This window comes from Calonectris borealis, chromosome 11 (assembly GCF_964195595.1).
Source record: "Calonectris borealis chromosome 11, bCalBor7.hap1.2, whole genome shotgun sequence".
NCBI classification, from domain to species: domain Eukaryota; kingdom Metazoa; phylum Chordata; class Aves; order Procellariiformes; family Procellariidae; genus Calonectris; species Calonectris borealis.
This window is the reverse complement of record NC_134322.1, coordinates 7103640-7173829: the sequence shown is the minus strand read 5'-3', so window position 1 is coordinate 7173829 and position 70190 is coordinate 7103640. Positions and strand designations below refer to the sequence as shown.

Here is a 70190-nt window from a genome sequence, read left to right as displayed (position 1 = left end):
TGGTTTGGAGATACAGGGGTCTGGGCTGGATTTCCCACTGGGTTTCTGCCTATTGCAGCCGAACAAAACTACTGAAGCAACAGCTCCAGTGTACTTAGATGTGTTTTTAAGAAAATGATACTGGGAGGTGTTTGGATTACAGATCTAAGTGAGTTAGTGAAAGAAAACTTATATTTTGGGCCTGCCTTAGCATACAGCCTTATGTTTAAATAAGAGGTTGCGGGCAAGGTCTTGATCTCTGTGTGTCTAGACATTTTTACAGAGGCACTTCTTTCTGTAAGAGTTCTCTTAGTTGCTGTGTTTTATTGGTGAGCAGGGAAAGGACCTGGAAAAAGAAGAGGTCCTACTATCAAGATTTCTGGTGTCCAAGTCAATGTGAAATCCATCATCCAGCATGAAGAGGAGTTTGAAATGCTGCATAAATCCATTCCCACGGACCCAGAGGAAAGGAAGAAGTAAGTTTCTTTAAGTAGGCAATGCAGAAAGAGGCTCAGGGAATTTGGATTTTGTAGTGGAAAGAGAATGGCCTAGATATGTGGATTTTACTTAATCCTCCGCAGCATTAAAAGTAGCTCATGTTTGAAATGCCTTCAGGTACCGCCTGACGTGCCGTGTCAAAGCTGCCCATTTTGATGTAGACTGGGGAGTGGAGGAGGATTCTCGCTTGTTAGTGGGAATTTACGAGCATGGTTATGGAAACTGGGAGCTAATTAAAACAGATCCGGAACTGAAGTTATCTGATAAGGTAGGTCGCTTTGCTTGTTGCTTGCATTGGGTCCATTGCAGTGTTCATAGAGAACATGTTTGATTTACTCCAGAAACAGATGTTTACGTTTGTAATAACTCCAAAAATAATAATAAATAATAACGAGGAAAACAGTGACCTCCATGGAATGTTGCATGCTTGATGGAAAGCAGAGTTGTGTTGTTTGATTGGCAGTAAATTTTCTCTGAACAGTACCATATGAACCACTGAAATGATGCAGGAAGAAAATGGTAATGCTGACTTACGTGGTTACATGCACAGTATAGAGTGTGCATTGCATAATCGTGACTTGATATGTCCTTGAGCATCTCACAAGAAGCTGAGTCTGAATTTCTGTGTGGAGATAATTTTTCACAGATTTGACACTGCTTATGTCAAGACTGATCTGTGTTAGCTTTGAGGGTATAGTTACATGACTGGCTATGGCAGCAAAGCCAGCTGGAAAGCCTCCATCTAGTTCCTCTCTTCCTCAGTCATTCCCATAAGAACTGTTCATGGGGGCCATGTTGAAATGATCCAGGGTAAAAATAAGCCGCCATCCGTTGTGTCAGCATAATGGAAGGAGAGCGAACTGCAACACAAGGCTGAGGAACATCGGGACTCTCTGAACACCAGCTTTGCTGCCAATGTGCTGCGTTCCCCTGACATCCCCACTAGTGTTTTTAGCAAAGATCAGACTCTGGCTGAGAGGCCTCTTACATGAAGTTCAGAAAGGTATTTTACAATGGAAACAATTGCCTGAGACACACCACCTAATTTCCAATGAAGTAGGAAGGTAACCGTAGTTGGCAAGCTGAGATACTTCCTCCACAGAGTGGCACCTTGCAGCCTTGTTTTCCACTAAAAATTCTGCATCTCTATCATTGCTGTAGCAATGTCTCGGGTTACCAAAGCGGACCAGCCTACTGTGACAAGGCTGTCACAAACAAATCTCACGTGTCAAGGAGAGAGGATTCAGTTTTGCAATGCAAGGTGCCAAATATATTTTGCAAAGGTTTTGTTTTTTTTTTTTTCTTTTTGCATACTTACAAGAAAGATTGTAGAGAATCTAGAGAGCTGCGTGGGGGTCCTTTCACTTCTGCCAAAGGCGAAGGGGAGGGATGCTTGCTAGGAGCTCCGCTTTTGGCTAAAGTGAGAGAGTCTGTGTGGGAGTTGGAAGAAATGCTTGAACCTTCTTGTTCCCCCAGAAGGTGCAGCATCTCCAACCCTTTGTTGGGCCTGGAAGGACTGCTGCTAGTGTGTGCATCTCTTTTGTCAAGGTTTGATATATGCATGTGGGTGTGGTTTTTTTTTTTTCTTCTTTATCAAAGATCCTACCTGTTGAGACAGATAAGAAACCTCAGGGAAAACAGCTCCAGACCCGAGTTGATTATCTACTGAAACTGCTGAAGAAAGATCTGGACAAGAAAGAAAACATGAAGGATGGGGAAGAGGTGAGATATGGCTGCTTGGTTCTGGGGGTTTCAGGATGAGTGGTTGGCTGATGGTGGGAGACAGCCTGTGTTCCTAGGTCACTGAGCATTATCTACATGAAAGAATATGGACTTGTCTGTGGTCTGATTGCATTGTGATACTGAAATGATAATTAGTAAGGGACAAGTAATTAGTTATTACACTTACTGAAGGACTCAGCCTCATCAGGCTTCCTGCCACCCTGCAGGACCTGCAGCTGTTTGCAGGATGTTCAGGAGATGGGGTATGTCCCCAGGAATTAGCTGTAGCTATTTGCTTGCCCTGACTTGTTCTGTGTTTTCACCAGGGCAAGCTAAAGAAGAGGAAACCACGAGTAAAGAAAGAGAACAAGGCTCCCAAAGTCAAAGATGAGCATGGGAATGAACTCTCCTCTCCTCGGCACTCAGACAACCAGTCAGAAGAAGGTGAAGTCAAGGTGAGTCAACTTGGTGGATAGCAGCTTTTCCTTGAGCTATGTTGTTACTGCAGAAACTCACCTTGAGAAACACCCCTAGCAAACGCCCTGTGGAGTTGGGGGGCACTACAGAGTGCATTCCCACAGGAGATCAGCAAACTCCCCAAAACATATATACAGCTGTGGGGGTGAAAGAAGGACCTTTCCCACCCACTCTTTTAGGTTAGTGCTTTAAGTGTTTTGGGGGATCCTAGAATGGCCACACACATCCACATATTGACTTGGAGGAAAGGTTGTCTCAGGACAAAGTCTGTTGCCCTTATAAAGGAGAGAAAGAAGAATTGTTTCCCTCTCCTTTTCAGTACGTCAGCCAATGGTGAAGCTGGAGTTTACCAAGGTCATGCTGTTGCTTAGAAAACCTTCTGTCTTTGAGTGGTTTGGCTTGTAGTCTAAGACTTTTTGTTCATGTGCTGATCAGTATCTACCTTAGGGGCTGAGCATTCTGGAGCAGAGCTGGCATAGGAAAGCAGTGCTTATCTACAGTTTGCCAGCTAGTTACAGATTGGGACTCGTCTATTTTTTATACCCTTTTGTCAATGGTTGGGTGGATTGCAGCTGGTTAAGCAGGGCTTGCTGTCTGGTTGAAAAGGTGTGAGGGCAAAGTTGGATGGACCTCAAAAATTGCCTGTATTTCAAGGATGTAAGTTTTATGGAAGAAAGTGTACATGAGGTGAGGGACTCCAACTTTGACAGTGCTGTGACTGATTTTCTAGGAGGATGGCTTGGAAAAGAGCCCAGTGAAAAAGAAACAGAAGAAGAAAGAGAACAAAGAGAATAAGGAAAAACAGACAACCACTAAGAAAGAAAAGGAAAGCGATAAAGAGAAAAAGAAGACAAAAGACAAGAAAGAGAAGGTATGTGGTATTCTCAGGAGCAGTTTACGAGATAGGAAAGTCTCTGAGCAGAAGGGCTGGCTATGAGACCTATGAGTCATTAAAGGCCCTCTGTGAAGAGGCATCAATGAAGCACTGTGGGGTGAGGTATTATCCCTTTTTCAGCCCTCCTGCATACTTATTGTGAAGAATTGCAATAAAAAGTAGAAAAGGCAATATATCCAAAAGCTTGATGGAATGTGAGCAAAAAGGAAAAGATTTTGTCAGACTGCCTTTAAAGTACAGCTGTCCCCGTGGCAGTGATATGGCCAAATAGCTGATGTTAAGGAAGAAAGGGGGAAAGACCCTGGAGCACTCAGACCAAAGTTCTGTTCAGCTGTGATTTATCACAGGGTTGGCAGCTCCTTGTCTGTATTCCTCTCTAATTTAAACTCACTCCAAATAACCCAACTGTCCATACCATCAAGACTGTAAGTTGTCCTTGTCGCTATTCAGGAGTCACCAGAATGAGTGTTTCAACATCAGTGGTATGTTGTGGACTAAAATGTCCCTTGAATTTTGGGTACAACAGCCCTGAGGCTGGATTCAAATTGGAAGGGGAGGTAAAAGCTTCTATAATAATGACCTGAAGTACCTGTCCAAGGAACAGGTAGGTACTGCATGCCCAGTGTGTTTTGACACTGAGGTCATAAGTGCAGACCAAGACGCTTTGTTGCATATGTAGGGGAAAGTTTGCTTTCCAGTGATTTTTGGTATGACTTTGACTCTAAAGGGCTTTGACTGCAGAAAATCGTATAAGTCAAAATTTACACTAACAGGCCATGGGGTTGCTTTCCAGAGGGTCTAAGGACTAGTGACATCACATGAAGTTGCAGATCCTCATAGACATGAGACTACTCTGAGCTCTGCCCTTTGCAAGGGACGTATATTCTTTACCTTAACCTCTCTTCCAAGTCTTCAACATTGGTTTTGCTCTCCATGAGTATGAACATCGTATTCATGGCCAAAATGTTGGCTCTGATTTCTCTCTACTCCCTCAGGGATGACGTAAAGCTAAATAGAGGCATTGCAGCTAAACAGTTTGAGGTCTTGGGAGGAAAGTTGTAGGAGCGGTGCCCAGGGTTTAACAACTGCCAGAAACAATAGTGTGGAGGTTGTTAGTTGGATCACTTGGGATCCTGCAGTCTGGCTCATCATGTGATGTGTGTAATTTGTCCTTGTAAAGCCTAAAAGTGGTGAAGCCAAATCTGGAAGTAAAGGGAAGAGATCGCAAGGTCCCGTCCACATTACAGCAGGGAGCGAACCGATCCCCATTGGAGAAGACGAGGACGATGATCTGGACCAAGAAACATTCAGCATAGTGAGTATTTTCCTCAGGAGATGGGAGGGCAGTGGCAGAGAGCCCAGCAAGGCAGACAGGGTTTGCTTGCGCGTTATCCAAGGACGTGTTGTAGGTGTCAGGGTGCGAGCCCCCTCACAGTGCCCCACAGTGATTTCCTCTGGCCGGTCTGAGAGCATGGCAGAATAACCCTGTACCTGAGTTGTCCACCAGCCTCCTCTGTGCCTACCAGCTGGCTGCTGTAAATGGCACTTCAACTGGAAGTAACTTCAAAGCTCTTCCAGCTCCTGATTCTCACCAAGCAATTGCACTGTTAAAGGGTTCCGATAACCCTCTTCAAAATTCAGCTTTGCATGAGTGCACATCTTAATCCCCTCCCTCTGCCAGGGATGCCAGCCAGGGCAGAGGAGGACAGCATGTCGAGAGAGCATGCAGAGGGCTCTCTTCTTCAGCTGAGAAGTTCCCACCGCTCATTTGACAGCCCAGGATTACAGAAGACCCTGGAGCCTGTTTGCTGCAAGAGCTTGTTGTAAAATTAGCCTTTTAGTAAAAGTTGTCATGACAGACTCTCCTTGGCCTGACTTGCAAAGGGAAACACGGAAATATCAGTTTTTAAAAACGGCTCTCTAAATTAAAATCTGTGTACTCCCTGCAGGTCCTGTGTTATTTTTGTCCGTTTTTTTCTTTAACTTTCCCTCCGTGGTGCATGAAAGGTCCAGTCAGGCAGCAGAAACCTGTCTGATTTACTGTCTGTGCACAGTGTTGATGCACACAGCCAAAAAAGATGATGCTTTCATCTCATGTCTTCTAGTTTTGGTAAAAGCGATAGATTAAAGTGATCACAGATGGGGATGGACAGGGAGGCTATTGAATGAGCGCTCATTCAGCTGGGGCTGTTGGTTCAGCCTGTTGATGCTCGGTTACGCTTCCCTGCCTGCTGTGGGATCAGGGCGAGAGCAGATCGTGTGCGGTTACGGTTTGCAAAGCAAATTGTTCCCATCTGAAAGAGGGGGCAACGGAGATGGAGAGACTCTCATCTTTTTCTGATTATTTTCTGCAACATGTCTAACAAATTACTATTTTCATAGCTGATTTCTCCTTGCCTAATGGTCAGATAAAGTTAATATCTCATGCTAATGAACTTCTTCCAGCTCTGTCTGATTAATAAGGGAACAGTGTAGAGCCCTGTGCCAAATGAATCACTTTCTGCTCTCTGTTGCTTTTTCAAGTGCAAGGAAAGGATGAGACCAGTCAAAAAAGCACTGAAGCAACTCGATAAGCCTGATAAGGGACTGACGGTTCAAGAACAGCTGGAGCACACACGCAACTGCCTCCTAAAAATTGGGGACCGCATCTCTGAGTGCCTTAAAGCCTACACTGACCAGGATCATATCAAGCTATGGAGAAGGTGACGGATCATTTTGTTTCCTTTGGCTGGTCTATGATACTTAAAAATGGTAGTCGGAGGTTGCTGGCTTTTATGTGGATGAGTGTGCCATTTGCTGCTTATTTAACCTGTGAAATCTTGTGTTCTCTAGCCCACTCAGTCCACGACCAGTCTCAGGTGAGGGTTTTGTCTGCAAGTCATGCTGGTTTCATTTAAATTGATTTCAGAGCTAGTTTGGATAAACCAGTGCAAACCTCTTTATTTTACTTTGAAGAACTTGGTTCCAACTCTCCTGATCATCCTGTCCTGAGCTGGGTTGAGACTGTTTTCCAGAGAGGGTAGAACTGATGTTACGCTGCTTTGAAAGCAAATGCTAGTTAAACTGCTGATGTAGCAATTAACAGAAAATGTTCTTGTCCTTCTAGGAATCTATGGATATTTGTGTCAAAATTCACAGAATTTGATGCCAGAAAGCTGCACAAACTCTACAAGATGGCTCATAAGAAAAGGTCGCAGGAGGAGGAGGTGAGATCTGAAGTGCCTTCCCTCTGGTTGCTGTCTTTAAAACGTGTTGCACTTGAAGCGTCAATACTTTGTCTCTTATCGTGGGCTTTCTTTATTGTTGTTGACATTTCCTTAGCATCTAAACAGTCCTGGTTGTGTTTGCCTCCTCTTTCATGTGGAATTTCTCCTCTCACCTAACAACACTGGTCACTTCGTCCTGGCTGTTCTGTCTGTTGCTTGGTGTGGCGCATGGTGTTGAGTTGACTTTTTGAGTGAAAAGCCTGGGAGTGCTGCCCTGTAGAGATGGGATGTAGAAGCAGAGCTGCGTGGGGCAGAACTGCGCCTGTCCTCCACCACACTTGTACCGTTGCCATTCATATCACCCTTGGGCACGGTTGGTTCACAAAGCTCTCACGAAGCGGTGGGTGGCCCACAGCATGGGGAGTCTCCAGACAAATCCAGAGCCTGACAGACAAGGCCGTGGCTCACATAGTCTGAATCTTTTGGTGGAAGAGCAGTTGAGCTGTAACCCTCTCTTGCACCTTGCAGGAACAAAAGAAGAAGGAGGACATGTCCAGCATGAAGAAACCGTTCCGCCCAGAGCCTTCAGGCTCCAGCCGCGATTCTGTGATGTCCCAGTCTCACGTGCCTCACAATCCTCATTCCCAGAAGATCCACCTGCCCCCTTCCCACACCCAGCAGCAGATGCACGGGCACCCGCGTGACAACTACAGCCATCCAAACAAGAGACATTTCAGCAACACAGGTGAGTGCTGGCAAGCGCAAGGAGAAACTCTCCCTTCTAACCTAATGGCTGTTTGCTCTTGGACACAAATTTTTCTGGGACTTGAGGCTGGCCAGGTTTAAAGGTGATGGGATGGAACATATGTTATCACTGTACTTATTGCTGGACTAGAAAACATGATGATATAGTGATAAAAAGAGTATAAGAACAGGACAGAATAAGATTTGCTAGAATAATGATAAAGAAATTCAAAGAATAAAATTGGGCCCGCTTAGTTTAGAGAGGAGAAAGTTAAAGGGGCACAGCAATAGTTACAATTTTTTTGAGAATTCAGCAAAGTAATGGGCTTAAACTAAAGTACGAAAAACACTTACTGGTGCTTTCCTCATTGCAGACCGAGGAGAATGGCAGAGGGATCGAAAGTTCAGCTACGGTGGCAATAGCAACCAGATGTGGGGCGGGGAGCGGCACCACCAGTATGAGCAGCACTGGTACAAGGACCACCACTACGGGGATCGGCGATCTCGTGGAGAGCCCCACCGGAGCTCTGGGAACTACAGACCAAATAACCTCTCCCGCAAGAGGCCATACGAACAGTACAACAGTGACCGAGACCACAGAGGCCACCGAGACTATTACGACAGGTAATTCCCTTTCATGTCTGAAAGGCTGGGAGGAGTTTACAGCGATGCACCCGGCCGCGGTGGCCAGGCTTTCCTTGGGGAACTGATTTCCATCCATTCGTTTTCTCTCTGCAGGCACCACCACGATTCCAAGCGTCGACGATCCGATGAGTTCAGGCCTCAGAACTACCACCAGCAGGATTTCCGACGGATGTCTGATCACAGGCCACCCATGGGATACCATGGCCAAGGACCTTCGGACCACTACCGGTCCTTCCACACAGACAAATCGGGAGATTACAAACAGCCTCTCCCTCCACCTCACCCTGCAGTGTCGGACCCTCGCTCACCCCCCTCTCAGAAATCCCCCCACGATTCCAAGTCACCTCTCGATCACAGGTCACCTCTGGATAGGTCGTTAGAACAGAAAAACAATCCAGATTATAACTGGAACATTCGGAAAACATAAAGTGACTGAGAGGGGGAAAGCGCACGTCTGAAATACTTGGTTTGATGCAACAGTGGCTGGTTTTTCCAAGCCAGCAACCAGAAACTCTGAACATGCTGCTATCATCTTGCTGGGTCAAGGAGGATTTTGGGGGAGCAGGTGGAGGAAGATCTTTCCCTAGCTCTCGGTTCTGGTTTGGATTCCCGTTTCCTTTCCCCTCTTCTACCATTGAATGCTGGAACCAGCCTTGCTGCCTCATTCTTTTTTTTGTTTTTGTTTTCTCCAGTCCAATGGACCCAAGGGAATTTTCCCCAGCCAGTGTTTCCCCAAACCAAGAAGGCGGATCGATGCTGCTTAGGATTGTGTAGAAGGCTGTGTGCCTGCTCTGACTTGATGTTACGTGACAGATGCTGCTTTGGGATTGGGGATAAACTGGTTGGGCTGGGCTTTGTGTGTAACCAGCATAGGGCAATGGGAGGATATTCAAGGAGGGACAGGAGAGTCCCTCGGCAGCCGAGCTTGGTTGAAAAAGGGACTCGATGTCCCTGCAGAGTGACTCCAAAGGAGTTGGAGCCATGCTGGTGACAATCCATCGCTTTTCTGGCCACATTATCATTTCTCATGTCTCTATCCATTTCAAGAAACTGGCTCTGCTTTGAGTGCTGTTGTGTCCCCTTGCAACAGAAGAGGTGCGGAGCATCCTCCTCCCACCTCAGGGCTGGAACTGGCAAATCTTGACTCCGGGGGGCTTTGGGATATGTGAAAAAAAAGATAGACTTCTTAGCAAAGGCTTAGTTCACTTCTAACCAGTAGGAAAGAAATTGGGGTGAGAACAGTATTTCCCAGTGGACAGGGCTCAGAAATTCGTAACAAAACTCCTCTTCTCTTCTGACATGGACAGCTTGGATGGTCCAGGAGCTAATACAGATGCTGACTGGGAGCTGCAAGGTCAAAAGACAGCTCTGGGCATCTGGGGATCCTGAAGCTCCTAATCTCCCTGTCACTGAAGTGCTCTAGTCTTTGGGCAAGTCATTTCTCTCTGCGCTTCACGGAACAGTCATCACAAACTTTTACTGCAACCAAAGGATAAGGGATGGTAGAGCAGAGTTCCATAGGAATCCAGTGGACTGATGGCTGTTCAGCAAACGGTGACCTTCCTGCCACCGTTCCAGCTGTCAGCAGTAACTCTGAATTGCTAAAAGTACCTGCACTGAACGACCTTCTGTGTCTAAATTGGAAATGTTCCTGGGGACTTAGCACCTCCGTGAGCAGGGAGAGAATGAGGAATTCAGGCCTGGGTCCTTGAAAATCCTTGGAGCAAATGTCTTAAGAGCGTGGCAGAGGGAAGAGAGGAGTCTGCAGCCCAGCTCAGTGGACTTCAGAGCAAACACTCCTCTTAAGTATTTGAGCCGCAGTGTATGATGCAGAACAGTGTCCAGCCTGGAGACTGTGGTGTGGTGAGAGGGGCTGCGCACAGACTGCTGGCCAGAAGTAGCTGGGGTGATTTATTTTTCAGGTCCTAGGTCTTTGTTCGTAGAGTCACATCCCCGGAGACCACAAAGCTCTCCCAACAGGGCTGGCCAGAGCGTGGTGTCTGGGGATGCGTCATCTCCCAGAGCTCAGTATTAAAGACCAGGCTGTTCCAGACTCCTCCTTTTGGTGGGGAACAGAAGCTGGGCCTCCTATTAAGATGCCAGTATCTGACCCTAATAAGCTGTGATGTCCTTTCCCCGAAAGACTGAAGGGAGATGGGTGTTCAGGGCTGGCTTCCCGACTCCAGTCAGCGCCTTGGAAGGCGCAGACAAACCGACACTAATACCCCCATGTCCCCCTTCCACGCAGTGCATCCCTTGAAATCCGCTGCTGTCCCTCACTCCTTTCTGAGCCCGCTGCTTTAACGGGACACACGGGAAGTGTTTTGCTCCCCTTTTGTTTTTATTTTGCAAGATTTCCACCAAATGCAGGGCAATTTTGCTTCCTTAGGGGGGAACCGATTCGGGCAACGCCTTACTGCCCCGAGAAAGTGTTACGCTTGTGTTTACCTGTGCAGGAGGAGGTGAAGGCAAGTCTTCCACGGTCCCCCTTGGAGCTGCCGGGCGATGGGAGGTGTTGAGATAGCGTGTTTCCACTGCGTTTCTCACTAAGCTGTGATTGCAGGTGCGCTTGCTGTGATATTCAACAAAGAGGTCCTTTCTTTTCAGAGGTATTAGCTTTTAATGTGAAAATGGAAGAAACCTCAGAGAGGCAAAGAGAATTGCTCTTTTTGTTCACCAAGTGGTGCTATCGTGATGGAAAGTTTGTGCCATACACTTGTAGCAAAAGGCAATACTGGCCAGACCAGTGTTACGGTTGGCGCAGGAAAACTTTGAACCCCAGCAAGAGGCTTTTTCTGTGTCCAGACGTGGGGGTTTCTGCTCGTCTGGGGTTCTAGGTATGAGGTTGGTTGGGGTTTCCTTCTTGTGCAACAGCAAAAGCTTTACCCGTATCCACCGAAGAGCTGTCCCCGCTGTCACGTTAGCCTGATACTGAAGTCGCTTTGTTTTGTTCACTTGTGGTGGGTGGGTCTTCACTGGGTTTGGCTTTAACGAAGCTGGAGAACTAGATTTGGGAGAAAGTCCTCCCCGAGCACACACACACACACACACGCATGTGTTTTGTGTCCCCTCAACAGGGACCATAACCCGACACAGTCACTTGGATGTGAGTGGGATCAGAGGGGACAGGTCCACAGCCATAAACTTCACTGTGGTGTTTGTGTCGACATCTGATACAGCTCTTCCTTCCAAACCAGCTGCGGGATTCCCTCTAGCCTCTTTGCAGGAAAAAGTAGCAACTCGCTGGGTTTTTATTTTTAAAAAAAGAGTTTTTCAGCCTGACCCCTTTGGAAATGGTGTAAAGTTATGAATTCACACGATGGAAGTCCTGCAGACCAAAACCTGCTGTGGACAGGTGATGCGATGCCCAACCAAAGTGGATGCTTAACAGCTCTCTGAAGTCCTTAGGTGAACAGTTTAAGTGATCCACACAAAAATACTATTCTGCTTTCACCCGTTTCCTCCCGACCTCCACCTCCCCTCCGGGGAGAGAAGGACTCTTACTGTAAAAATGTGGACTTTTAAACCTGTTGACTAAAAACAGTAATTAATATTAATTTATATTTGTGAAAAAATGCCACTGTCCTAGTGATTTCTGATGTAAATATGTTGTTTATATAGTATGTATTAAATTTTCCTACATTGTAAAACTGCTGTACTTTTGATTCTTGTATATTAAAAAGTGTTACTGAGATTTTCAGAACCGCGCCAGCGTGGTGTGTCGGGGGGTCCTGCAGCCCCTCGGTACGGCGGCAGGTCTGGTGGAAGCACAGGGCGAGCGCCTAAAACCGGGGCTGTTACGGGATCACAGGGCCCTTTCCTGCCAGCCGCGGGCATGCCGGGATGGGTATTTTCACTGTGCAGGAATAAGCATGTTCTTCTCGGCTGTTTTACATAGTTTTGCAGTCTGCGGTGATAGAGACTTGGAAACCCCTTTGGATGGGAATTTCCACCCGATCAGGAGAAGCCGTGTATTTCCTCACCGTTTTCCACCAGGATTTTACTGGGATGGTACCGACGTTTATGTGTTTATCCAACCTCCGTCTTTTCCAGATCTCTGTGGGTGTGTAAACTTCTTTTTGACCCTTTCCAGGGAGAATTCCCCTTTTTCTAGAAGTGCTGCTCCCACTGCATCGGTGGCGTTCCCTGCTCCGAGGAGCTGAGCAGGACGTGCTCTGGCAGGACGTGCGTCTCCCCTCTCCCCAGGTGGGATGCGCGGGCATCCTGCGGGCTGCTATTTTTTGGTCTTTACCCTCCACCCGTTCACTCTGAGGCCCACACAGCAAGACGCGGTGCAGGGATTGAAGCCGTTCCTCCCGAGTTATAAGAGCTCATTGTAAAAAGGGCTTTTCACACCTGTAGCCGCTGTGTCCAGCCCTTCCCAGCCGCTCTGCTGCTGAGCCAAGTTTCAGCCAAGAGTGAAGTTTCACAGCTGACTTACGTGCCCCTGAAAAATGGATTTCCTAATGGAAAGAGTGACTGGCTGTTAGCCGTGGGGCTGCGGCAGGGAGAGGGGGCTCGGCTGGAGGGAGCCGCAGGGACTATGGGGAGCTGCTCCAGGTGTCCCTGCCTGGCGCACAGGGGTGTGAATCTACCTGAAGCAGGTGATCTTTTTAATTCAGCACTCACTCATCTTTTATCCAGGGATATCAAAGGAAAGCTGGAGAAGCAGGGGCCTGAGGAACCGGAGCAGTGGGGCAGGTAAGGATACGGGCACCCTGATGCCGGGGGACATCGGCACCGGCTCCCTGGCACTGCTCAGCCCGGCATCCCCCATATCCAACCCATACCCACAGCACCATGCTGCACACCGTTAAATCCTGAGGTCTCCTCAAGGCCGATGGGGAAATGACCCCTTGGCGTGCTGCAACCTCTCGCATCTCTGCAGGTCCAGTCGGTCCCACAGGAGCGTCTCCTCCATAAGGACATGGTCCATGCGGTGCTGTGGCCATTCCAGGGTGCTGGGCAGGGCTGGGGCTGGGCTGTGTCCACGTTGTGCAAGCTGGAGCCACGGTCACTGCCGCTGGCTTGTCTCGATGAGGGGACCCGTGATTGGCAAAGCCGTTGTGCAGCCGCAGGGAGCAGGACCTCCAGCCTTGCCTCACACCCACCCCAGTGAGGGGACGGGGAGGCCGAGAAGCCCCTGCTTTTTGCTTCACGCCGTGCCAGAGCGGACCCTCTAGAGGGCAGCCGGTTCCCAGCAAAAAGCCATTTTTTGGTGAACGATATTCTGCAGTTGTGGTTGTTCCCGGAGAGCCGGGTGTGAAGAGCGGCCGGGCGGCTGCCGTGTCCCCACTCCCCCCGAGTGGTGGGAGGCGAAGCTCAGAGCACCCAAGGCTCTGGCCTGAGGCCAGGGAATGGGCAGGCACAGCCAAAACGGGGCTTGAAACCATAGCTGAGACACCAGGCTGTGGCCCTTAAGCAGCCATCTACCACAGGATGATGTGCTCTAAACAGAGGGGTAGGATGGGACGGGACCTTGGCGGCCCCGGGGGCTGCCCGCAGCCAGGTCACCGGCTGTGGAGCGTGGCCTGGAGAGCAACTTGAACCTCTCAGAGATGCCATAGGGTCATTGCTGCCACCACTGCCCTGGTGTCCCTGCATGGCCTGTGCCTTCCCCATCACCTCCTAGGGAAGCTTCAGTGCCACACGTGATTAACGAGGATGGGAGCATCCCGGTCACTCAGGGGTCACCACCCCCTTACATCCAGCACTTTGCCCCACCAGGAGATGCAGGTGGGATGCTTTTGCTGCCCAAGGCTAGTGAGCAGGGGACCATCGGTGATGTCTTGGCATGGCAGCAAGCGAGGGAGACCCCCAGTCCCCCATGCTCTGGGCGTATGACTTTGTAGATTTGGCTAAAGCCGAGCTCTTGTGACCTGGTGCAAATGGTGGCAGAGGGAGCGGGTTTGGCTCTTTCCGAAAGCTGCTGGTTTGTCAGGGCTCTGAAGGAGGGGGAGGTCAGGTCTCAGATCTCTGGTGCTGGGTGTCTTTTCATGGATTTGCTCAAATAACGTGTGTTTTCAGTTGGTGCCAGTGTCCCACCCGGCCTCAGCATCTCCCTGGCCCCAGCTGCAGGGGCAAGGAGTCCTTCAGCTTTTCAAAAAAGGAGAATGAACAAAAAAAATTGCAGTTTTGGTTTCCCTCATTAGAGGGCAGTAACAGACCCGACCGGGGCCAAGAGCAATGCCCAAGAAAGGGGAGATCATCGGGGTGCACATCCCAGCAGCCGGGGTGAGCAGGGGAAGGGCGACGGTACCCGCTTGGCCTCTGTTGCTGCATGTCTCCTTTCCCAGCAAGGCTCAGCTCTAGTAGTTTATTATCTATATTTTCTCCCCCCCCCCCCCTTTTTATTTTTCTCATTTGGCTGTAGATAAATAAAACCCCAGAATGAAATTCTCAGGAGAATTTAGGACAGCTCTCAAAGGGTTACAGACGGAAAAAAAGCTGCTTTAGTGAATGCAGAAATGGGGCAGCATTCGCATCTGGAGCGGCGAACGGCACCATCCAACACACCAGGAACAAAATGAGACCCACTCATTTATTGTCAAAAAACCTCAAACTTTACTTGCGTTTCTCTCAATAAATAATTTACAGTATATACACGCGGTGACACTCCCGTGGGTCTCAACGCAGGGAGGAGGTGGGGGGGGCCTTCTCGTAACGCCCCCCCCCTTTGCCTACGTATTTTTTTTTGTTTCCAAGTATCGGGTCTTTCTTGGCCACACTTCACCTTTAACCAGAACTGGGTCAAACACAACCAAAATAAAGTGCTTCACTGTTTGCTTCTAAAATAGGGATACCCCAACCACCGTACGACAGCTGGCCACCACTGGAGTGCTCACCTGGACAGTGGGACTGAGCCACGCCATAAACAAATAGACTTTCCTTGGCTGGAAATTACCCCTAAACCACAGCGCATCGTGCCGTAGAGTGATCGCTTTGTAGGAAAGGGAGGTCTTAAGGGAAGTATTGACTTGTCGGCACGCTGTGGCTTGGCTAGCTAAGACTGCTTCCAAGAAGCACCGTGTCTTCAGAGGGATGCTTTGCCCAGCTGCTGTTATCTATGGGGTAACACAGCAAGAAACAAATGTTTCCTCTTACCCAGGGACAAATTTTGGCTTTCAAAACTTGCGTTTTGAATTTCTAGGGAAGACAAAACCTTGGTTCTTTCTAGAACAAAGGAAACAACAAGTCCAAATCAGCCTGGCTGAGCAATTAGTGCACTGGGAAACTAAACTGTCCTGTGCCGCGGTCCAGTGGTTGCTCTCCTCAGCGCCTCAAAGTGTGATATCCTTATTTCAAAATCTCCCTAAACAGAACACGTGGGGCACCAGCAAACAAAGCAAGGAGAAAAGTAGTAAACACATCTTTTTGTTTCTTTTCTTTCCTTAAACATTTAAAAACCAATTACATCTCTTCATCTGTACAGTCACACGAGATCAATGCCAGGGCTCTATATATTAAAGAGACAATATAAATTACATCCATTGACACAATTTTGCATTTCTCTGCTGCTTTACAAATGGAGCTCTAGAGCTGTTAGGACACAATGAATAGTCACGTCGAGTATTTACACCAGGCTGCCTCTTGGCACCAGTTCAGACTGCCAAACGTAGCCTGTTCCCACCTCTTTTGGTGCTAGCTTGTCTCATCACGCCCAGAGACCTCCCCTGAGAGCAGGAGGTGCCCCCCAGAGTCACATGTGTTTTGGGGCTTGTTTCTGGGAAATTCCCCCTGAGGAAAGGAGGGGAAACCCACCAGGAGGTCTCCAAGACCAAAGGTGGTCTTGCTGTTTGTTCAGTGAGCGATGAGGTGAACCACAGAGGAACGTGGAGAGGAGGAGATGGGCAGCACTATGTGGTGGGGGAAGGAGATTATCGATGGTTTCGAGGCAGGGAACAGACATTTGGAGGCAGTTGGGGGGTCCTCTGCCGCATTCCATCTCCTGGCTGGATTTCTAACATCGCCCCATTTCCGATTCAAGCCCAGAAGGACTTAAGGTGCAACTGGTCTGCAATGGGGTTGCAAGTCGTGGCCCCAGGAACGAGGAGCGGAGCAGAGACCTAGCAGCAAACAAACAGAGCGCAACGCTCCTGCTCCATCCCAGGGCCTGGCCGAGCCGCGGGCAGGCGAGTGGGTGCTGGAGGGAGGTGCGGATCGGGTCTCCCACTGAGCAGCCTCCCCGCTGCCAGTTTTAGGGGACTGGAGAGCAAATGGTGCGAGGAACTCATCCAACGCTGGGCAGAAGTTGCAGAAACTGCTTGAATACTGGCCAGGTTTCTCCCGTTGCCATCAAGAGTCCTCGGTGGGTCCGGGCAGAGACAAGGGAGCCAGGAATAAAACTACTGAGTGAATCAGCCGAATGAAGTGGCTAAAATAGGAGATGCCCTTTGAACCACAGCAAAAGCAAGCTGAGGCTTGAGGAACATGTCCTCCTTCTACCCAGATGACGACTGGCACCGGTGGCTGGGCAAGCATAGGACCATTCCCCACCATTTCGGCCCCTTGCAACACTTTCTGCAACAACGAGGCTGCAGGCAGAGCGGGACATGCCCAAAAAGCGGAGCACGGCCCCAGCGAGCAGAAAGCCCAGCCCTGTTGTGCTGGCCAGGCTTGGCCCCGTCTCGCTGCTCTACGCCCTCCTTGTGGGCTCTGCTCTCCGAAGACAAAGCCACGTTCGTGCACGCCAATGTCACAGTCACCACATGCATTTTCAGGACCTGGGGGAGCGCTTCAAGGAGGTGGGGGCTCCTCGGCACCCACACTACTGGGAGGAGGAGGAGGAGGAGAAGGGGAGGTGAGGAAGGTCCAGACAAGGAACAGTCCAGCAAAAACTCCTGACTGGCCCCATTGGTAACACGTTCCTCCCAGGCAAGAGCTGGAAAGGTGGAGGACCTCGTGCCAAAGAGAGGGGCTGAGGTTTGAGGACAACCCATGGGGCTCTGATATCCAACCTCCCGTTGTCCAGCACCACCATCTCATCCCTGGTTCCCTCCTGCTCCCCTCTCCCTGCTCTCCATGGTGTGAAGGAGCAAACCTCTATAACAAGCACAACCAACACTGACTCAAACACAGCAGTGCTACCCAGAGGGCAGGGCGGGTCCCCGAGGGAGCCGTGTTGCCCGGGGCCAGGTCCCGTGTCCTTTCATAGAGGTGCAGCTTGTCTTTGTTGGAGTGAAGCATCTTCACGTCCTCAAAGGCATAGTAAGCGGCCAGCATGAAGTTGACATCCCCCGTGGTGAGGAGGTCGAAGACGCAGGACTGAAAGTAGAGGTCCTCCACAGGCAGCTTTTCCCTGCACTTGGCCGTGGCCGTTTCATACGTGAAGGCCTCGGGGGGGGCCGGTAGGCTGGGCCCCTTCCTACGAGCACGACCCTCTGTGGCCTGAGCCGAGCGGATGGTCTGGAAGTCAATCTGTTGGTTGAGCGGACAACCACGGAGGCACAGGTAGAGGCCCTGACTGTCCCGGTCCTCCACAGCGTTGACCACCTCCTCTGGCATGCGCACGGCAAAGGTGAGGTACCGGCCCACCTGCCTCACCACGATGGTGGTGCCAATGTACTTTGCCTGGATCTCGATGTGTTGGCCCGACACCTTCTCAGTGATCTTCAGGCTGTTGGCTCCGTGCTTGTCCCCACCGTTCTTGGAGCCGTCGGCAAAGGCAGCGGGGAGCTCGTCCATCTCTGCCTGGTACACTTTCTGGTCTACACACTCCTGGAAGCTCTTGAAGATGATGGTGAGCTGTGGGGGAGGAAAGAAAGGAACAGGGTTACAACCAGCGATGACCACTCGAGAGCATACGGCCACCACCAGGAGCGGCATGGGAGGTGGAAGGGCTGTCTGCTCAGCCCAGCCGGCAGCTTGGCCTTCAGCTTGTGGGCAGGTGCTTTATCCTAGAGAAGTTGCCCCAAATTCAGGCACCCAGACGTGGCCATCCTGCTTCAGCACAGGGATGAGGACACCGTGTACGGAGTCAAGACCCGGAGGCTGGACTGAACGTACCACCTGGATCTGCGCTGTTATCTCCAGGCCCAACACAGGAGCTCCCTTCCAGCTGGAGCTGGCTGGAGTATCACTACTCGCAGGCTTGTGGCGGCATGCCCGCGCATGCAGCACTGTCTTGCCTCCAGGGCCTGGCAGATGGCAGAGGGGGACGAGCCCTGACTCACCTAGAGATGGTGGAACTTCTCCTCCAGCTCCCACAGCATTTACATCCCAAGGGCTGGACCTCTTCCTTTCCCTGGCCACTCCCAGACCAACAGAGTCTTCTCCTCTGGGCCCCAGAACACATCGTGCTCCATCTCAACCACGCAGACACACACGTGTTCAGCATGTTCAAGTGGGCAGGCACTTCTAGGGGTGATATGGGCGTAGACTGAGCCCAAGACGGCTCCCCACCCTTGGCTGGGCTCCAACACAGGTCCCTTGTGGAAGAAGGACCTCACAGCACTTGCTCTTCCCTTGCTGACCTGGCTTTGGGGGGGAAGGCTGGATGAGGAGGAGGAAGAGTAGAGTTTGCATGGGAGGAAGAGCAACTTGCTCTTCTTCCCACGCAAACTCTACGCTTCCTCTTTCACCTCTTGCAAACTTGCTCTTCCTCTTGCACCTCTTTCCCTGAGGGAGGAGCAGTAAGGGGGCCACTCCCCCCACGTAGCCTCCATGAAGGGGCAGACTGAGACCTGGCCAGAGCGGGACAGGGCTGGAGGAGAGATGATTCCAGCAGCTACATGACAGATACGCCCGAGGGCTGAGTATGAAGGGAAAAAATGACGCTCCCCAAGGTCCGGGCTGAGTACGGTGGTGGCTCCCAGCACCCCCTGCTCCCAGTGGTGCTGGCGAGGAGCCCAGAGCTGTCCAGAGCCCTGGCAATATCCCTCTCTCCCACCCACTCCTCTGCTGAGTGCCCAGATACTCCCAGCCCCATGGCAGCCCTGCTATCTCCTCCTCAACCATGCCATGAGGCACCACCGTGCCCTGGGTTTCAGGCTGCACTACCCCTCACATGGACCTCCTGCTACCTACTCTGGGTCCAGCCCTGCCTCTGGCTGGAGGAAGAAGGGTAGACCAGAGAACATCATGAAAAACACAATGAGCCCCATGGACCGAGAGGCTCCCATCCTTTCTAACAGCACATGGTCCTCTAGCAATAACCCAGTAATGCTTTCCACAGCTCATGCTGCAGAACTCATGACTAATCCCTCCTCACCACAAGCCCGTGAGGCAGATAATGGGTGAAAAGGCTCAATTAAGATGGTGATCCTGGGATCCAGCCTAGAAATTCCAGGTCCCTGGGGTCCTTAGAGACCACTTTCCTCAAGCAAGACTTCCTTGCAAGCTTCAGCAGGTTTTGATGTCTTTTGGTAGGTAAGGAGTTGAGAGCATCATTAAGTATCTTTAAGGAGGTTTCTTAAGGACAGGTCAAAACCAAAATGCCAGCTCCAGCTCAGACTAAAAAGCTCACATCCAGGGCTGAGAAGCAGTCCCCACACACAGGGAGAAGCAGATCTCCCAGGCACGGCCGGACAGGACATCTTCCAAAAGCAAGAGGATGCCTCCTGCTGAGCCTCCCTTTTTTTGGCACAAAAAGTGACCTGTTAGCTTTAGAGCTTGTGCACCACGGAGCAACATGACAGTTCATCAGCTCCAGGTCTCTCCTGAAGCTGAGGTCAGGTCACACAAGTCCTGCTGTATCACGGCAGCACATTTTCACTTGGGTTTTCTCAGCGTTTGCCCTGTACCCTCAGGATGTTTATTTAGGCTGTCGAAGCACCACCAGAACGGACTGTGCCCCACAAAAGGCCTTGACTCGGTTGCAAACCGATTACGAGCCTGGGCAGAGGGGAAGGCAGCGCGAGGAGCTCAGCTCCCTCCAGGCTTTTCCCTGCAAGCTGGAGCCTCCCTGGAGGGCAGTCCCAGCTTTGCCTGGATCTCGGGTGTCCACCAAAAGGTGCCACCATCATTCCCGATCTGGCTGTTCACAGCAACCTGGAGTCCCTCAGGTGGGAGCCCTCTTAATTTGCCATCCCCGACTTTGGCCGTGATTGCCCTCAGAGCTGCAGCATCTCAGCCTGCTAACCATGATGAGGCTGGACGTGCTCAGGAAGAAACCACAGGCTGTTTAAGCGAAGGTGGGGACAGAGGAAGGATGGGCATCTGACATTTTAAGGCCAAATGCTCCCGCTTGGTCTTACCCTCCCCAAGGACACGTGCAAACGGTGGATGAGAGAGATGGTGGAAAGAAAGGCTGTTCAGAAGCACCTCTGCCCTTGCCCAGCTCTGCTCATGGGGATGTGCCCGAGGCTCACCTTGCTTGTGGCAGTGGCTGCGGAGCCAGGCAGCACCGGCGTGTTGGTGACCTGGACGTTCAGGTAGTTATTGTCTATGAGCGGCCAAGCCCCTTGCACCTTGCAGGTTTGGAAAGTGTCTGTGAAAGTCCTGAGGTGGGGGTCCCCGAAGAGCCCGCAGTGGGTATAGTTGGGGGCAGCCGAGTGTTTGTGAAAGCTCTTCTCATAGTGGCAGATTTCGGGGCTGTCGGAACGCTCCTGGCTATCCCCGGGGGGCAAAGTCCGGAGGCGGGGCTGGGACGTGGGACCATCCTTGGAGCAGTTGTGTTGCACCATGAGATCGTCTATGCCATGCACGGCAGAGTGGTAGGCCAGGTCACCCCTGCAGGTACGGGCGGTGCGGCGGGTGCAGTGCGCGTAGGCGCGCAGCGCCGTGCAAAATTCGGGTGCCTCCTCCGTGCCCAGGTGGTGGGAGCCTGACGTGGCTGCCCAGAACTCAGAGTTGCACTTGAGGATCTTGCATGGAGATGTCACTGCAGGAGGGGAGGAAAACACAAGGTGGTCAATGCTTGCATGCCTGTGTGTGGGACATCCAACTCTACCCCCACCAAGAGGTTGGTGTCCTCCTCCTGCAGCCCAAACTCATGACATTGGCTCTACCGCGTGATGGGGCCTTGCTCACCAGACATGACCCTCTCACATGACCCAACTCTCATGCATCAAAGCCAAAGAAACCAACAGGATCTGCCCCAATTTAAGCCAAGAAGGGAAAGAGCATCCAGCCTTTAGATGACTGCACCTGGAGGGGAAAACCAGGGTGGGGAAGAATGGGACGTATTCATTAGTAGCGATAAGGCAGGATCATTAATGTGGGGGGAGATGCAATGGGTTTTTAATGTCTTTTTAGGGTTTGACATTCAAAGCTCTGTGCTGCATGAATTACTGTGCGTTTGTTTCCAGACCGAGCTCTACCAGGGCAAAAATCTGTCTGCCTTCCATTTCCTCCTCCGCAGGCATGGGGAAACCCAGCCCGGCATGACCGCTGTGCCCCAGACACATGCCGATGTGCAGAGGTAAGAGCGGGATCTGTGCCGTGACCAACCCTGCGCAGCAGAGCCAGCGGCCACCCCACCATCCTCGGGGCTGCAGCGGTGCCGGGAGCGGCGCTTGCCCGTGTCCCTGTGCCCCCGGAAAGAAGCAGGAGCCAAAAAAGCTCTTTCTTGCCTGCCCCGGGAGCCCGTTCCCCGCCACGGCTCGCTGAGAGAGAACAAGAGGCGGAGGAGAAAAACCGGCACGGCAGGGTGCGGGGATGCCAGCCGAGCCCCCGCCTCCCCTTCGCACCCGCCTGGCGTTGCCCACGCGGCGGCGAAGGCAAAGGCAGCAGGGCCTTCGCCGGGCTCAGCCGGAGCCCCGGTGCTTGCTGGCAAGGCGGAGGAAGGCAAAGAAAATTCAGATCCTCTTTTTTTCCCCCTCCAACGTCTGCTCCCTGGGGCAGCGTGGCTTCCCTGGAGCAGACTTGAAAGCAGCTGTGCCAAAAGCACATGGCCATCATTGAACATCGCACAGACGCTGCTCCACCCGTGCCAGTTGGGAGTCTTGCTGGGTGAACCCAGCTTAAAATTCACGGTGTTTTCCTTCCTCTCCTCTTAATCGACCCCCTCGGAGGGCTTGGAGACAGGATGGGCTCAGGCACAAAAGACAGCAGAAGGACGAGAAGAAAAGCCCCACCGTTTCCAGATGCTTTCGTGGTGCCTCTCGCAGGCGTACACGTATATTCCTGTCTCGGGGTTTGTTTAGAAGAAGGCTGGCAAGGCATCTGTGCCAAAACCATTTCAGATTTGTTTAAAAAGAAAGTTACAAACCCCAGTATTGTTTCAGGGAAAACAGTATGTTTTAGTTTTAAACATTGCAGTGCTGGAAACCTAAACATAGTTGGTGCTGGAAAATCAGAAAGGGAGACCAAGGCTATAAAACACTAAGCAGTCCAGCTTTAAGAAACAAGCCTGTCTCCTCTCCCTTTCCAAGAAGAGTGAAGTGCAAATAGGAAATGGTGACAGGTTCCTCACAGTTTTAAAATTCATGTTGAATAAACTCAGATGCTAGCAACAGCACCGAGAACCCAGGGGCTGTTTTGTCTTGGCAGCATCCCATTTAAACCTGCGAGAGGCACTGCGGAAAGCCTTTAACTCATCATCGACCAGAGGTGACTTGATAACAAGCTTTTGACACATTTCTGCTAAGCCATCTGCATTACGGGTCCAATTTAAAAATATTTATTATTTCATGTCCCTTTCTTTTCAGCCCCAAGAGTGTGGTTTTCCACCAAAAACACTTTGCTTATCAGCGGGCTTCCCATGACAGGCACTGGCTTACAATGGAGTGTACCTCTCGGTGTTTCTCCTAGATGAGAGACGTGATGCAAATGATCAAATGATTCCCGGCTCCCCAACGCTGCCCGCCTTGGCTCTGCAGGCTATACATTCGAACACGGCTGTTGCAATATTGCTATAGCTAGCGCAGTGCCTAATCTCAGAGGGAGAAGTAAGGGATGGTATTTAATGCAGGCACATGGTAGCACGGTTGCAGTGACAAGCAAGCGAGTTTGCTGGCTTGGGGAGTGCAAGCAGGGCGAGATGCTCGTGGTGCAGGTGTGGGTTTACCAGTGCGGAAAATAAGGAAAATGCATCTCGCTCCCTCTGATGAGAGCCTGCGAGCACAGCTTTGCAGATCCCCCAGGACCCTCCCAGCGGAACGCAAGAGTCAAAAAAGCATGCAGGAATGTGACCAGTGCCACCATTGCCCGTTATCCCAAACAGTTGTGGCGTCAGGCAATTAAAATCATTGCTCTCCTAGTAGTTATGCTAATGTACAGCTTGAGGATGCCTTGAGGTTGCATGCGGCCGAACACGCTGTCGCTGCAGACAGACTTGCCAGCACAGCCCTGGGAGGAGCTGGAGGACACGTCCCTGGACATGCAGGACCCACACACCCCACTTCACCTGACAGCTCGGTAAGGCAACTGCGCAAAGCACCCCATCCAGCGAGCAGCTTGCAGAGCCCAGGCTGCTCCAGATCCTCAGCCACTGTGTAGACGGGATTTTTTTAGTAGGAATAAAGCCGTTGCCTGTTGCTCCTTAAGGACACACTTCATTCACTTGGATCAGGAGACGCAGGCGTGAGCTGTGGCAGCCTACGGACAGAGCCGGCTGCTGCACAACAGCCCCCCGACGCTCAGTGCTAAATGCATCCCCGTGCCGAGCATCCCTTGCAGCCGCACCGCCCCAGGGTCACGCATGACTTTATAAGGTACTGAGTTTAAAAAGAAAAAAAACCAAAAAAACCAACAAAACCAAGGGCAGGGAAGCCCATCTCCTTCCTCCCTGGGCCTGAAGGGGGAGCGTTCTTCTTTAAGATGTTATCGCTCCGGTTTTGGCACCCGTCCCCTTTTCGCTGTTTCGCTCAGGGCCCCATATAAGGCCAGATTTCCAAAGCCAGGTGCCGCAGCGGCAGGGGCGGTGTGCGAGCGGGGCCGCACGCCCTCCCCGGCCGCTCACGCCTGGGCTTTCCCATAAATGCTTTTCCAACCGCACCGGTGGCCAGCGGGTTTGGCAAACCCCCTCGTGCTGCTGGGGAGGGACCACGGCCGATAAAGGCTGCAGAGGAGAGCAGACACAACCTTCTCCCCCCCACACGATAAGCACGCCTTGCCTTGTCCCCTCTGGCAGCAGCTTTGGCACAGCGGTGAAGGCTCATTTGTACCCGGGCCAAGAAACGATGTTTATTCAATTTCGCATAATCTATTTTCCATCGACTCACAATGGATCTGTTTTTCAACCACAGATGACTTAGCACGGAAACAAACTCCTTTCAAGCAGGAACCCAGCGAGGCTCTCCTGGGATCTGCGTGACACTCCCAGGTCTGGGTGATGCCACCACCCTTGTCCATCGCAAAGGGTCCTTCATCGTGGGGATGAGCAACTTCAACCCCTGGTAGCCCAGCCACCTCCCAACCTCCCCATCACCTTCTCCTTTCAAGGGCTTGGCGCCACTCAAACCAGGGACAAAATTCCCTTTGGTATCTTGAAACCAATGATGTTGGAAAGTTTAAAGCCAGAAGAAATCATTAAATCACCTGAACTAAGACAGCCCCGCCGTGGTCAGCCTGGTGCCCCATGTTTGTTCAGGTATACCTCCCATGAGGACTTCTGCGGTCTGCGCAGTCTGAAAAGCCACCCCTTTCCTCGGCGGGCTGTTTCAGGAGTTTATCACCTTTACAAAACGCGGGTCTTGGTTCTAAGTGGATTTTATCTGACTTCATTGTAAGGACATAAAAAGAACCACCGATTTTCTCCAAAGCAGTAAAAGGTCCGTTAGTAACCAGTATGTTTCCCACAAAGATATTTACACACTGCAATCAAGTCACTTGTCAATCCTCTAGATAAGCTGAACGGTTTGCGCTTTTAAGTTCTCACTGGAAGGTGTTTGCCCAGCCCCACCATCAGACCTCCTTCCTGCAAAACCTCCCACCCCCACGGGCGATACCGACGCAGGACACACGCTCGCCCCTCTCCCGAGGTCACCCCTTTCAGCGGGCACCAAGCTGTGCTCTTTGGCCATGACCTTTTCCAGAGCTCCTGGTTTGCAAAGCACCGGTCCATCCTGCAAGCACCCCATGGCCTCCCCGCCCCAGGAGCTCCCACATACTCGTGCGTGGGGTATCGCACGACCCGGGTCCCACTGCTCTGCTCTCGTTATTGGTACGTTATATTACACGCTGTTAAATTAAGTGTTCAAACATATCATATGCACGTGTCCAACTTTAACAGCCTTTTAATTATCAGTGCCCCCTATTTTCCCTTCAGCTGGTGTCAGGTGACCTGGATTTCATTTACCCAAATCACGCTTTTTCAGAAAACTAGCACAAAAGCAACAATTCTTCTGTTCTGTAATTTCTCTAGCAAAGAGAATTACTGGAAATTAATTTCAGTAAGCAAAAGCCAATTATTTTAAGACTCCTGCATGGTGCATGTTAACCAGACCTGTTAATTTTTAAGTGTTCACTGCTAGGAGATGTTGTTTAATATCCTTTTGGTTACTAACGGGCTGGAAAGTATTTCATCACCCACATGTGATGCAAATACATCATCCCGCGTCTTTCCAAATATATGGATTGAAGTGTAGATGTGCAAGCCTCACACATGCAGTAAAAGGCTTTTTCGAAGAACACAGTAAAACGTAATTACCTTTGGCCTCAGATCTGAGCACCTAGACTTAGGCTCCTAAACACATATTTATTTAAGTAATCTAAATAAACATGTTTATGCTGACACCTCAATAGGAAAGGCACGATTCTCAGAGGTGCTAAATACCAGCAACATCTACCAGCTACAAGGAGATGTGGGCCGCTCAGCTCCTGGGTGGACAGCAGTCACCACCAGCACCAAAATGACCCCAAGAGTTAAAAGAAAAAAAACCACGTTGCTCCTCAAATGGCTGACAGGAGCCCTTCCAGCAAGATTTCGGGAGTCCAAAGCAAAACCAGAGGGGATGAACGACATCAGCCCTTTGCACCCAGCCCCTCGCGCTGTCCCTGTCCCAACGGGGAAGTCCACATGAGCCACCCCACGTGCTGACCATGCTGGACCCACGTCGTGGTGCCCGCAAGGGCTGCGAGGCCAACACGCATCAGCCGGTGCCTCGTCATGCCAGGGAGAGAAATGAGCCCGTCGGTGCCATCGGCAGCCCAGATGGATGGGGTGTCCTGGGCAGGGGCAGCTCTCCCGCAGCCCCAAAGGGCACCGAGGGGCGAGGAAGACCCAAGGGCCACATGACCCAAGCTTGGTGAAAGGATTTGTGGGCCATAGCAGTGCTGGGCTCTTCCAGCGACCTCCTTTGAACTGTTAATCAAGCACAATCTTGCAGAATAATAGCCTGGTTATTATTGCCTTGTTTGCATAACAAAGAGGCCCAATAAAACTGATTTGACTGTGCTCAGAGGGGGTGCGAAAGATCAGCCCTGAGAAAAGAGCTGCAGGAATGCAGCAAACTGCTCCAAAGCCTCAACCCAGGAAGAAAGACAATGCAATTTGCCATCAAGAAAAGCCCAATAGACCAATAAATTACCCATGTGCAAAGGGATTAGATCAGGTTTCAGTTGCACTGAAGTGGGGGGAGGAGGACCAGGAGGAGGGAACTGAAGGAGAAAAATAAACCTGACTCTCTTAAAGCGCTGGAGCTCATATTTTGCAAGGGCGTGCATGGGGAGGTTGGCTCCAAGGGGCCACCTTCCACGCTGGGGCCTGGGTTTTGTGCTCTCTTCCACTGGCAAAAGCAGCAGATGCGTTAAATCCAGGCAAAGGCCGTGCTGATAGAGTCACTCTAGATGTAGCCAAGAGCACACCTCAATCCAGGCAGCTTCTTTTAACCCAGTCCTTGTCTTGCTCAAGAGGATGCTGGGGAAAGGCTTTCCAGTTAAGTCAAAAGAGGGACACAGGAGGAGGTTTCTCGTTTCAACCTGTGTCAATCACTAAAGCATCTGGAGGACCTGCAACGGCCAACTCCCTTTTGTCCTCAGCGCCGAGTTCATGGCCCCCCATCTCTCCTCTCCTGGCGTCGTGGAGACACGGGGCAAGCACGGGCAGGAAAAAAGCAGAGTCAGTGTCTTCACCGGCTACGGCACGAACCATTGGATGCTGCCGAAGGAGCCCTTGATCGTTCCTGTCATTTAGTCAGCTCTTTTGGCCCAGAGAGTCGGCTTACCGCTGACCCGGCATGCTTAGCGGGGACGAATGTGTCTCTCCCCAGCCTCCCCGGCCAGCATTGCTCCTCCACGCTCACCTCGACATCCCCACGCAGGGAGAAGGGTGAGCAGACACCATCGGAGAGGGCATCAACCATGCAGCTCATAGCCAGAGCCATGAGCCGCTGACGATGCTGCTCTGAGAATTACCGGCAAATCTTGGGAAGTTCGGGAAGCACGATGGGCTGGAAGGAGGAATCAGCGTTTACAGCCAAAGCAGCAACAGAGTTGCAGACTTTGCTCTTAAAACTTCATCCTGGGATTCAGGCTTCGGCATTGCCTTTGCTGCAACTGTTGAGCTTTCCCTAGCTCGGAGGAAGGAGCGCTGGGGGATGGTTCGGAGGATGCCGGTTTTGCTCCACGGACGCATATCGCGAGCTGGTGGATGGAGGAGGAGGAGGAGGGAGGGAGGGAAGCGATTTCCTCCGATTCTCCATCTGCAGAAGGGCGCTAACGAAGCTGGCTCCTTGCCACAGCATGCCGCAGGCTGGAAAGCGGTGCTGGAGCTGCACACCTGGGCTTTCCCAGCTGGGGAGCGCCCAGCCGCTTTCACCAACAGTTCTCAAGAGGTGGAAAATCTCCGTGAGGGGAGTGGTCCATTTTACAGATGAAAACGCTGAGGATGTGAAGGGTTTCACCCAAGACAAGCCCGGTGGGAAAAGAGGTGGACTCGCTCTCTCACCCCCTGCATGAAGCATCACCCTCTTCTTCCTCCCCCGGCCAACACCACTCATGTCCCCATCCCTCTGAAGCAGCGGTTCCCGGACAAGGCCACCTCCACCAGCCATCCCCATCGCCGAGTGTTTCAGGTTTCCAGCAGACATCGCTCTCCCCACGCTGAAGCTGTTTTCCCAGGGTGCCTTTGAAGGCACGGCTGCCACCCACCAGCGCCCGGGGGCCCCCCAGGTGTGGCAGCGGGTCCCTCGCCCTCCTCCCCCTCGCCCGGGCCGCGGCGGGGCTGGCAGGGAAACGCTTTCTGCTCACAGGTGTGGATTCCCTCTAGGAATAATCATCCCCGCCGTGCTCTTGTGAAATTTCAACCCTTCAAACGCAGAGGTAAATGAGACACGAAACGAGGAGATGGAGAAAAGCCCGGAGCACATAAATCTGGATGAGGCAAATTTATACAATTAAACGCCTGCCAAAAAATTGCGGCATCTCAGTCGGAGGCGTTGGTTTGCACGCAGGGCGTGGGGTGGCAGCTGCCCGGCTGGCAGGCAGCAGCCCCACGAGCCCACCGAAAACCCAGGCGGGCACCTCACTGATGCTGGAGCCGCACCCAGGGACATGCAGGGATCTAGTGGATCCCTCCTGCGGGCTGGGCTCCCACCCAGCACCAGACTCGCTCTCCATTGCTTGCACCCCATGGAAGCCACAATGTCTGCTCCTCCTTCACAGCCACAGACCTTCAGAGGTTTCTTTATTTTTAAATGCATTTGATTGCTGGCCCCCCTGGGCTCAGGTTTTAATTTTAAGAGAAAAAGTAACTTTCTAACTGGAACCCACCCCTCCCAGTCCTGCTGTTCTGCACCCTCCCATCCCCAGCACGGTGATGCTTTCACAAAGAGCAAAGCCTGGAGCCAGGATCCATCCCTAAACCGTCCTGCCACATGTCCTCGTCATCTCAGAAAGGGCCGGCTGGAGTGTGTCATACGGCAAGAAAAAAAGGTAGCTTGTCCGAAAACCAGAACGCCGTAGATCATTACTAGGGCTTTGGGGACCAAAGTCAACAGCTGTCCAGGAAGGAGAGGAAACCGAGGGAGGAGAAAATACTTTGGGCTCAAGTGAAGCTTGCTCTCTGCCTGACCCATAAAAACCCCGTATGTGCAGGGATAGCTCTGCTTGCTGGGAATTAAATGGCCAAACTCCCCTGGATGCTCCCGCAGTGGAAAGCGGGACTTGACACCCTTCTGGTGCTCCACCCTGAAGGACTTAGTGTTCTCGCATCTGCAGGGACACCGGCCTCCGGCTGCCCCGCGCACCACGGCCGGGCCGTTAGACAGAGCAGCTCAGTCTGCGCCTACGAGGGCTGCGTGTGTGTAGGAGCCAGCTTGTTCTCCGCAGTAAGAGCCCGATGACTTCATCAAGGGGATGGCATCTGGTTTTGCAGTTGGCCATAATTCAATTCTCCCCCTTGCTGCAGGAATTTCAGCTGGTGAAGCAGTGATTTACTCAGCCGGGCTGCACTTGAGTGCAAAGCAATCTTGAGGCTACAATCGAACGCCCTGTTATTTTGAGAGCTCACGGACAAGGGAATAAATATCCTCTTCTTTTCATCCCAGTGGTTGCCAAGAGCAGGGTACAAAGCTTTTTAAAGGCATTTAGGGGCACTCCTCTTACAAGTGCGCTCCGGGTGCTGTGCCCGGCCAGGCAGGGCTCCTGAGCTGCAGCATCAAGACAGGATTTGCCAGGACAGCCAGAAAAAGGCCAGGGCACCCCCTCACCTGCCCCACCACAGCTGCCACCTCTGAGCATCCCCCATCCTCCCCGAAAACCCTTCCCCCTCGCCCCAGCACACATCACTCCTGGCTTACGGCAGCTCTGAGTTCATCCCGGCCCCCTCCGAACCACCCGGGACCCCGATGCTCTTTTGGTCCTGGGTTCCCACACTCCCCCTTATTCCAAGTTTAGTGTCTGCTCCAGTGGGAAAAGCAAATCAAACCCAATCAAACCCATCCAGCTGGGCCAAACCCCCCTCGTCTTTGACCTTCTTTGCTGTCCCACTAATGCTCATCCCTTGGGAGCTGTAGGACTCGGCTGGGGGGTCCCCTGAAGGACTGATGAGCCGAGGAGGGGCTCGCTCGGGCCGCGCACCGCCCTGCCAGAGCCTACGGTTGCTTTATGGGATGTGCCCATCAGGGAGCCAAAAGAGAGACCGCAAAACTCATTGTCACTGGGGCCTGATCCAGCGCTGCAGCCCGGCTCTCCGGGGACAGCAGGTTGGCGCAGAGACCGAGCGGAGCCCCCAGGTTAGGAAGTTTTTATGGCTGCCCAGCCCTGTGAGGACTTTCACGTGCACATCCGACTCGGCGCAGCTGTTTGGGCCACAAAGAAGGAAACCTCAGCTGCTGCCATTATAAACCCAAAGTCACTCTTAATATTCCCCCATTCCCAGCAACCAAGGACTGGGAATTTCAGGATTTTCGATGGAAAAAAGCAACATATCCACCCCATCTGCATTAAAAACAAGGCGCCTCCTTCCAGCCCCACAAGGAGCCTTGCTGGCAATCGCAGAGAACTCCCTGTTCCAAGTACGAGACCGGCTCCAAGCGAGCAACAAAACAGGGAAGCCAAAATATTTCCAGGTTTACGTTTGAATCCCTCCCTTCTTCTCTGCCCTGACAACATCCCGCACAGGCGTGTTCTGTCCCTGCCGCCACCTTCCCCGGCCCCCGGCCCGGCTCCCCGTTCACTGCGTTGGGGAGGTGTTGTTTTAACAGCCTCTAAGCCCCCCTTCTCAATTTCGGCTTAATGCTGCGATCACGTCCCTCCCTGCCGCTGAGACAAAAGCCATTTATCAACCGATCTGATACACCTCCAGTAGGCACGGATCCTCATCTGGAATCAACCGCATTGCCCAGATGGACCAAGGGCAGAAAATTCCAATTTTTTTTTGGAGGCAGGAGTGTATTACAGCCAAAACAGCAAAGCTGAAGACAATCAGGGAAAGCCAAAGCAAACCAGAGTACGAGGGGGAGAGCAAAGCTTGACATCTGGGGCAAAACACCCAGGGCCAGATTTTGAAAGTACAAAAGGGTACAAAAGGATTTGCAAGAAAACTCAGCACAGCCCATACTGGGAAGCACAGGCGGGGGTCAGCCGAGCACCCCGGGATATCAGGGTCCCAGCCAGGAGGGGACAGCAGCCATGAGCATCCGACGCTGGGACTTGGCACAAGCCCTGAGCAGGACTTCTGCCAGGGAAACTGTCAGCAGTGGCCTGCTCTGCCCAAACCTCCTTCCCCAGCTGCCCCACGCTCAGAGGTCACCCTGACCCACGCAGGGGGGACCCACGCAGGGGAGACCCAGCCCAAGGATGCTTGACGGCGGGGGCCGCCCAGGAGGCAGCAGGGTGAAGCCATCGGTGTGAGAGCAACACAAGCGGGAATCCAGCCCGGGGTGTGCGCGTAGCGGGGGGGTTTAAGCAAATAAATAAATAGGGCAGGACTCGGCGAGGCACTGATCCGACACGCCGAGCGCCCACTTGGGCAGCCTCCAGCGGGCCTGCTCACCCGGGGCTCTCAGGAGGGGTGCGAAGCTTCCTCGGGGCTGGGAACCTGCTGGGAACCCACAAATTCCCAGGAAGCACAGGGGAAAAAGGGGCAAAGGGTATGCCAGGGAATAAATCCCCCCCCTTTTTCCTACCTTCCCACCCCAAAAGCTTTCAACGAAAGCCCCCGGCGTGCTCTCAGCTCTGTGCACGGGGAGCACCGTCTCCGCCTGCGCCCCGCTCCCGCGGGCTCCGGATCGCCTCGTTCTGCCAGTTCTTTGCACCTTATTTGACTGCTGAAGGGAGAATCAAACAAAGCAGCCAGCCAGATCTCCTATCAAGTTCTTTCTTGCACCGTAAATCTCACAGCCTCAACGCTTTGCAACTCAAACGCTCCGAAAAGGGCGTTAAGCAACACATATGGGAGCCGCTCCAGAGTTTCCAGAAAAAAAACAAGGGGTTCAGCTTCCAGCCTGCTGGGAAGTCCCCTGGGAGAAGTGGGGTCCGGAGGGACACCTCAATGCTAAGGGCAGCGCTGAAAAGGCTCGCCTTCCTGCAATAGGGCTAAGAGGGCAAAGGGGGGAGGAAGGGCGTAAAGCAGTTATTTATTTATTTACTACATGTGTGTGCAAGACTGCTTCACCTACGGTTATGCAAAAGAAAGGCAGAGGCGATTTAAAAATTAATAAATTTAAAAAAAAAAAAAGGGAAAGTTTTACTAAACTAAAAAGATAAACGGGGAGATTTAAGCGTTAGGGCTTTTCTTTCTCCCTCCTGCTTTCTCTCCTTTTTTTCCCCCCCTTTGCAAGTGAAAAAAAAAAAAAAGGAGGTAAAGAAACTGGAGAGTTTTGGAAGGAACAAATCCGCCTCTGTGGACTGGGTTTCCCCTCCCCCAACAAAAACAAGCACTCAGGGCTTGAAGGAATTTGCAGGCAGAGATCTGCCAAAAACATTGTGAAAAACTATGGGGGATTCATTGGAAACAGATGGCGTTTTCAGCTGTAATTCTGAAATTCTCTCCTTTTCTGACACAATACAAACAAACTGGGGATGGGGGAGGCAGAGACCAGCGATAGGTGCGAGCGGCCGGGGGTGCGCGGGGAAGGGCCGGCGGGCGAGGGCTCGGCCGCGGGAGCCGATGCTTGCGGGACCATTTGGTTGCCATCCCGCCCTCGGACAGCCCAACAGCTCCCGGCTCGGCCGGGGCAAGTTTTCCAACGAAATAATAGTACTGAGCCCAAAAAACCCCAGCCCGAGGCCGGGGAAGGGGGGCGGCGGGGACAAGGGGGAGCCCGTTCCGTGCCGCCCGCGCATCCTCCGCCGCCCGCCGCGCTGCCTGGCCCAGGTGAGCCCCGGGGCCGTGCCCCCCGCTCCGTGGGGCCGTGCAACACACTCCCCCCCCCTCCCCGGACACCCGACCTTCCCGCAATCACAAAGCAACGACCGTCCTTTACCCCCTCTGCAACCTCCCTCTGGCTTTTCCCTTCCCGGTGGGCTCGGAGCGGGGGGACCCCCCTGCACTCAAGGGGAGAAATTTGGCATCTGGGGCGTTAATGTGTGGGTCGCCCCCCCCTTTCCTTTCAAGGCACAGAGCACACCCGGGAACGGGAGAACAACGTAACCTGCCTGACGCTGTCAGAAACAACCCCCGGCTGCCTTCGCCCGGGATTGCTTTGATTTCGACCATCTCCTTCCTTGTGGGATGAGGCAGCGGGGAGACAAAGAAGATGAGGTCAAGGAAAAACACCCACCGCAACTGCCTGGGGAAAAGGGAATGGGGACACACACCCCCTCCAAAACTGAGCCCCACTTGCTTATTTTAAACATGTGGTAAACTGCTGCAAAGAGAGGGGGAGAGAAAGAGGCCCAGAGACAGGGGGAACTGAGGCGGCTATCCAAGGGCTGCGAGAAATACAGGAAAAAAATTCTTCAAAATAAAGAGGCTGTTCCTTACCTGAAGGGAAGATGCAGAGAAAGACAGGGAGGATTTGGAAAAGTCCCAGGGCTGTGGATCCTGCCCCTCTCCCCATACCCATCCATCCAGCTCGAGCTTTAACCACTATCCTCTCCCTGGAAGAAGAGTTTAAAAAGGGAAAAGAAAAAAAAAAAAAAAAAGGAGAAGGGAAGAGAGGAAGAGAAGAACAAAAGGGAAAAATAAATCAACCGAAAGAAAGAATTGGGAAAAAAAACCAAAATCAAAAGCCCCACATGGCTCCGCGGAGCGATGCAGGGACGGGCGGCCCCAGCTCCGGGCTCCGGTGGCCTCCGCACTGAAAGATTACACAGACTTTTTCTCCTCCTCCTCCTCTCCTTCCCCTCCCATTACAAAACAGCCCAAACCATCAATCATCCCGGCTGCCTTCCAATGTCTGCATCCTCTCCCTGCGCCTCCTCCACTCCGGAGCGCGGCCGCCCGCCTCCCCGGCCATGCTCCTCCGGCGGCGTGGAAGGGGCGGAGGAAGGAGCGCAGTGCACCGCAGCCATGGGAGGGAGAGGGGAAGAAAGAGCCTGGGAGACCCGGACAAGGGGGTTATTGCTGTGGATCGAGCCACCAAACCCTCCCGTGCCCTGTGGGGATGGGGGTCGGGGCAGCGGAGGCGGGGGTCCCACGCAGGATGGGCTGTGGGAAGGGCTCTTCAGATTTTGCCCCGTCTCCCTGCCGTCATGCATCGCAGCTCGGTTGCAATTTGGGAGAGGGGCCTCCTCCCACCCCATCGGGGTCTCGACACCCAGCGTGCCCTCCTGCCTCTCTCCCATGGGCCTAACAAGAGCGCTTTCGATTTCCCCAAAATTAAGCAATTTGGGGTAAAGGGGCCGTTGTACACAGAGGGGGGAAACTGAGGCAGGGAGATGCCAGGCAGCTCGTGCGGGGCAGGGATTGCAAGAGCCATGCTGCGACCCAAGGCCCACTGGGGCATGGCCCCCCCCCGGCACAAGGAGCTCCTCCACACCGCCCCACTGCGTGGTAGGTGTGAGCGTTTCACAACCTTTCCAGGTCATTCACCCGCACCGGCACTGGCAACGATGAAGTAAGCCCAGATGACTCAGAAACAGCAAGTCTCATAGATCCTTATCATTAGCCCAACTCTTCTTGGTGACGACTGTCAGGGGTCCCGGAATCTAGCTGCCAGCCCGCTGAGGACTGATGGAGAGGACTAACATGTACCTACGCTCTCTCAGGGCCTCCAGCACAGCCTCGTCTGCACCACCAGGCCATGTATAGACCTGGATGTTTCAGCTCTCGCTGCAGGAAAGTCTCACCAGTTCTGTTGGTACCGTTGTTCTGGGGGTCTCACCTTGTAAGCACCCCTTAGAGACCCTTTGGCAGCCCCTGGGCAGATGGCAGTCTGGGAGCACCTTCCCTGCTCACGGACCATGTAGATGGAGCAGCAGCTCGAAGCACACAGGGATTTGCCTTCTGGACTTCAAAATCCTGCTCTTTTCCACCTCCTGCGATGCCACAGCACGAGGAGGTGAGCAGATTGGATCTGCAGCCCCACCATCCCAGGGATCTGCTCCACCCAGGAGAGGGCTAGGCCAGGAGGGAGGCATCCCCTTAACAGCCCACTTGGATTTATTTAAAATTTCTCTTGAAGGGTGTTTTAGCTGCAGCGAACTAAGACAACTTCACTTCTAAATGAGAGTGCCCACGGGTGTAATACACTTTAATTAATATGCTTTAACTTCTCTGTTTTACATCATTAGCCCTCCTTTGACTGAGTGCCCCCTTGCCATCCTAATGTTTCATCTCCTTTCTCTTGAGGATCTTGTACAAAGAATAAAAGGATGCTGGTTGTTTTACACAACCCTTCTCCCAACTCTGTAAATGCCCTTTAACAACAGGTCTTTCCTCCTGCAGCTTGGTATAGGCCTGGGATGCTCCTTGACTTTGCTTTTAGTTGTCCTTGGAAACACCCTTCTCTTCCGCCTCACAAACACCCTTAAGGTGTGATGTTTTGGAGTGATGGTAGCTTAAAGTCTCCAATGTGATCTCCTCCCTGTCGCAGATTGAATCTGTGATACAACAAATATCCCATGGAAGGTGAGGTGAGGAAGAGGAGATGGGAGTAAATACCCAAGCAGCAAAGATATCTATTAACACCTATGTAGTTCTCCTTGAGGGGTTTGAGCCCCCTTGCCTCCAAATGGAGGAGGAGCTTCACTGGGGCTTTATCCAGGCTGCAAGAGGAATTAAAATGCTGAAGCTTTTCCATCTGGGACCCAGATGGGATCCAAAAATCCTAAGGCCTTGCCTGCTTGACCGGAGATCTGTCTTGGTCCTGATCCTCCTACAGCTGCACTCAGATGATGTCCACTAAAGTCAGAAGGAGCTCTGTGTACAGAAGAGCTGCCAGATCGGGCTGAGCTGGGCAGGAGATGAAAGCTGGCAGGCCGGATCCAGACCTGTAGCAAAGGCAGTGTGGGAGGAACGCCTACTCGAAGCACCTCTTTGTGGGGGATGTCAAACAGGGGCAAATATGTCCAAACCCTGCCAGCTGCTGCTACCACCCAAGAAGAAATGCGTGCTGATGGGATGTGTAGGCAGCTGGAGCTGGAAGGGGCATGGGGAGGCTGGAAGGAGCCTGGGGGGAGGAGGAAGAGGGTCCACGAGCTGGGGAGAGCCCAGGTGGGGGGAGAGAACTAGGGGATGGGGTTTCAGACCCCAAATCCCTTCCTCTTGCTCTCACCCTGTCCTCTTGCAATGCAACTTTTGTTTTTATTTCCATCTGAAAAACATCACTTCTGCTATTAAGCCGGCTGATGACATATAGCATGATCTATTTATTTTTAACTCAAAAACCCATCTGAATTATGAACTTTTAAAATCCAGCTGCTAAATAGCTGCTGTGAGGCTGGTTTGATTTTTGACCTGAAGAGCCACTTTGGTATTACCGTTCTGTGGCAAGCTGACACATTGCAACCATAGACTGGAATCCAGTTTGAGGCATTGTTTTTAAAATAAGACTCTTGTTGGAGCTTCTGCCTTTGATGTAGGGAAAACTGTGCTGCCATAAAGCAACGGTCCGATGCCCCTGACTCCAGTTTGTAAAAATTTCTCCTTGATTTTGCTCAGTTGCATCATGCATTGCAAATGGGATTGCTGTTTTTGGCACCGATCAAAGCAGCGGATTTCGCTGGAGAAAACAACAGATGTGTCCAAACCGTAACTGCAGAGCAGGAAAAGGCCCCAAATAAGGTGTGTTTCTGAAATCCTGCTCCCCCTTCCACGTTTTTGGAATAACTTTCACCTTTCTTATTAGCTGAATCAAAGATCTGGACTTTAAATCACCTACTGAAATGCAAGTTATGTGAAATTTGGATCTCTGCCTTGCTTAACGGGGATATCTAGGCTTGGAAACACGGAGTGACTGTGTTTTCCCCTGCTTCTTTATTTCTTGAAGCCCGGCCGGGGCTCCCCGTTTAGGCCACGCCGAGCCCAATGCTCTTTGCAAACAGCATGTGGGAAACCACCCACCGCTAAAATGCAAACACCTCTGAGGCACAGCGGAGTTACGCTGTGCAGCGGCTCAGCTCCGGGGGCAAAGGCACCTCCGTGGTCATCTACACGTTGATTCTCGTGTTTGGTGTCGTTACGGAGGGGGTGACGTGCAAGGTACGGCAGGTATGTGCAGGATGAGCAGGAAGATTCCCAGTTCCCAGGGGAAACTCAGCTGGCATCGCTCGTCTGAATTTTACTTTTCTCTGCCCTGCGTCACACCGTGCATGGCTGCGGGCTTCAGTGGGGCTGAATGAATTAGTGGTGTCTAATTTGAACCCTAAGGTTTACAGATGATACCTCCCCTTACAGCCTTCCTAATGGAATTATTCACTACCTGTAATTATATGGCTAAAATAGTAAACATGGGTATTTCTGAGGACTGTAACTAGTAGTTAGAGGAATGGATGTCAGGGCTCCTGGTCTGCTCCTGACTCTCCCATGAACTTTCTGTGTGGCCACTCTCCACGCAACTATCTCCGCACGGCTTCAGCACGTGCCTTTGCCTGCTCTGCCTCGGGACAAGGTGTTCAATGAACGCTGCTCGTGGCCTGGCTGGGATAAGCCGTGATCACCCGTGCAGGAAGCTAATCCTGAAAGGTTCGGCAATGATATGTGTTCGGAGTGAGCAGCAAAAAGGAAATCGCTCCTTAAAGGAGGAAAAAAGGAAGCTTGGAGTGGAACCCTGCAAACTGTTGTCTGGAGAGGTTTGACAACTGATTCCAAAATGGTCGTGGAAGTAAAACCAAACACCTGTGCTCTGAACAGTTCCCTTATTAAAGAAAAAACCTCTGAAGAAGAAGAAAACATAAAAAAACCCCTTCTCTTTCTGCAGTAACAGCCACACCTCTCATGTTTGCAATACTGGAAAACACTGCATTTCATTTGAAAGACCCTCCTTTTACTCATCATTCAATTTTTTTATCATTTTACAGTTTGCCTGGCTGACATCATGAGCAGACGCTCTCCCTGAGCTATAGACCTCAAAGCTGCCGAATACGCATCTAAACCCCCTTCCCTACTAACCCGTAGGTTACTAACCTACCAACCCTACTAACACCACTTGGTAAAGCAGCTGGCAGAGAAAGTGTCCCACCAAGGTCTCGCTAGTGCCCTGCACTCAACTTTCCCGGTGACGGAATGGGGCAGGCGGAGGTGACAGCACGGAGCTGGGCTTTGCAGATCGACCCGCTCCTGCCTAGCGAAGTGCAGAGGATTTGCTGTTTTAGCTAATCCACCTCCCCACAGCTGCCCCTGCGAACATTAGACTCGCCAATCTGGCTGTGTAAAAAGAGGCCAGTGGGTTGAAGGTGGAATGAAATACAGCTTTGTAACACCAATAAATAAAATAGTAAGAATGCTTTGTTGACCTGCATCTTTGCAGCCACAGATTAACTGATTAACAGCAGCCCCAACTGAAGTCGTCGTGCGTATCCCTGCTGTGGGCTCTCTCTTCGAAATGCCTGCTCCAAGCTCACAGCCATGAAAGTCACCTTAAATGCTCGCCAGGTTGGACAAGGGGAAGGGAAGATGGGCTGGTGGAAAACTTCCAGCCTCACCCATGACAGAAAGCAAAACAAGCAGGGATATTTTCAGGCAAATAGAGTTCATCACGTCAACTTTTTTTGACTGGTGGCATTCATTCGTGTCTCTCCCTTTCCCTTGCTTGCAAAGCCCTGTGGGGTGAGGCCTGACTCCTACACATGGGAGCATGTAACCATCCCTTGTTCGGCAGTGTTTGGAGGGCTGGCTGGAATTCACCATCTGTATATTTAGTTCTCTGCAGGGCGCTGGTCTTCCTGGCCCAGTCTCCCCTTTGGGGTAAATATCAAGCACTATCTCTTCAGTATATCTTCTTCACATCTGGGCTCCCCTCTAAAAAAAATAAAAGGTGGGCTGGGAGGTTCCCAAGACCAAGCTTGAATGGCCAAATGTCAGCTCAGCAGAAAAGATGGATAAATCTGAACTGCCAAAAAATAAACAGCACAGAAGAATCGCAGAGAACTGCGTGTTTATCAGCAGAGACAGAAACCAGTCTGTGTAACGCAACAGTCATTCTCTGCTGCTTTTAAAAACGACTGGTATCTTGAGAAAGGACAAACATAGCTCCCTAATTCCTCCCCCTCTAACCAACCTGACCTTAGCTTAGGTCAGCTAAGGACATCTCCTGGATCTCATTTAAAGGTGGGAGATGGCATCGAGTGTTTGCAAATCTACATCTTCAGCCCTTTGAGAAAGGGGTGTTTGAAGGATCCTATGGAAAAAGCTCTGTGAAACCCAACCACCTTTCCCAGATCCCCTTCTGTCAATTCCTGACAGTAATGGCCAGAAACACAACCCATCACAGGACACCTTTCCTGCATGGAACACTAAGTGACAGTGCCATCAGCTGATTTAAAACTTTTTCCTGAATATCTGAGAAAGAGACATTCCTTCTTCTGGAAGAAAAAAAAAACCCAAACAGCTTTACTCCAGCACCTCTATAGGTATTTCGGCAAATGAAACTGGGAGTTTATGTGGAGGAGGAGCAGCTCAGACGGTGGCAGCGGCAGTCCTCCCAGGTGTGCTCGGCTCGGGGCTGAGCTGGGGCTGGGAGTGGGCCTAGGGCTGGGGCTGGAGTGGGTGCTGGGGCTGGGCTGGGCCTAGGGCTGGGGTTGGGACTAGGGCTGGGACCAGGGTTGGGTTGAGACTAGGGCTGAGCTGGGACTAGGGCTGGGCTGGGACTAGGACTGGGACCAGGGTTGGCTGAGACTAGGGCTGGGCTGGGACTAGGGCTGGGGCGGGGGCGGGGGCGGGGGCTGGGACTGGGACTGGGACAGGGGCTGGGACTGACATTAGGACTGGGACTGGGACTGGGCGGAGGCTGGGCTGGGAGCAGGGGTGGGACCAGGGCTGGGCTGGGACTAGGGCTGGGCTGGGGCTGCGGCCCCGCTGGGTGGTGCTGTTATCCCTGCGCCGTCTGCAAAAGTATCCAGTTTATAAAATAAATGCAACCCAACGCCGCCTTAAACCACATGACATAACAGCAGCTTGCGAGCTCCCATTAAAATCTCAATTTGGGGAAATTGATTCTACCTCTGAGCAATTGCGATGCAATTACTCCAACAGGCAGCAATCAAGAATCACATCAAAACAACACCAAACTTTCATCTCCTGCCTTGCAACCACCACCACAACAAAAAGCACCTGTCTTGCAAACACAGCCCGGTTTCCTTAAATGTATATAATATTTAGAAAGGGCAACGTGCAGGTCCCAAGAGTGGAAGAAAGCCTCGACAGGGGCTGCTCCGGCTTGGTGCCTCTGAAATGTCCTGACTGGGGGCTATATTCTACCCCTGCCCCCCGGCTCCTGGCTGAGGTTATGGGCTATTTACGGACTCTTCATCAGGAGCAAAGTCTCCCCCCGGCCAGCCATGCTCCAGCTGCCCATCCTCTCCCTGCGCACGGATGTGGCCGTCCCTGCCCATGTCCCACATCTGTCCAGCTGTCACACCCCCCCTTCTTTCCCTCGGAGCTTCGAAACACCCCAGCGCTTTGCAACCACGGGAGTTCAGGGAAAGCTTTGTGTCTCTGCAAACGAAGCGCTCCGGTCTCGATAATCATGATCAGCCCCGTGATGAGCTATCCAACGGGAAGGGGAAAATATTGGCGAGGATATTTTCAGTTCTCATCAGTGGTCTGCAAGGAATTACTCGACTGACTTAGCCCAGCAGGATGCATTTTTAGTGGCAACCATCAGAAGGAAGGATAAATGAATAACCGCATGCACGCCAAGCTAGTATCAAGCCGGACAGAGGGAGCGAGTTGGGCAGAGAAAATGGGAAGAATCGAGGTTTCTTATCAAAACGGCTCGGGAAGGAGGAGGCAGCCGGAGACCGGGAGCGACAGCCTCAACAGGTCCCGCGGAGGAAGGGCCATGCAGGGAGCCGGGGCAGCATGCGGCCGGGGGGGCCCCGCGCAGCCCCCCGCCCCCGCTTACCTTAGCGGCCGCATCAGCCTCTCCAGCCCGCCGCGGGGGTCGGTGCAGGGAGCGGCGGCTTATTTTTTTCCAGGAGGGAGAGAGAAAACAAAAAATAAAACCAAATAAAAGAAAACTAAATAAAAGAAAATCGTAAAAAACCCAAGGGCAGAAGTGGCGGTGGCGGGGGGGGGGGGCGGGAAAGGCCAGCCGCAGAGCGCGGGCAGCCCCCCCTGCCCTGCGCAGGGCAGCCCCGCCGGGGTGCAGCGCGGCCTCGCTCAGCGGGACGCGGGGAGCCGCATCGCCCTCCCGGAGCATGTGAGAGGCGGCGGAGGAGATAGAGCCAGATAGGGAGGTCCCCTCCCTCCCTCTTTCTTCCCTCCCTCCTTCCCTCCGCACACGCTGAGCAGCGTCGTTAACATGCAGCGGCGGAGGGAGGGCAGGCGCAGCCCCCGGCCAGGCGGAGGGGGAGCTGGGGGGGGGTCCCCGCTGCAAAACCCCCCTACCCCCGGCACCCCTTCTGGCTGCGCAAGCAGCCAGGGCTGGGGGAGGTGGAGTGGGGCTTGCGGGGTACATCCCCTCCCCGAGGGATGGGGATGCTCCACCTGCAGCGGGAGGGTATGGAGGGCAAGCGGGGTTTGGGGGGCACCCCCTCTCCAGCGACTGGGGCATGAATAGGCGTGGAGAGCATCTTTGCGTTGACGGGGGATTGTGGCAAGGACTGGGGTCGGAAGCGGGGAGCGGGAAGCGGACCCTCTGCAGGGCTGTGTTCATGCAATGGGGAAGGAATGGAGACCCCAGGCTGCCCTAACAGCCCCTCGGTGTAGCCCCCCTGCCCCAGCTATCCCAGCACTCAGCATTGCCTGGAGTTGGGCGGTGTGGCAGCCCCCCCTCCAGCCTCCCCCACCATCGGGGTGAGCACCCCCCTCCCATAAAGGCCTAGGGGACTGATTTTGGCATGCATGGGTACCAGGGTGCCTGCTTTTCTGCCGCTGTGATGGGAAAGCTCTGGGTGCAAGGCTCTGCCAGCCAGAGTGTCAGACACACAATTAATTACTGCAGCCCCAGAGCCACAAACACGCTAAATATGCTGTCGCCGTAGTGCGTGGATAATAGCAGCCCTTTGCAAAGTGTTTCTTTCTCCCCTTTGTTTTTTTTTTTTTTTCCAGTGCAAGAGACAATTGCAGAGAGCACACAGCAGCTCTCGGCTGCTTGATTAAGTCAGCAGTGAAGACAAAATGTGCCTGTGCAGCTTAGGCTTAAGGAGGGATTTGAGTGTGTGTTAGGTACAAATTAGAAAATGGATGTGATTTAATCACAACAAATCTAAACAGCCCTGCTACGGAAACCCTGCCATCAAAGAGGTCTTTTTCTTACATGTGGATACTACGGGTGTATAGTCCTGACAAAGGAATAACGTGTTTGGGGATGAATTGTTAAAGCAGGAACAGAGAAAAGACTGGGGAAAGCCTGATGTATACCAGATAAGTTATCAGCTATAGAAGGAGCAGCTTCCTTCCGTAATAATTATTTGCAAATCAGTTCACAGTTCTGGATACTGTGGTGTCTGGATATTATAGTACAGACAGAGCCGCTTCTGTCAGGCCTGGGATGCTGCACAGACAGGAAACCAGGCACAAACCGTGCCTGAGAGAAGGTAAACTGCTCGTTCAGAGAAGCCCAAGTGAACGCAGCAGACAAAGAGGAGGAGGGGAGAAGTGATCGCAAGCCCAGGCCTTCCTGCAGGTGTGCACAGTGGGTCGGGCTCAAGTCCCAGGCTGTAAAATACCGTACGCTGGAGCGTTACTAATCTGAGCACTTGGGGACTGTGCCACCACTGTTCGGGGGGGGGTCGCCACCTCAAACATATGGTCTTTGGTTGTACTGTGGAAGTGCTTCCCTGAGAAGACAAAGCACAAGACAGAAGAAATGCTAATGCACAGGGTGCTGGAAGTGCCTTGGTAACAGTGGCAGAGCATCGCGGCGGCAGCAAATTGGTGCTGAGCCTGGTTCCTGTTGGGAACCGGGCGCCCCGAAGCAGGGAGGCGCCGACCAAAGCACAGCCGAGCAAAGCCCAGCCGCACGCGCGGGAGCTCTCAGAAGTCTCCGCCGGCCACTTCCCCCAGCTCTTATCAGCGTGCCGTTAATCTTTGGCATCGCAACAGGAGTTGGCACCTACAGTTTCAAGTGCAAGGTGCATGTCTTTGACCTTGCCATTTCCGCCATAAACACCCAGCAAGGTGTAGCACGTAGGTGTAGGTGTAACGGCACCCCTCCACGGGCACCCTTCCGCATGAGCTTCGCCCCCAGGGTGAGAGCAACACCCAGCTAACAGGGCATTAGCGTAGATGCAGCAGATAACTGTGGATCATGGGAGAAGAGAAGGACTCAATGGAGAATGGACTATTGGCCTTTTAGATAGGCTCCAAGAGCAGTGGTATAAATTTGCTCCCGGTGTGTAAAGTACAGCCAGGTGAAAGTTAAATCCAGAATATTCAGATTTCCCTTTTCTTTGCTTGTCCTGGGAATCCCCAATTTAGTGGGTGTGACCAGTTTCACGTACTTGTACTGAAGATGAATTTGCCTGCTTGGCCACAAAACAGACAAAGCAAATAGTGCCAGTACACTTTGTCCTTTCAGAATGATTAAGACAACACAACTGAGTAGGCAGTTAAAGGAGGAGCTTGGCCGTGGGAGAAGAGGGATGGTAGTGCAAGATCCATCATCAGCAGGCAGGTGGCTGTCCTGAGGAGCAGGAGGGTTCAGATGATCTGGGGAGTGTTGATGGGTTGGGGCACGTGGCAGAGATCACTCCACAGCTCACTGAAGATGATGGAAGTCATCTTCAAGGGTTTGTGGGCATCACCAGGTTGAGATGCAGGGGCAATGGAGATTATCAGACACATGAGCTTTTCATTTGCCATTTTCATCCATGCACAAGAGTCGCCTAAACATATTATTTTGAAGGCATTTTCCACGCTGCAGCTATCTTCCTTGACCTCTAAAAGATCTGGCTAATCCTGATCTCAAGATGAAAGATTGCTACCTCACGGGCCATGAACACCCGTCCGTGAGATTAGGCTCTGAATTATTAATACAATCAATGACTACCTCTTTTCATCCTGGAAGAGGCACAAAGGAAAGCTACGGGGGCCCTGAAAGGGAGGGAGGGAGGATATTCGAGCAAAGGGGGAAAAGTCACCAGTGGAAACTGGTTTTCTTTGGGTGGAAATGCCTCCTGTGTCTGTTTTCTTTTGGAGGCAGGAACAATGGCACCATTCAGGAGGTGACGACCCAGCTGTGTTGGTAGGGCTGATGGTGGCACCGAGAAACCCCCCGTGGGGACCATGTGTCTGGGGAAGGACACCCTTCCTTCCAGCCCCTTTCCTCTATTCAGTGCATCATGGGCTAAACCAAAACGGGGTCCCCGAGAGCCTAAACTGCAGAGCATAAGGATGTGGAACCATCGAGGAAAGGCTGGGAAGCAGAGAGATGTGTTTGTTTATCCTCCCAGTGCCACCAAGCTACCGACACCTACGCTATGTTACCCACGCAAGGAGCTGAGACCTGACCCCCCAGGCGGGTGATGGAGCCTATGTTTTGTGGGGTGCATTTAACTCTCTATGGGGTTTCTTCACCATGGGGAGGACATCTATGTCTCCAGACTGGAGCCCGGCAGTGAACCAGTGCGGGATGGACTGCAAAGCGGCGCGTTTTCTGCCTGGAGCGAGGCAGCCCTTCCTTTCCCCTCTCCCCTGTGAAGGCTTCAGTGTGGAGGTGCTGTCAACGCGTGCTGCTAGGTCTCTGCTCTGATCTTTACACTTGTCCTTGGCTTGGGCCTGACCCACCTTTTTGGGACATTTCCGTGAAATTGGTTCCTTTCTGCTCCTTTCCCTGTTGCATTTGGGAGGAGGGTACCGTGGCCCCATCCTGATCAAGGAGCAGGGAAAAGGCACAACTCCCCAGTTCTGAGCCCCATGTAGGAAATGAAGCCAACTGGAAACCAAAAATAAAATACTATCTTCACTCCATTTTTCAAGAGGTTAAAAAAAAAAAGCTATTGTGCTAATAGAGCTATTCTTTCTGGGTAGATAATGCAAAGCATTGCTTCAGAGCTGGCCAAAATGTCTGAGAAACATTTTTTCCCTCATTTTCATTAAAGTTCATATCAACATTGCAAATAAGATAAGAAAAGAAGTGTACAGTTACAATTATGTAGTGCTTTGTGATCACAAACAGATTCTGTAATCCCTACTCAGGGGGTTTTAGAGCTGAATTTAGCTTATTTCAGAGCATAAAGTTGAGCTCAGCCAAGACTGCTCTCCTACTCCGTATGATCCTCATCTGCGCTCTGGTCACACGAGAGACCCGTGGCAAGCCAGGCTGCACAGCCAAGCAAAATCTCACAGATGCATCAGCTGCCCTGGCTGGGGACCAAGCCTCCTTTTTTCCTATGCAGCCATTTATTAATATTCTTTTATCTATTACTTTTAAATTGGCGCTTGCTTTAAGCATCAAAACCCGATATCGGTTCAACTGCAGCCTGAGCAGTAAATGCACACATGGCTACTGAGAAACACTAGAAGTCCTTTCTGTTGCCAGGTATTGCTAGAGGAAATATTTAAGCCTTGGTTCAACAGAGGATTTATAATTCTGCCACGCCAGGAGTTCACCGCTGCTGAAAAGCTGCATGTGGGCACATCGCTTCTCTGCCAGAGTCCCCGGTGAAAAATGCAAAGATACCGTGGAAAAGGCTGTTGAGCTTCACATCTCTGGGTACGAGCCTGCCAGCGGCTGCAGCCAAGGAGTCCTCCTCGCCGTGGCTAAGAGTGAGTATTTATGGGCTCTGACCTGGTCAAGTGTCCTGTCCTGAGTGGGGCCGTGGTCCATGGGCAAAGGCAGGATCCTGACCAGGTGGAAATATCCCTCCTCCCTCGCCTGTGCTTCTAAACCATCTGACCTCAAGGTATTTGCAGCAGGCATGGGAGTAATCCCTTGGGTTCAATGTGGCCATCCCATGCTTGAATTTAGGCACAAGTTGAAATACCTGGCTGAGTGGGGGCCTTAGCGTAACATTTACAGTAGAGCAGCCCCTGTCAGTTATATGGACTCAGAGGAGCGATGCAATCCACAGGAAACATTAAATTCAGTGCCAGGCTTCGCACAGATAAAGCTATAGAGACAGAGAGACGGACAGGAGTCAAGTGCATCTGGGCTTCTGGGGAGCAACCCCAGCTGCTCATGGCTTCGGCTGTCATTCCTCGACTTTACATCACAAGATGGAAAGAGCAAAGGATACAAGGTCAGCGGCAAGAGGATGCCCCCTCAGCAAAAATAGTCCCTCACTGTGGTACAGAGCTCTACCTCCATTTCCAGGCAGCTGTTAGATTAGAGAAACATTTTTGTATCATTATATCTCCTAGAGCAATCTGCATAGAGTAGCTTGGGGAGGCATTTGGGTTTTATGTGAATTTAGGTTGCAGTTTGCAAAAGTGCTTTGTTGCTAAAATGCTGATTAGGTTTCCTGCAGAGACTGCATTAGAGGCAAGTCTGGCTAGGAGGTCCATAAAACGTAACCTGCCAAACAGTTTGGAGAACCTAAGCCTCCCTAGATAATTCAGTCCCATTAGGTGCCTCAGGCAAGACACCAGCCTGTGTAGTCTTCCGTTCAGAAGGCTACATCTGAAGAGAGAGTGTTGGGGAAAAATTAAATTCAATTGGAAAATTCAGTTAAGGATTTTGGTTCTGGAGAGATGGTGTTAAGTTCAGTCTCAATCACGTCCAGAGTTGATGACTTAAATCTAGAAATAAAGAATAATGAAGTTTGGAGCTCCATAAAGCAAAGGAGTCGCGTGGAGGAGTTCAGTGCCAGCAAAATGGCATGAAGACACTGAAGAAGCATTAAATGATTAATACTCTTGGGTGAAGGCATCTAAGACCCTTCTTCTCCAAAGCAGCGTGCAGCCCGCCCCGGCAGAGAGGTTAGTCCAGCATCCCCCTCCCCGCCAGCCCAGCATGGAGCCCCACCATGCACGGCTGCGATGTCCCCCTCCCTGGGACCAGCCACCCTCCCCTTGCCGTTGCCGGTGGCTCGCTATCACTCGCTGCTCTGCTCCAGCACCTCCTTGCCGGGGGAATACAAATTGGGCAGCACTGAAGCATATGGAGGGGAAGAATGCTCAGCTGTGAATTTCGGGACGGGTATTATACAAACCCAGCCACCAGCACATCACCTTTTCAAAGGCTTTAAATCCGCTACAAATTGCTTCTGAATGACAATGGGAATTTCTCGCCCTTCACAAAGCCCCCCATATTAGCATCTTTATTGGAATAAACTAGCTAATTTCTCCAATTGGAGGGCTGGTCTGGAGAATCCCTAATTCCAGTTAGAGGGATATTCATCAGCACCCCGATGATGACGGGGCAGCAGGGAAGGCTGCTGTCTAGTCCGGCGAGTGGCTCGCCACCTGCCCAAGTCCGGAGCAGAGACAAAGAGAAGGGGAGCGCTCAGTCCCCGGGGCCAGCAGCAAAGCAGGACATCGCAGGGACCGAGGGGTCCTTTTAATCCTCAATTTGTTCTTTGTGGCATTTGGTAATTCCCAGGCACAGGGGGCTGAACGTGCGCTTGCAGGAATAATGATAAATCTGTGCCCTTCGCTATCATTCGGGTCCCTGTATGACAAATATACCTACGGCTAAGCCAGGCTGACTGAGTGCAGCTGGACTGAAACACACATGGACTAGAAGGAGATACGGTCTGTCTGTCTATCCATCCTGAACAACTGTATGGCAGTTTGTCATTAGGTTCAGCATTTATCTTGTAAAATGGGATTTCTCCAAACCACGGGCTGATGCCTTGCAGTTGGCAGCGTTGCAAAGAAGAAATTTCTTCCTTGTTGCTAGCGATAAATTCCACAAAGAAAAAGGAAAAAAGAAGAGAAAAGCCAAACTCCATGAATATAAATATCCCAAATCTAAAACTTGATGATCTTGCAATTAAGCAGAGCTCATTTCTCACTATGTATTGAAAATGTGAAGACTTGGGAGGGCTTTTCTTAGATGTATGCTCCCCGGAGCAGGGTTTATTTGAGCATTCACAGTGCAGCACTGTCCTGGCTCGTAGCTGGGAAGGCTCAGGACTAATAACCCCAAGCTATAGCCCCGGTACCAGCCATGCTGCAGCAACTGCAGGGTTATCAGAGGGAGCAAGGGCGATGTGCCTTTGTGCCTATAACAGGTATCGTTCATCTCTGATCTGTTTGGCCAGAAGCGGCTCAGATCAGTTGGATTCGGTGGCTCTGACTGTCAGCAGGACAGTATTTCCCCTTCATTTGTTTATGATAAACTCTCGGATTTAACCCATGGGGCATGGTTGTCCAGGAGCACTGAAGTCTCCATGGTGTCACTTGGAGGGGACAGGTCCTTTGGATTTTCTTCTCTTACAAGGTCATACCCGGTGGAGGAATTCTGAAAATGTCTCATCTCCGTGCTGAACAAACACAGCCCGAAGGCAGAGCGGGGCTAGTTTTGACACAGTCTGTCTAATCATCAGAACAGCGAAAGGCCTCCCAGACGTGCGACATTGGAGGCAAAGCTGGCGACTTGAGTCGTTATAACTGCTCTGTCTCTCCCTGTCTGCTGGGTACCAGGCAAGGCAGCAAGCCCATGTCAGGTTGCCGTCTCCACGCTTCCCCCATCGATAAATATTGGCTCAGCCTCTCCCCGTGGGGGTGCCTGAGAGCAGCTCGCTGCCCTTCGTGCCGAGCACCAACCGCCCAGCCTGACAAGCCCGTTCCTGATCTCCCTCTCACCTCCTCTGAGGGTTAATGGAAACAGGAGATGGGCTGCCGAAATGCCAGTAAACAAGGCTCAGCTGCTGGCGGGGGAGAGGGTCAAAGGATAAAAATGAGGACAAGTCTGTACACGGCCCCGGCGGCTGCTGCTGCCACCTGCCCCAGCCCCAGGATGGAAATTGCTGCTTGGTTCTCCTTTCCTGCCATTGAAGGTGTCACCCTTTCTCTAGACTGTGCTTGTTTGGGCTAAAAAATGATTCATTCTATTTGTTAGAGGGTTTCTTCTCCCCTAGACAAGTGGCTTATGAAGCTCTCATGGATGCAGGTTGTCTCCTTCTGGGTTTTTTCTGAGACGGAGGCACAAGGGTTCCTGCTGAGGAAGGGATTTGGCCCATGTGCATTTGCTGTCCATCACCCAAACCGCCGGGCCACCTTCGGTCCTGGTGCGACACATATTACACAGGCAGCCTGTGGGGTCTGAACCATGGTGCTTAGTGATCATGAATGATCCCTGCTATGGACTTATTTACGGTGGACAAATTATATTTGAGACTTCATCAACCACTGATAGGCAGCCAGTGCTGGGGTGGGTTGTGGGAGCCTTGGTAAGATTATAGGCTTTCCTATCCCTTGCAAGTGCTCCTATCCCAAGTATCAACCATCTTTCAGCAGTGCTCTGGTGATGGGATTAACGTGCATTAGGAGTTTTTGTTCTCATCTCTCCCAGGGAGGATCAAATGCAGTGAAGTATCTCATTTTGCTGGTTGCTCTTTGAAAAATGTGTGGTATGTGTTAACGTTAGAAAGGCAAGGTCAAAGGAACAGGACCGTAGGACACAGGGTTGGAAAAACCCTTTTAGGACACGGAGTTCGGTCCATGTTATCGTAGTTCTGTTTGCACTGCTTTAAAAGTAGCGCAGTTGTTTACCCTTCTAGGACACGTGCTGCGAGGCTGTTCCTGGATCACGACTGTTTTCTGTGAAGAAATGTGGAAGAAAAGCTGTGGGTCTTGTGTCGCTTGTTCTTCAACAAGGACCAAACCCTGTACCAACTCAGCGCAAGCTCTGCCTCCTGCACCCACAGGAATTATCCTTCCTGGGGAGGTTTCCACTCTATCCAAGGAACACAAGTTGTTGCTGATATTTATCCCAGAGTTTTACGTCGGCCATTTAGGCTGGAGGAACATGAACTTGAGTTTGAGCAGAAATCAGCACTGAATGAAGACCAACTTCAATTTGTAGGAGACAACTATGGATGGTTTAGGAAGGATGTTGAGAGTATCATATCCAGCTGAAAGAAGCATCGGTGCGGGCAAGTTTAAACACCAAAAGCCATTTAGCTAGCATGAATATATGAAGTATGTTGCCACTGGCATCAGATACAGCTGTTAACTAAGCCCTTTGATGGACAAACGGTCCCAAGTGACATCTCTACCAACTACCTCCTGCACACTTGGATCTCCACTGATCTGTGACCCATTTCTTGCATGGGGCCGATATCCGCAGCCTGACCCTCTTGAGCTCAGAGTCATCTCAGCCTGAAACTGTTCCTCATGTGGAGGCAGCAGTGTTTTTAGGTCAACTTGGGGATAGTTTATGCTATGGTACTTCTAGTTTGGTACGTATAGTATGGAGAGCTCTGGAGAAGTCCCCTTGTAATGGTGCCTCACATATTGCTTTTCTTGGCTTTTCCCTCCTCAAATTCATCCTCTTTCCTGGATTGCAGTAGTGCTGGGGTGGATCGGTATCCAAAGAGTGTTGCACCTTCCTTCAAGCAGATGTCACTTAGCAGTGACTAGAGGTGACCACTGAGTGGATTTGGGTCATGCACCTGCTGTATGGCTTGAAGCGAGTCCCACACTGAGTGATGCAAATGGGAGGGTTATAAAACCTTTCAGGAAACAGATTTACAAAGACAGGAGTCGTTTTACAAGCAGTGGAGTGAAATTAGTGGTAGCAATGGCAGAAAGACTGTTTTTGTGGTGAAGAAAACATTGTGTGGACAATGCCAATACAGCTCGACCAGCTTCCTGCAAGACTCTTCTGAGCAGTTTGTTTCACTTTGGCTGTTGGCACCATCTCCCAGACATATTCTGTTCACAAGTGATTTTAGCTGAGTTTTCAAAAGCCAGGCCTCCAAACTTGGCGTTGTTGCTGAATCAGATTTGCCAGAAATGCCTGGACTCAAACCTTACTGTGGAGCTCTCTCCAAACTGTCCTGGACCAGAACTGATGTCCCACCCAAGTCAGCAACCATAGATGGAACAAGAATGGCAGTGGATGAAGTGCCACGGTGGTATTGGATGGTGTCTTGGCTGCTGGGGTGGGAAGACACAGGTTATGTTTTATGAGGGATGAGTCTTCTTTCCCCGTGGCATGAGTGTTGTTGGCTCCAGCTCCATCATACTGAAGGTTTTAAAGGTCTGATTGCACACTGGATACCTGACAGACAACCCTGGGCATGGACATTGGGCAGACCCTTCTCCAGCACTTCTTATAACAGTGATGCACTTCGTATGTCTTTTATGCTCTTCACGCCCACAGAGCCCCAGCTATGCTGTGGGATTAAAATTAACCGGGGTGGACAGTTCTGCGGGGGGATGTGACCTGCAATTGGGGCAAGCCAGCAAACTGCACAGGGCTTTAAGGGATGAAATGCAGGAGCTAAAATGAGAGGCTGGTATTGTGGGGATGGAGTACAGTCCCCCCAAAACCTTGAAGGCAGATGAGGCAATGAAGGGAAACTACTCACACCAGCATTTGTTAGGACGCTGTGATTAGCAGCCATGACTCTGCTCATGGGAGATTTCCATTTACAAAGTTAATAATGCACCGGCAGGAGGGAGCAGGGAACCAAAAGCTGGATTTTTCAACTGTTAATTATCAAGGTCACATTGCGTTTATTTGGATTTTACTGCTGTTGCGTTTTAATTTCATTGCAGTTGTGTTTGTTAGGATATAGCTGGTATGAGCACGGATGAGCACTGAGAGAATTCCCCCTGCAGAACGTGCTGTTTTTCCGAACAGGCAGTTCATGCATTGCTTGTTCATAGCAGCATATTTCTGGAAGACAAGCAATTTTCTTCCCTTTAAAAGGACTTGGGGAAAAAGGACCATCATTTCCAGGCAGAAATTTTTCTGAGGAGGATATTTTTGTGCCTGGCTAAGGACAGACACGAAAAGGTCAAAGAAAATTAAAATCACATGCTCAGAACATTTCAGGGCAGGTGTTTTTCCTAAGCCAGAATTCAATCTTTGGAGGGTACATCCCAGGATTTATGCTCCTCGTAACATTTCACCTGTTGCACTAGTACTGGAGGGCAAATGATTTCATAACCCTAGGCAGCCTGGTTTCCCTGGACCCAACTCAATAACTTTGCTTTAAACTCATTGCAATTTTTGCAGCTAGAATGAAGCCTCAGACAAGCGCTCCGGTCTGGCTGCTCATCGCTGCATTTCACTTGGCATGTAGGCTATGGATGAGGAATGCACAGAATTTCCTTTTCCACCCTGTCAGATCCTCTGTCTTGAGCCTGGCCCAGCCCCAAGAGCACAACGGATGCAGCTGGAGAAGGGCAGGTCCAATCTTGCTGCTAAGCTCCAGTGACACTTAACCTTCTCTGCTGTGTGATCAGCCAGCAGCTGGAGGTGGATGCTAATAAGTGGCCGAGCATCAGCTGCTGCCTGTTGAAATGGGTCGTTCATGAAGGAAGAGGAGTTTATTTCCCAGGCTGGAGGAGGTGATGGAGGCTGGGGCTCTTGTGGGAGAAGGAGGTGGCCTTGAATCTGAATGAAGGTGGTTTCCTGATCTCGCATCTTGATTTCCCCATTGGTGTTGGTCTACTTGAGCAGGTAGTGGACTGTAGACTTTCCCTCTGCCCACTAAAGATTGCTGCCAGCAGTCTTGTCCCAGTGTGAAAACTGACTGCAACTAATTGTAATTTCGTAGTGTCAGCAGTAGATGGGAATCAATAGGGAGCTTTGAGCTATCAAATAATGAGACCAGTTAATCCCTTGTGTTGCTCCAGGAAAGGCGTTAGGGAGGAACGTTAGCTCTCTGGGGCAAACTGTCTTCTCAGTGACACCTATGCTCCGTGAGACAATGAGGCTTTCCCACAGGTCTGTTAGCTTGGCCTTGGCTGCAGTGGGGACTGTAAACATAGGATCAAATTCTGTCTTATCTCATCCCTAAAAATTATTTTTCTTGGCCTGGAATAGAACACCAACTGGCTTCTTTCCTAAAGCAGCTGTACAGCAAAGATGGGATTGAATGAACCTCTTTCCCTTGAGCTTAGGAACAACTTAAGATGGGTAGAAAACTGCTATTGCATCACTGATACAGAAATAACCATAATTCACACCATGTAGAAAGATACCAGAGTCTGATTACTAACAGTGATGGCTGTATTGGTCAAAACTATCTTTACTGCATCAGGAAACAAGTTTTATGCTAAGGATGCTGCTAAGAAATTAAGAAGAGGGTTTGGTTTTGTTTGGGGTTTTTTTGTTGTTGTTTTGGTTTTTTTGTTTGTTTGTTTTTGTGGGATCATCCCCGTAAACAGTGTATAAATTGCTGGAAGAAAGTCAGACTTCAAAAGGCATTAGAAAATATTCCTCTTCCACCCCAGACTATAGATTTCCTTTATTGGAAGAACAGTGCCTTGAAAACAGCCTGTAATGAAATTTGCTGTTTAATTAGTCTTCATTTTATTTATGTATTTAATTTTGCTGGAATGGTTAAAGACTACTCAGGTTGAGGGAATTTCCTTTTTTTTCTTCTGCGTATTTCCTTGTCTTAGAATTTTTAGGACTGTCAAATGTTCTCTTCTGATTTTGCTAGGAGGTCTTCCTTGGCTGTGTAGAGGCAGGTTTGCCTAATAATGTTTATTAACTTAACCAAAATATTAACAAAGACCTCTTTTAAACAAAGTGCTGGCTAGGCACTGGAATGAAATAACTGTTAACACAACCTACGAGTTTAAACTAGAAAGGAGCTTTCCTCAATCATTCAGCTTTGTTCCTAATGGTGCCATTATTTTGCTATTCAGTAATCGTACAAAGCTCAATTCTCACTTGAATTTTTCACATCAAAAATCAAAGAGAAATCAAAAGTAATTTCTGGAGAGAAGTTTTTCAGGCTTCTCTCTCCAGCAAAAAGGAATCTAATCTTAATTCTCCTACGTATCGCTGTCTCTGGCCTCTTGGCCAATTATGTTGGGTTGGATTTAGTTTAACCCAAAGCAATCATCAGGTCACGGCAACTCTGGAAACAATTTTTTTTTTTTTTTTTGAACTGAACTATTTTGTTCTTGTCTCTTCCCCCCAGTCGCTATAAAGCAAAAAGCTTCAGTTGTCTTTTCTCCAGAGACAGCAGCAGCAGCATGCAGAACAAGTGCTGTGCTAATGAAATCCTGTCTTGGTTTAATCTAAGCAGGGATTTCAGTTAAACTCCATTTGTTCAGTGACCCCCCAGCACAGAAGTGCCCTGGGGACGGCTCAGGCTATAGGACAGTCCTGGAGAGATCGAGTCTGGGGGCTGAACCCAAGCAGTGGTATCCCAGTGCCGGTGTTATCCCCAGCTCCCCATGCTTTGCTGGCTATGGCGGGGATAGAGCGGAGGGGAAAACGTGACTCTGGTCTCCTCTGTATCACCAGGAATAGCTTTGTAACGTGAACAGCCACCGCAGCAATGCCTTGTCACCCTCCTCCCTGTGCTGGGGGTGCTGAGCAGGTGACGGGGAGGAGGAGGGGTGCTGCCCCGTTGGGCTGCCATCCTGCCGCTTGGCAGAGCATCCCGGGACCCCGAGCAGCTCGCGCAGGTTGTGCGTGCCGTGCCGTCTCGTCTGCAGCAGGCAGGTAAGAGCACAGCCCCACCTTACCATGCGCGGTGCGGACAATTCCCTCCCAGACTCTGAAGGATATTACAGTGATGCAGGATGTACAAAATGGACAGCGTTTGAAGTGTTTCCTTATAGGATAATCAGAGGAAGTCGTTGTATTAAATATCCATTTGTGTCATTAGCCTTTTATTTGGTGCTTTGTCCAGACATCCTGTTTGCTTCCCCTTTGAAGTAATGAATATATTTCCTGTGTGCCGGGTCCGATCCAAAGCTCCCACGTAAAAGCAAGGCACCGAGCTGAGATCAGCCATGTACTCGGTGGGGAAAGACATCTCCAGACTTGCCTTGTGTGAGGAGTTTTGGGATAAAACTAGAGCGGTGTGTATTGGTTGCCCTTAAAACTACACTCCTTGGGCCACCCTGTCCAGAGGTTACAGCTACCTGCTCCCTGTGGTATAGGGGAGAAGTTTCTGGCAGTTGAGACCTCACCCTGTTGTGGTGGGACATTATGGCAACATCACTATGTCGTCCTGACCGGTTCAGAGATCTGGTCCAGCTCCCAGGGTGCACAGAGCAAATGCTGAACCATAATTCTGTATATTAGGAGGTATCAGGTGCAAAGAACTGGGAACTCTCCATCTTTGAACCTGGGAAGTAACATCCCTCTCCCTTCCTCCTTCCAGTTCTCGCTAAGAAAGTTCCTACTGCCTTTCATACAGTGTCCAGCTACTTGTTTGCACTAATTGCTTCATGCCTGCTACCTTAGTCATCCTCAGGGGTTGAAGCTGGGATCTCCACAGCTAGCAGCAAAAGCCGCTGTTTCTAAATCTGTATCTGGGAAAAGAGATGGAGGCTTTGTATATGGGGCCTGGAGGTGGAGGCATGACATACGCTAATGAGTAGATTATAGCCACATCCAAGGTACACATTAAATACCATGAGGAATGCTGTGCCAGCATGTGGGATCCTGCCCCAAGAAACAGCTGGAGGAGCTGCATAACCCCTTCAAATGCTTCTTCACCCTTGACTGAGGTGGGGAGGGCAAGAGGGAGGGTAACCAACTATTTCTGTCTATCAAACAAGTGCTAGCCTCTTTTGCTGCCAGGTTGGGAAGGGTTAATCAGGGAAGCATAGCCCCTAAGGACCGGGACTGTTGTTCCATGCAGATTGGCTTGTTCTTGTTTCTTCTATTGATCGCAATCACTCAGAGCTGTGCCTGTAACAAACTGCCTTAAATCATTGCAATCATAATAAGCACACCTTGGTAAATAATGCATGAGATGTCCGTAAGCCTATATTCATTAGAAGGAAGGCACATATAGAGCGTGGTAATCATCTGGGCTTGAGTGGGGGCTTGGCCAGTTGGATTGAGATGTAGTAGCTGCTAGGGATCAGCCCTGAACTGAGTTGGGTTTCAGGCAGGCTCCCCAGCCCCTCAAGATGTTGGAAATATAGACAGGCTCCTTTTCACGTTCATGAATTTTGCACGAGATGTTTAAAATGCCTCCAAGGTTCGCAGCATAATACAGGTTGAGCGGAAGTGGGCTTGTGGCAAGTCTCCAAATAGCATAATAGCAAGGCATCACAATTAATAGTATTTAATATATCTAAATGACAACAAAACACATAGTGGGTAACAAGTTTTGCTGTGAAAGCCTCATAGCCAAGTTAATGGCCTGGATATTAGAAGCCTTTGTTTTAAAATGCAAATTAAAAATGCTTAGTTTTCCATTTGTCTTGAGGAGCAGAGTGGTGTTAAATTGTGGAGCTTCTTTAAGGCAAATTTGTCTGCTCAGGCAGGGGGTTGGTGTAGTCCTTGGCCAGACCCCACAGCAGGGCAGGCTCAGGTGCTGTAGCCTTCATTAGAAGGTTCCCAGGGCAAATTGCAGGGAAAATTAGTTAGGCAGTAATTTCCACCTCCCTTTCATCCTAGGGAGATGATTTTTTTTTTTTTTTTTTTTTTTTTGTTAAATGACAGTGATAAGGACAGTTTGGCTTTTGTATAGTTAGAGGAGATGGAAGTGGAGGCAGAAACATTCCTGGTTATATCAGACAGCTGTGGATGGTGATGGGTCATTTCACTCCATTATGGTTTCTGGCAAGTGAGTATTAAAGGGTGTGTGAGGGCATCGTTTCTCAGCAATGACTTCATTTAGCTGTCTAAACAAACAGCCGTTCCTCACCAGGTGCAAAGGGCCTTGTATTTGTTTTTTCCTCCATGAAGGGAAAAGAAACACCTAAAGTGAAAATAGCACCGGTGGATTGTATCTGCCTGACAGCCCTGGTGGTCTCTACCTCCCGCAAAAGAGCGGTGATGTGAGCCACGGCAGGGAAAACTCGCTCGTCCATGCCCAGCCCCGATGGGGTGCCTTCATGGCCAGATGAGTGGGTTCAAAAGCCTGGGCCCCCAAACTCACAGACCCTCGGTTCACACTGGTCGGCTCTAGGTTGTCTGTATCCGTGCAGGTCTGCTGAGTCGTACCCACAGTGGGTTGAGTGAGTAAGGTCTGAGCTTGCACAGGGCATGAAGGTCTTGTGGGAGCAGTTGCGGAGCCCCTGGAGGTATGTACTGGTGGGAGAGCTAAACCTCTGGTGTGCTTGATCTGTCTGAGATTGACTGGCTCCTCCTAAAACACAAGTGTGGGAACTGATCTTGTGGATGGTGGCTGAGTCTGGCCTCGAGAACAGGTCAGGAGACAAAGCTGGCTGGTAACTCAATTACGCAGCCCACTTCTAGCTGTCCTCCTGCACCCCATCCTTCTCTGGTGCAGCTACTTGCATCTGAATGCTTACCCTCGGCATGCATCAAACCTCAGTGATCCTGCTTTTCTTGAAGTCAGGAAGCAGAAAATTTGGAAGTGCCGGGAAGTCTGCTGTCCCTGGAAGGAGATGTCCTCTTTCAGAGTGCCAGGGGATCAGCTGGTTTGGAAGAGCATCTCCGCTTCACTTCTTTCTGAACCAAACCAGAGCATTTTATAGACGCAAACAATTTAAACTTACTTCAGATCCCTAAGTAGGCCACATCTTAGATAAATTTAAAAACCTAGCTCTCCTGTTGGCAGCCACATCCTAAACTTTCATTAAACTGTTCTACCTTCATCTCTAAAGCTGGTTTTTTTCTTTGTCCTTGATACTCTTCCTGGAAGGCTGTTGCAGAAACTCACAGCTGGTGGTTATGGTTAAATGTAAGGAAGAATAGTAAAACTTTTCCTCTCTAAAGATACATTTCTGAGTGTCAAGCTCAGTCTTATCTCCAGGAACAGTCTGAAGAGCTTGAGATGATTTTTGGGTCCTGGGTTTTTTCCAGAATCAATTCTTTTTGCTTCTTTCTAGTGTAATTAAAGAAATAAATCCCTCAGCAGCTCAGCTCCCCATAGAGGAGAGCCCCCCAAAGAAAAGTGATGATTCTAGCTATTTTACAGTTAAACTATAATTTTTTGGTTTTGTACTTTTAGCTGCATCGTCTGTCACAGAAGCAGAATGACAAAGAGAGAAAGGGTCAGTAAATTTTAAGCTGGCCCAGTTAGACTGGAGAAGAAGGATCACCTAACCCGAGGGAAAGCAGATAAATGGGAAAACGTTACCCAGCCTGCCTTCACCTTCACACTACGCTGCCTCGGATGCTGCTTGCCTTTGCAATGCTGACAAGAGATGTGGTGGTTTGTAGCCATCAGTCTACTACCTGTCCTGTCAATGTCCCCTGGAAGGGGAGCCCCAGTATGGGCACCTATGCGGGGACATGGGTGCTGGAGCTGAGCGTGGTGTGTAACACAGCTCTGCTGGCCTGGCTGCTCGGGGAGGCAGCTTTGCCCTGCAGAGGGTGGTTAGAGCCCATCAGATTCGCTTTCTTTGGTAACCTGAGCCAGGATTTGAGCCGAGGCCTCCAAAGGTGAAAGGCTAATACGCTCGCCTCCCTCCCTGCCACTGAGCCCCCTTTGCTTTGTCGAGGCGATGCACTAACTTTGGGAAATCGCTCCTGCAACCCATAAATGATGAATGAAACGAGAAAGCCCTGCTCGGTGCGCAGGGATAATGTGCTGGCTGCTGGGCTGTTTGCTCTCCGATATTCAGCAAACAGGCTGCAAAGAAAGCTCAGCAAGATCCTGGACAAAAGGAGAGGATAATCAACTGAAAAACTCACTGGGTTCAATTATGGTCTGGAATTTAATCCCGGTAGGTTTGGTAGGGCTTGCCCTCCAAGCATTTGCCCCCCAGACAAAATCCATCTCACAAGTAGGTTTCTCGGAGGTCGCAGGACAGCGTGCAGAGGTATTAAGCTCATAAAGGGTTTCTTATTCACAGAAAGCCCTATAGATACCACAGAAGCTTGTACAGATTACTTCTGGGTGAGGCCATAATGCTGGAAGTGAAAGGGGCTGGGATGTTCTTGCGCCTGGGAAATCCAGGCTGCAAAGAAGAGAGGGGTGGTTAAAGCCCATAAATAGTTCTCAACTAATGAAATTGCTGGGTGGGGAAAAGGGGAAAATAGCTCCTTTTTAAAGTAGATGAGGCAAACATGCCTCCCAACATATTTTCTCCTCGTAAAACTCAGTCTGGGTTTCTAGGTAACTAGTGGAGATACCCCAGGGAGAAGTTTCTAAGGGTTTCCCACAGTTGCTGGATTTGAATGACCAATTGAGAGTGCTGAATATCAACCTTATCTCGCACAGAGCATCCTTTCCGCTTACCCCATCCCACCTCTCCTGAGGCTCACTCGTGTATGAAGCAAACCTGAAAGCCTGGGGGTCCTTCACACTGGGAGACCCACTGTCGGGATCCAACGTTCACCAAGTGCAAGACTAGGAGGTACCATTATTGTACAATCTAGTCCGATCTCCTGGCTGTCTCTGCTTAAATCCCAATTTTGCTCTCTCTGTCTGATTGTCATCCTGGATTCCTGGGGCTGCCCATCCTCTTGCAGAGTCATCTCCCTTAGATGGCTTGTTCACCTGCTGGATGGGGATTCAGAGGCTGATGGGCATTCATAAGGTACTGATCCTCCTCCAGATCTTGCTGTTTCTTTATTTTATTTCTAAATATTTTTATTTTATTTCTAAGCAGCTGTTACTTTCTGGAGCTCAAACTCTCTGCTGGTCTCAGGTTCACCTACAGCTCTGCCTATGGCCTTGCTGTGCTTTGTAATAGTGAGTCAAATTACTTATCAAAGGCACAGAGAGGTTCAGGTGTTGGGATGGATTTTTTTCCTTGCTGGCCGTGCTTTGCTCGCAGGACCGGGCTGTGCCTGCAAACATTGGGGGGTTAAGCAAGGAAAAGGGCTCCTCCTTCCTTCCACTGTGAGGGATGGAGCTGGGAGTGAGCAGTGGCCCTATTAAGATTACTTTGAATATTTCTCCCTGACTCTTTAAGATAGTTAGGTTTACCCTAATTATTATTGCACTGGAGATAAGCATTTGGATCCCAGGTAAGCCTTGATATGAGCAGAGGTATTACAATGAAATCAAACTGAATGAACATTCGATTTACAGGAGCCTTTTTCCATACTGGCTCCCTGTCTTTACTGGGATTCAGACCAGTTAATCCAGTGTGTGAATGATTATCTGGTACAGTGCTGCAGTCCAAAACAGTACAGGGTTCCTGCCAGTCGTAAAGCGAATCTCAAGTCCAGGGAAGCCTTGAATGGCAAAGTGGGGAATCCAAGTGGGTTAAATGCACTAGTGCTGTTTTGTGCACAAGGACAACTTAAGTCTAGGTAACAAATTTTATGTGTTAGTCAGTGCTGTTAAAAAGCAGCTATGGAGAAAGTAAACAGCCAGCTGATTATCCCTGCAATATAAGCGGGCCTCAGGATGGAGAAGCTGCAGGTACTTTTCCTGTTTGCAGCCAGTGCTGTGATGAGCAGGCAGGGATGCTGAAGGCACAATAGCACAGAGATCGTTTATAATTGTGATTGAATTTAATATTACTCTTACGTCCATGCAAACTGGTGGCCACACGCATGAAGGTGCAGGGCAGTGCCTGTATCCTCCCCACTGTGCAGAGGAAGGCGAGCCGCTGGTGTGTGCGGAAAGGATAAGTTCAAAGGAAGGGAACAGCACGTGCCTGCTTCCAGAGGGTCAAGCCTGCGCAGGCAGGACGGCTGAATACGGCTGCGATGAAACCTGGTTATAAGTGCATTAAAAGGGGGTGTCTTTCTGCAGATGCAGAGGTCGGGTGTGACTGTCTGCAAAGGCTGAGAAAACTCTCAACATCTTAGGATTAATTAACACAGGCTGCCACAAGAGCAGCTTGTGTTTGCAGAGTAGAAGGAGCTGTAAATGAAACACAACAATCTGTGCGGCTGACAAGTGAAGAGAAGAGATTGTCTTATTAATCAAAGTCTGGAAAAGATTGTCCAGCGAACTAGTTTCAGACCAGTCTTGTCAGGCCTGGGACTAGCCAGTCCCTGTTGCTGGCAGAGACGTTCGGCAATCCCACTAGTTGCTCTTGCCTTTGCAATGTGCCATTTGCTGTAGCTGTTCTCCTGGGTCTTGCTCCCCATCGTGTTGTCCTAACGGCCAATTTCTGCTACCCAACATGGCTGTCCTTGTCCCTGCTCCCAACCAACCCGCCCTACCATACAAGGCTGGCCTTCATTGTACAGGGTCCCCCCAAAAAAGCCTGGAAGTTTGCAGGATGGTCCGGTGTGACTGAGCCTTTCCCTGACCTCGCTCTTGCTTTGGTACACCTGCCCTGTCTCTAGCTTCTTGACTCTTGGCATCCCTGAGCATCCCTCTAGCCCAGGCTTGCGGTTTAGTACAGTCCCAGCTTTCTCCGTTTCCTAATATCTGCTCCAAAACCAGTTCTAGTTGGGCTCTAACCACATCGGCTACCTGCATCCTTTTCTAGCTTAACTGATAGTTTGAAGCCCACAGGAGCTGCTAATGTCTGTTCTCCCGTGAGGAGAGGACTATATGTTCTGTACATCCCTCCTGCCCTCAAGCCATTGTTTTATCTTCAGATCTATTTTATTCCCCTTACTAGACACTCTTTGGGAGGACAGATATAAATTAAAAGCAAATTATGCCACCTGATACCATCAGTCAAACAGATACCTATCTCTGCCCACATACCCTGAATAAATGAAACCACCATCGTATCTGACTACAGACTATGGAAAAGCTGAGTCTGAAGGTCAAAACGCCCAGACACTGTATCCATCATGCATTTGGGCAGATTTTGAATAGTGCTGCATCAAGCAACTGCCTTTCCCTTCGTGGTCGTGCTTGGAAACGCTGGCAGTTTCAGGTGACAGCTATTGGATCAAAAAGCAGAAGCGGTGGCACGGAATTCCCTTTGGAGGAAAGACGGATGATGTGCGTTTCTGTTCGCTGTACCGAGTACCTGATGCCGTCTGGGATCTGCTTCCCGTTACAGGGAATATTCTCCCCTGTAGCCACTGCTGCAGGTGCACAGACCGTTGGAGAGTGCCGACAGCCAGGCGAGGAGGTCCGGATGATGGGGTGCAGGACATCCATTCCTCCCTTACTGCGGGAAGGGGGTGCACGACACCACTTTTCTTTGCATTAACGCCAGGTACGTAACCCTCTGGCTCCCCAGGAGCTCGGTTCCACCCGTGCTGGAAATCAGGGTTGGCTGCATCTCATTTCCAACCACCTTTTGACCAGCGAGAGATCTGGTGTCTCTGGAACCATCCAACACCGTGCGCTCCAGCCAGCCACCCCCTCCTCCCAGCTGCAGTTCACCATCACCTGTGTAAATGCGGCTCCCCGTTAAGTCCGTGCTTGCAAAGCTTTAAAAGACTCCAGACACTGAAACCCGACTGCTCGGGGCTGTGCTGCAGCCAGCTGGGTGCTGTTTATTGCCCCAAAAGCGCTCTCTAATTGCAGGAGCTGGCGAGGCAGCGCTGACCGAAGGGCTCGGCTGCAGGCTCCTGTTTCATCGGAGGCGGCTGAGCGCAGCAATTCTTCTCTCCCGCTTTCTTCCACACGAGGATTTTGTGTCTTGGGATGAGATGCAGGTCTGGCTGCTCAGTGTGAGCTCTCAAAGCTTGTGTGAGAGCCCACGTCCCCCCCTTCCTCTCTGCCTGCCTTTTCCTTGCGGGTGGTGTGGGGCTAATCCCACCCTGACGGGAGGGATGCTCCAGCTGGTGTCCATAAAGGAGATCCTCCATCTTGTGCTTCTGTCCTGTTCTCTACAGAGCTGAAGAGTTAAATTTTCCTCTGAAAACCCACTGTTCCTTTGGAGAAGGGTGAGGCCAGGCCTGTCCTGAAGCTGAATGCTCTCCCGTGGTGGAAGGTGAGACATAAAATTGGGCAACTGGGAGAGCTAATGGAAAATAAGAGGGAGCTCATGGGTTCAGCTTGAGGGTCCCATAGAGCAGACACAGGTGTCCTTGGGCTGGGGACAGCCTCCTGCATGGTCTGCCCCTCCGTCGGTACCTGCTAAGCTTCTCCATTCCCGATTTAGTTGGTTATGCACCGAGAAGCCGTCTTTGTCGCATGTCACCATTTCTGGAGACGGCGTTCCCTTCCTCACATTTGCTTCTACGGCTGTGCCGTAGGAGCAGGAGGGTATTTCTTCTGCTTGCTTGAGAAAAGCATCCAAGCTACTGTCTCCTTCATATGGCTGAAGAGTGCTGACGGATACAGTGGGTGGGAAATGCCCAGATTTTCTTTAAATCACCAAATTCTCTGCTTTCAGTGACATCCAGATAGCACCGCAGTAACTGTCTGTGCAACTTTGAGGCACCCTCTGTCCAGAGCTCAAACAAACCTGTTGCATTTCAGGTTGGCTGGATAACTTCTCCAGCGACAAGCTCAGCCCACAAATAAGGCTTGAAGGACGTTACTGCATTTCCCAAGAGCGCCCGGCTTTTGAAATGCCATTTCCCCTGATATTAGGAGTTCTGGAAGCTGAAATCAGCCAGAAGATCAGTATCTTTAACCGTATTGTGAGGACTTCTTTTGGGAAAAGGCATCTGTATAATGAATTGTCATAGGTGCATGAATGAAGTGTTGAAAATCAGCTGAGGGGCAAAGTGTATGGGAGAGGGTGTGTCTCCGGGTGTGCTGAAAGGAAATGTTATCTCTAAATTGCTCATTAAAAACTTCATTTTAATGTTCTGATTCAGATCCTGTTTATTCCAGTGCAATCAGGAGTAGCTCCCCCGAAGCAAAGCCCGTGCCCGGCGATACGGCAGTACCAGCCGGAGGGGTTGCAGCAGGAGGAACGTGAGAGCAGAGTCAAGCCCCACATTTTGAACTCCTTATCGCTTTGGAGCACACAGCGGTTTTAACTTGACCTCAAGAAAAACCCCATTTGAGGGAATTTCTCTGTTAATCAACAAGGCGGGGGATCAATATTCTTTGGTCTACCTGGCTTTGACCATCAGCTGGTCAGTCCTGGGTCTGCTGTTCTCGAGATCCAGGAACACTTGGCAGATTTTCGACGCTGTTCATGAGTAGTCATTCAAACACTGTTCAAAACCCTCATCTAATAAGCTAGTAGCAAAGCAGCTTCCAGAGCTGTACTCTATTCCAGCAGCTCCCTTTGCCAGCTAGAAATTACGCTATTTTCCAATTTCATTATTACCTCTGTTTTTTATTATAGCATCATTAGAGTGAGAAAACTGGAAAGGAAGTGGGGATTGTATAATGCAGGAAATAGTGAATTAATACCTCTACCATATGATGGAATGGTGCAGAGCTGTGACAGTGTCAGGAAAATATAGTGGAAATAAGGATCACGCTGGCTGGATGAGGACGAGACTTCCCCGCTTGCTCTGCGGAGTATTAACTTGCAAAAAGCATTATTTCTCAGAAGATGCAAGATCTGCGTTTTCTTTTCGCATGTACGTGTGCCTGCTTGTGAATAAAACCATCACAGGGATATGGAATATAGAGGGGGGAAAAAAAAAAAGACTTTTCTGGTACATAGATGGGCTTTAGCACATCAGCAAAAGAAAGTTGATTTATTGCCTGAGAAGTCATGTCAGGGCATTTTAAGGGGCTACGTACGATGATAACAAAGAATTGTCTATTCCTTACCATGTGGTTCTCCAGTGCTAAATCCTGAGAAGTGTTTATTAGCTCTTGAGCATTTATAACTACCGGCTTCAGTGGGCTGGGGTCTGAATAGGAAAGTGCAGCTCATGACAGCCAGGAATGTGGAGGGGTTTGTCTTTTATATTCTGAAAGGGTAGGCAGCACTAAATAGTGAAAAACTCTTTTTCTTTCTTTCTTCTTTTTTTTCCTGCCACTTTTCAAATGACATCTATATTTTCAGGCTTGCTGACCTTATGCTAACATACACAAATCAGACAAATAACCCGTTATTTACTGTGCACCCTAAAATTTCTGGCAGAGCATGGATATTCCGTTGTTATAATACATGGAAATGGCATTGCTCGCAGTTTCTGCGGATGCTTAGATAAAAGCCTTTGTAAAATGTATCCCTTAAAACCCCATTTTGTTTGTAGTAACACCAGAAGGTAATTAAATACAGGTATGTATCTTTTCTTATTTTGATGCTGTCTTTTGAGAAGTTAAGTGATTAGGGTAAACAACTCCACAGCAGAAACTGTACGTATCCGTTGTGCAGTTGTCAGATCTCAACAAATGTGCTTTTAATAACAGCTTGTTATTCAGTTTGCTGGGTTGCAGGTTTTAGAAACAACTTCTTATTTATGTATCTTCTAATCATTTCGAATGCCTGACAGCGCCGCAATAAAGATGCCTCTTAGCTGAGTAAATGTCTTCAAAGGAGCTGCAGGCAAACACAAATATGGGTTGGAAAGCCTCAATGGGCAGGGAACTATGAATTTTAAAGTATAAAATCCGAATTGTACATTTCTAGAGCCTCTTGAAGCTTTAAACTCTTTACAGCCTGTTGAGAGCAGAATGATCTCTGACTTCCTGCGAGGAGGCCGGCGGCGGGGTGGAGAGATGCAGCTGCTTCACCGGCGCGGAGCAGCTGGGCAAGGCTGGGAGGGATGCGAAGAAGCATTTTGCATCACCTGAAAATGCAAGGAGGAGGTGGAAGGAAGCCGGTGGCGGTGACCTAACCTGCGATGAGTCCCTGGAAAGGCAACGGCTCTTGGGCACGTTCCTGCTGCGACTGTAGACATCGGTGCGGCAGGCTGGGACGACCCCCAGCAATGCTTTGATGGTCCAAGAGTTATGTAGGAAAATTATGGGATGTGAAATAAAATACTAGGCGATCGATGAAAAACATACATTTATTGAGATGTAACAGTCAATTGCGTGGCTGTTAAACAGCTATAACTATGTATTAAATAATCAGTTCAGCTGGTATTTATTTAATATAATCGCAGCCTATTAAACCTGAATTAAGTACAGAGTTAAGTGTCTCTGGGACACACAGCTGAAAATGGTGCCAGGAACATTTTATGTTGCCTGAAACCCTTTGTGGAAAACTCCCACAAACACAGGCTTTGCAAAACTGTCCTTCGCTTGACGGGGGAAACACAGTATGAGATTTTTAATTTTGACCTGAGCTGCGGCAGAGTTATCTAGCAACTTTTACCTAGACCGAGGCTTAATGTAGGTGCGTAATTTCTGTAGGTCAAAAATACCTGACTGACTTTTTGGAACTGTTCCTTTACAGATTTTTTTTTAGGGTTTATTTTGCTTTACTTGCACATCTTTGCTCCCCTGATTGCCTGACACTTATGCAGTTATTCACACCAGCCCAAAGTGAGTCCAAAGTAAACTTAAAATGCTGCTAAATCAACACGGAGTTTGCTCTGACCTGGCTGGGCTTACAAATGGGAGATGTGAATAAGGAACAATTCTCACTCTGGAAATGCGAGGTCAGAGGACCCAAGGGGACGTATAGTCCTCAACTCCCAACAACTTCTCATTTTCTTTCTACCAGCTTATGGAGGTTTGTGCCCTGGCTCACGGGCATGGGCCCTCGGCGTGGTTTACTCGATGTGTGTTCAAGTGCTGCTCTGAAGGGTACTGGTGCCAAACACCTTGGAGCTAGCACACGCTAATACCTGGGATGAAACTCGTATCTGTTACTTGGTGAAATTGCTGCCGTTGATGTTCTCGGTTTGGGTCGAAGTATTTCTATTTTTGCTTACTTTGTGCCTCTTCTTTCTCCTTTTCAGTGACAAATGAAACCAAGCAAAGACTCTTGACTTTCAAAATAAATATCCAGAGTGAATGCCACATAAACTGCATATGGTGTGCATTATAGATTTATTTTCATGAAAGCTTGCAAAGAAAAGCTGCTGAAGTCAGGGCAGACCCTCACTCATTAGCCCTCAATACCAGGGCTGTCTGCGGTATTTTACGTGCATATTATGCGTTTCTTTTACTGGGCTTTGTGTCTTTCCCCAGCTTCCTAAGCCAATATGTCATTTCACCATTCCCGGGGTGTGGGAGTACTGTGGAGAGCCGATGGCAATTTATTCTCCCCATCAGAGATGACTCCGATAGTGGCAAATACAAGCGGAGAGGAGGCGAGTGAACCCACGCGGGGTGTGATCCTGCCTGCCAAAGTCTCTCCTGTCTTGCAGCGGGGGCAGAAACAAGCTGGGATTGCGCTAACCGGGCAAATCCCAGTTCCTGTGGAACCTGAATGCCTCTGTGAAATGAATGCTGCCGCCGCCATCCCCGTTCCCCTCCCTCCAGCTAATTAGCCCGCGTTTAACACCCAGACAAAACCCTGCTGCACCTGCACTGCCCTGGGAAGCACAATGCTGAGGCAGCCAACAAAGCGGCATGGCAGGGACCCCAACGCGCTGAAAGCCCTGCCATCCCTTGCAAGCACTACTTTGAAAAAGGATGATAGAAAAGGGGGAAGAAAAAAAAAAAAGAGGAGGAGGAGATTCACTCGCTTGGAGTTTTTCACTATTGGAGAGAATGGGTGAAAGCCCCACAAAAGCGGCTTAATAAAGAGGAGAGGGAGAACAAGGCGAGAGGGGAAGTGCAGGGCAGGCTGAAAGGAAGGAGGGCTTTCCAGGTTGTATTGTCCCCTTCGCCCTCCAGAGATCCTTAGTCAATGTCTCAAAAGCCGTCGATGACATCAAGTTGATTGGTTTTGCTGCAGCCGTTAAAAGTAGCGGCTGGAGAATCGATGCGTCCATCTTCGGCACAGGACCCACTTGTTAGGAGGACAAAATGAGTCTCATTCTTGGGCACTACAAAGGGGCGAGCTCTGCTTTGATGTGGTGATGGATGGCCCCTTCACCTGTTTCTTCCCTTGGGAGGAACTGTGCGATGCATTTTCATCCAGCGCTCTGGCCAAGTTCTTCCTAGAAATAGCTGCAGTTCAGCAATAGGTGAAATTATTTATTTTTGAAAAAATACAAAAAAGTCTTTAATGAGAAGAATACACATAATTTTCTACTTCCCATCCAAAAAGGGTAGCATTATTCTTCCCCGCCCTATACACATATGAAAGGAAACCTTATGTAAAACCTGTGGTTTTACAGCCACGTTGGATGACAATTTGGCTCACATTTAGGACATGACTTTTAGAACGTTTGCCATAAATAGAGGTTAAGTCTCAGATGTGCCACACAGGGGGATTCAGGGTCCCAGGCTGATCGCTCTGCAGTTGACGTAAGCAGCCTCAGGAGAGAGCAAAGCGGGGTACATGGCTCAGTCACCTGCAAGATGACCCGAATTGCTACGATTGTTTGTGTGGTAGATAAGCTGTGCTACAGGAGGGAAACTGGAGACTGGATGGTTAAATGACTTTCCTGAGACTGCTGGAAGAGTAACTGTTGAGGATGGCTATAGATCTCAGGAAATTCTTATTTCCAGGCCAGTGTGGCCATATCTTTAGTCATCTTTTCTTGTTATTTTTTGTACAGGATGGAAAAAGTGGAGCCCATGAAGCCCAGTCGAGGTCACAGGTCCGTTGTGCAAGGTGCTGTATTTCTCCTTGCCTGAGTTAGCTCTCCCTGATTCACCATTTGGTGCAAAGTTCCTGAGAGGGTTCTTACTGGAGAGAGTCTGTTCCTTGTGAATGAGCTCTCTGACTTAATAATTCACCGTTGTTTGTGCTTAGGAGGTCTGGGACACCCCAAGCACATCCACATCACCTTCACAGCATCCCCAGGAACACCAAGGCATCGCGGACATGGGTGGGTTGTTCATGACTGACCAGTGATGCTGATGCCCGTGTGGGACTGCAGGACAAATGGTCAATTAGGAGATTGCTCATAAAAGCAGTAGTAACAGTCATTACAGGCTTCAGGCATAACGTGGTTGATCTCGAAACATGAGCAGAATACATTCAGGCTTAAATAGGAGGGTGATCAGGTCAGTCCCAACAAGAGTCCCTAGGAGTCTAATACGCTGGACATAAATTAGTATCATCAGTTCAAACACCTTGAAAATTGGAAGTAAATTACTTCAGACACTTAAGACAGATGGTATCCATGCACCAGGCAGAGCCAGAAAGCCCATTTCTCAGGGCAACACCAGTTCCTCCCTCTCCTGTGAGCTGGACCGCAGCAGTGAGATGGTGGGACTTTTGCTTGATGCTGATGTGAATTCCCTGAACCTCCTGGAACAGCAGACGAGAGAAGGGGAAAAGAAAGTGATTTGCGCCTGGGAACAGAAGATTTTTCTGGAAGTACTGCTTCAGTTTTATCCAGAACACGAGCGGCAGAGAGAAAAACTAATTCACTAACCCAGTCTCCCGCTGCGTCCTCCTACAGTGATATAAATATGGCTGGAAAATGTCTGTACTGTTTATTACTTTGAAGTCAAATGTGCACCGGTTATTTTCAGAAACATGGGAGAAGAAATGCTTTCTGGCTGGCTTTGAGTTGCTAGGTCGTCTGAAAAATTTCCCTTTCCCTGTCCCTCTGCTTTTATATACATATGGAAATGCAGACACGGATATTTTAATGTATATATTACAACTAGACCAAAGGTTGGTGTGCTGTTTGGAGATGTGTGGCATAGAAATAAATCACTGAGGAGAGCGAGGAAGGAACATGTCCTGCTCCCTGGCAGCTTTGGTTTGCTCAGGGCTGCACAACCGAGCAAGACACAGCTCCTGAACAAACAGGCAGGCAGGTGGATGCAGATCAAACCCTACGGGCAAAAAGACCATCCACCGTTTTCCTCTGGGTTTGACAGGGGATTTAAAGTGTGTTTAGGGAGTAGCTGGAGGGGGTTCAGCTCAACGCTGACAGCTTCAAGTCGGGAGAGGACTCGTGGCAAGGAGAGAGGAGGGCTGGTTTCTCCACTCCCCAGGGCTACGTGGTTGAACAGGGGCTGCAGTCTTGGGGGACCCTGTGGAGGAGGCTGCTGTGGAAGTGGTGGAGGAGAGGACATAGAGGACAAGTGGGCCAGCTCCCTGCCTCACCCAACTGCGTGAAAGTGTCCCAAGACACCAGCTCCAAACAACCAACCAAAGTGAATCAAGACTTTAAAGAAAGCACAAGGTTAAAGAAGATTATCGAGCTCTTTTGTTTCCCGCCTCTCGGGTTGCTCTTATTTGCTTTCTGACCCTTGTGATTAGATAAAACAAAAAAAGCCCCTGAAAAGGTGACTTAGGTCTGCTTAGGGCCATGAAAAGTGCAGGTGCTGTTCTCACAAACAATGAGACATTGGACCTAGCACATAGCAGAAGGCACCAGGGGCTGATCCCCCACCTGATGCCACCAAGAGCAAGCTAGCTCTGTTTGGGGGCA

At 50.4% G+C, this 70190-nt stretch overlaps 2 protein-coding genes across 16 annotated transcripts in view; one reads left to right on the top strand and one right to left on the bottom strand.

Moving 5' to 3' along the window:
- CHD2 (chromodomain helicase DNA binding protein 2) overlaps positions 1–11869 on the top strand; it is a 309839-nt gene extending 297970 nt beyond the window's left edge. For all 15 annotated transcript variants that reach the window (XM_075159865.1, XM_075159864.1, XM_075159863.1 and 12 more), the window contains 11 exons: positions 317–455; positions 595–745; positions 2077–2199; positions 2526–2654; positions 3407–3547; positions 4752–4886; positions 6095–6273; positions 6678–6777; positions 7306–7522; positions 7896–8145; positions 8260–11869. In XM_075159865.1, the coding sequence (XP_075015966.1) occupies positions 317–455; positions 595–745; positions 2077–2199; positions 2526–2654; positions 3407–3547; positions 4752–4886; positions 6095–6273; positions 6678–6777; positions 7306–7522; positions 7896–8145; positions 8260–8593 (1898 nt within the window). In that variant the 3' untranslated portion in view covers positions 8594–11869. The remainder of the gene's footprint in view (positions 1–316; positions 456–594; positions 746–2076; positions 2200–2525; positions 2655–3406; positions 3548–4751; positions 4887–6094; positions 6274–6677; positions 6778–7305; positions 7523–7895; positions 8146–8259) is intronic.
- A 5250-nt stretch (positions 11870–17119) lies between these two features.
- RGMA (repulsive guidance molecule BMP co-receptor a) lies at positions 17120–33985 on the bottom strand. The gene is made up of 3 exons (XM_075159503.1): positions 33416–33985; positions 20475–20986; positions 17120–17910 (listed from the first exon to the last, which is right to left on the bottom strand). The coding sequence occupies exons 1-3, from the start codon at positions 33495–33497 to the stop codon at positions 17209–17211; spliced, it is 1296 nt and encodes a 431-aa protein (XP_075015604.1). The 5' UTR covers positions 33498–33985; the 3' UTR covers positions 17120–17208.
- Between the last annotated feature and the right edge of the window lie 36205 nt (positions 33986–70190).

Coding starts and splice junctions, on each gene's coding strand:
- RGMA (XM_075159503.1), bottom strand. CDS start 33,497: ATGGGTATGGGGAGAGGGGCAGGATCCACAGCCCTGGGACTTTTCCAA. Junction 20,987..33,415: donor TCTCTGCATCTTCCCTTCAG/GTAAGGAACAGC, acceptor CCCCTCCTGCAG/TGACATCTCCATGCAAGATC. Junction 17,911..20,474: donor CAGCCACTGCCACAAGCAAG/GTGAGCCTCGGG, acceptor CCTCCCCCACAG/CTCACCATCATCTTCAAGAG.